Genomic DNA, 72,089 nt, shown 5'->3' with positions numbered 1-72,089 from the left:
AAGGACAACCTCTGGCCACACACTTACCTAGGTAAGGAGGGGTGGTCACCAAGTATTTGGGAAGTAAAATTTCCCACCCCTGCACACACTCCCAGAGTATTTCAAAAACTTTCCTCTGATAGGACAGGCCCTTGCCACATGTCATCCTTGGAAATGACTACACTTTTGTTGTACTGTAATTTTGTAATACTTCTGAACCAGCACTTCTCTTCCTGTGCTGCTGCTACTGCTGCTGCTGCTGCTGCTTCCTGAAAATCGTGCCTACTCAGTGCTCGGATATGTTGCGGCCGCCTGCAGTTGGCTCATCTCTGTAAGACTTCGACATCAGAAGCACATTCATATTCTGGAAGTCATTCTTTAGATCCTTTCAGTGATCTAAAGCTGAAGAACCAGCTGAGCATTACAGGCAGATTTAGCCATTGATCTTACAATCAGCATGAGCTCCTGCCTAACAAACCTTACTTGGTCTTGAGTTGCATTGGGGAAATAGTGCATTCTTCAGAAACCACATGCTTGGTACAGTGTATCAGGGAAGTCAGGCCACAAGTATGTGTCTGTTTACTTCCTGTTCAGACTGTCTGGTAAAATTCACCAGCTCCCATCTTCCTAAAGACACACTATGCCACTGTATCTAAGGATATCTGCTGCTAAGCTGAACCAGTCAATAGGTTTTCATTCTCAGTCTACCCTACAGCTGCAGAATGGAGTGTCCCCGAGGCTTTGGACTAGGGGTCACATTCTCCCTGGCTGTAAATTCAGTGAACTGCTATTGTGTTTGGACTGCCCTGCCCACACTCACCACCTATTTTAGACAGCACATGACTGTGACTCACAGAAAAGAGCAAAGAACTGCACAATGGCTGCAAAACATGCTACACACCCACTCCCTTGGGTAAGAACCCTAAAACACTCAGGTCTCTGAGTGTGTAAGGTGAGGACCCTTTTTTTCCTCTGCTGTTCATTGGATGAACAGATCTAATAAATAAGGTCATTGAGATTTGCCAAAAAAATGCAAACATTTAAAGATAATAGAATATCTCTTAAATGTAAAGGTTAACAACTTGAGCAAGAATGTGTGGGGAAAAAATAAAATCATTTATAGCTTGATGTCTTCAATGATACACTTAGCAATGCCCAGATGCTGGAGGTGGAAAGAAAACTGAAAGAATCCACATCATCAGAGTTCTGAGATGGTCTAAGGCATGCATGAGGGTGCATTAAAGAGGACAATGGCTCCAGGTGATGTCATGGAGCACAGTCACCATAGGATCTTTCTTTTGTGAGATTAATCGTCAGAGGTTGTTTTAGTGAGAGCCTTTTGCTAGTAAGGCTGCAACCCACTTATGTCAGTGCAAATAAATTGTGAATTGTGTGAAAGAGAAGGAAAAAGGTTCATTCTAAGTATGGGAAAAGGCTTTGGGGAGTTCTGCAATTTCTGAAGAACCAGACCTCAGTAAGGGCAGGACCTGGGACCCCTCAAGAGGCCCTCCACAGCTGGAGCTTGTGCCCCTTCACTTCAGGCATGGCTCTGTGGGCTCACATACGACACGGCAGGGTCTAATATCACAACTCACTTGGGCTACTCAGCTCTAGGCCCAGGGAACAATGGAGAGGGCTGGAGAGGGTGGGCCATATCTACACAACTTATACAAAACAACTCTTTGTTCATCATTGTGTCTCCTGTCATTTGCTGAAAGTTGTTCAATTATTCTAAGCAGCAGATTAGTCTGGAGCAGGCCCATTTGTACTCTTGATGGAGCTAATGGAAACAAACAGGCTCCTGTGATCTTTAAATATATGTCCTAAAGATTTGAAAAGTCCCAAATGTCCCTTGAGCCTGGTTTCTATGTGTCAGCATATTTATTCTGTTTTTTTTTTATTTTATTTTATTTTTTTTAGTTGTTGATGGATCTTTATTTTATTTATTTATATGAGGTGCTGAGAAACCCAGTGCCTCACACTTGCTAGGCAAGCTCTCTGCCACTGAGCTATAATCCTAGAGCAACATGTTTGTTCTTAAACACAATTTTCATGCACCTTTCTCTGCAAGCCCACCTGTTTGAGACATAAAATACTCCCGTTTTTTTCAGATGTTGGCAACCATTTCAAATTTAAAACCTTACAAGCTTACAAAATGAATCATGAATCAGACATGTCCTCTGGGAAGTTGATTTACTGAAACTGGTGCCCTGGGGCGTGGGTGTATATTCCACATATCTATTTCCTCCTGGTCCTCAACCCATTCTATCATGTCTAAGTCCAGAATCCTGCAAGAGTACTTTCACCACTTTCTAGACTTTGTTAGGGGCCATGCTTGGTCTAATCGCTTGGTGGGTAGGATTGCTATTTCTAGAAGTTATAGGTAAGGAAATAGGTGTGGCAGATAAACTGAGAGCCCACTACCAGATGAATGTTTCCAGAGTTTGATTCCTGTCTGTATCACATTCTTGAACTGAGTAAGAATGGAGCAGGATTTGCCTCACCTGAATTCTCTGAACCTTTCTAAGTACAAGGGATCAGCAATGTTCAGAAGCCCCCTGAAAACTTCCACATTGAGCAAAGATGGTAATCCAACTCTGACAGGGACTATGGCCTTCGCCTCCACTGGTCACTTTTGGGTAAGGTTTTAACAATGAGGCCATCACCTGGGCTTTTCCTGTCATCAAGATTCATTCTTCTTAGGTTGGGGTTGTGGCTCAGAGGTAGAGTGCTCACCCTAGCATGCGTGAGGCATTGGGTTTGATTCTCAGCACCACATAAAATGAAATAAAGAGATTGTGTCCACCTATAATTAAAAAATAAATATTAAAAGCAAAACAAAAAGAAAAAAAAAAAAACAAGATTCACTCTTCTTGTGCCAGGCTTGATGGTACATGCCTGTAATCCCAGCTCAGGAGACTGAGGCAAGAGGATCACGAGTTCAAAGTCAACCTCAGCAAAAGTGAGGAGCTAAGCTACTCAGTAAGACCCTGTCCCTAAATAAAATACAAAATAAGGCTGGGGATGTGGCTCAATGGTCAAGTGTCCCTGGGTTTAATCCCTGGTACCCATCCACCAAAAGATTCACTCTTCTTTTTCCCCTTCACATTTACAAACTATAACCCTCCTTGTTACTAATGTTCATTTGAAAATAGGTTTGTGCCTGATGGCCTTTACTGTAGAAAGTGTTCTAGAATACTCTTGCCCCATTAAGGAAAATAATTTCTGCTCTTCATTTTCTGTGGTGATTGTCTCCACATGGTTCTCATTCGCAGCTGTGCTGTGGCTCTCTGTGCCAGCTTGGTCTGCTCACATCATTTGCATTCTGACTAGTACTTTCCACTGCATTTTCAAAGTCTCTGGATTTAGCTCTTACTCTGAGTAGAATGAAAGACAAAGAGTTCCTCAACCTCACAAAGATTTGATTTCAACAAATCTCATTTCTAGAAAGTGGCACTAATTTTCTTTGCTGTTATTTCTACTTCTTCTCACCCACACCCACTCCCATCTCTCGCAGCAGGGAGAGAGGAGGCTGGCTGACCCCGGGGCGTGTCAGCTGTCCATTTAAAGACTGTTGTGAAAGCCTCAGTTTACCTATCTGTAAAACAGAGGCACTAATAGAATAAAAAGTAAATTCATCTGGCCTGTTTAGGTTTGGGAGAGAAATTATAAAGCCCTTAGGAAAATATTCTACTTATGTTACCTCTCTTAGGGGAGATTCTAGACCAGAAATTCATCCAGGCCTTCTGAATACATTATATATATATATATATATATATATATATATATATATATATATATATATATATATATTCATTCTAATCACAATCTGTTGTCAACTCAAATATCTATAATAACCCAGAGATACTCAGATTCTAGAGTAAGCCCTAAAGCCTTGGATCTATAACATTTCACAGAAGGATCACACACTATGCAGCATATTGTTAATCTCTCTTTTCTTTTAATTTACTATTGGAAAAAAATTGGAACTTGGACATGTCTCCTGATGGGGTGGACATGTTCAGGGACTGGTCTAGATCTGGAAGACCAGAGGGGAGGGATTGGTTCAGAGACGGCCATGTGTTCCCAGGTAGGCTAATGAAAATCAGCCCTGAGATTGTGGAATTTAGGGAAAGAGATGCTTTACCCTAGAGCTGCTAAACTGGTAGATGGAACTTGTGGTGACCTTTATCACCTTGCAGGGAATACCTGCCTGTGAACAAAATGAACTCAGTGGAAGACAGGATTGAGAGGGAAAGAGGCATGCGAGTGTCCTTCATGCACTGTGGACAGCCCTGGATCAAACTGCCTGAAATCACTCACTGAATTTTTCATTTACTTGGATCATTAAGCTCTGATTTTTCTTTCAGCAAGCTTGAGTTGAGCATGTATTTCACAAACAAAATGGTTGGGACTAATACATCTGGTCTAATAACAGATTCCTCGATCCTAAAATTTTCCACATACTTCTATTTTCATGTCTAAGACTTTATCAGCTACGTTACTCTACCTAAGAATTCATCCCTGAGGCAACCCTGGAGCTTGACACTGTTCAGAGATGTATTTTCTTGATCATCCTATAGTAATCCTTTCTGGATCATGGGGACTTCCGAAGTTCAGATTTTATCACTAAAGTATGCAATCAGCAACCAAGGCTACTTTCCACAGCAATGACTGCCCTAAAATGAAAGAACTAAGCAAGTGTCTCTTGTGAACTTCGTCAGGACTTCAAATCCTTTGGTATCAGATGTCACCCTCCTGCCATCTGCTCATGGCACAGGCTGTCATGCTGCTCTCTTCCCGCTGTGGTTCCATCCTGCTCCCTTAAGCAAGGCTCTGGTGCTACAGGAGGGATTAAAAAAAGAAAAAGAAAAAAAAAAAACTTTGCCTTCGTATGAAACCTGAGTAAATAAACTCTTGGTCATATGCCAACTTCTGTCCGAGCACATGTGTCCTCCTTCATCCACAAGAAAAAAACAACCTAGCTAAACCACTGAGAGGACACTGAATGTTCCCAGGACTCTGTGTTCAGGCAAAATAATCGTATCAAGCCCAGAGCTGGCAGAGAAAATTCCTAGCTAGCTTAGCCATTCCTGGGAGATGCTTTCCTGTGTCCTGGTCTCCCCTGATCCTTTGTATGAACCCTGACAAAATTAAGTCTTTGACGATTCCATTTATGGGAGGAGGAGAGGCAGGAGGTAGGAATGGCAGTGAAAGAAGGAAAGGAGAGGGAGAGAGCGAGGAGTGGAAGCTGGAGGGGAATCAACAATACTTTCACTATAACAATTAAAATAGTGCAGACCAGAAGTCAAACTACCTTAAATATTAAGATAGTGACATTAGAGAAAGTTAAATGAGTGCAAACTGTTTGTTATTAATTTATGTAATTAGGCTACTGGAATTTTTTTTCAATATGGAGACAGATATTAGAGAAAAATAATTAATCTATCCAAAAATATGTATAAACACAAAAATCTGCCTTCTATGGTACCAAATCCCTGGCCTTCTCTGGGTGATAGGTTTCTGTTTCCTTCTACACAAAGTGTGTGTGAGTGTGTGTGTTTGTTTGTGTGTGCAGCTATTCCTCAGTATCCATGGGAGATTGGTTCAGGACCTTGACAGATACCGAAATTTCAGATGCTTAAGTCCCTTGTATAGAATGTTGTAATATTTGCACATGACTACACACATCCTCTGGTATACTTTAAATTATCCCTAAATTACTTTATAACATATTGTATGTTATGTAAGTAGTTATTCAATTTTATTGTTTAGGGAATAACAACAAGGCAGGGGGAGTCTGTACATGTTCAGTACAGACTCAATTAAAAAAATGGCTTTGGTCTGTAGTTGGTTAAATTCATGAATGCAGATCGCACAAAGGAATGACTATATATTTTGTGTAATTTACACAAAAGAGATCACATGCTGTTCTATAGCTTACTTTTTCTCACTTAACGATACAACATGAGGCTCTTTTCATGGCAACACTACAGATCCATTTCTTTGAATGGCTGCCTGACATTCGCAGAAATAGAAATAGACTAGTTCATGGGGCCGGTCCCCAGGGGTGGCTGTTTTTTATTGCAAACTACTATTTCTTGTGTGTTTATCTATAGGATAAGTCCTGATTTTGAGATCACTGAGTCGATGACTCTATATACTTTGATAGACAATGCCAAATAGTGTTTTATTAATAATGAACTGTTATTATTAATAAAACACTGATTGATTAGCATCAGGTTGATTTGCATATAATTAGAAACCTAAGGGAACTTTGGCATAATTACATAAACATCTATTCTCATTTGGTAAAATAAACCCAGCAGTAGGCAGTTCAGAGGTGTCAGTCATCCGAAGAAGCACTAACATCCCACTTTCTGCTCTGCTAGGGGAAGTGCGTGGCCTCTATCCTCAAGACTACCTCTGGCACAGCAAGGTTATTGGAGCTCTACACTTCTCTGCATTTCCGTCAGCAGAAAAGAGGAAGAAAAGGATAACAGAAGTTCACACCACCCAGATGAATCAATTCCCTTTGAGAAGCCTTCCAGGAAGTTCCACATGACATTCCTGCTTGTACCGCATTGGCCAGAACTAAAGCACATGACCATGCTGCATAATGAGGGAGGCAGGGAGGTGTTGACTTGATTTGGGACAGCAAGGGTACAAAAACCTGTACAGTTCACTATTAAGGAAGAAAAGGAGGGAGGTAACTGGCTTTTCCCACAATATTATTTATCCTGATAAATTCCAAAATGCTGCTGCTTTTCAATTTTTACCACAAAGAGCTGATATACAAACTAAAAACATATAAAAAGTTCCTCTACAACTCCCACATTCTTGGGGCTCTGTTTCATCTCTCTATTATATGTACACTTAGATATTCAGGAGCAATAAGAAAATTAATCTATATGAGCAGAGCACATGTGCAGCTCTGAAAGATATTTCTGGTATATGGCACTAGCTCTTGTCATTCACAAAGAAAGTTCTGGCTCCATGTATAATGAGCCCCATGAGCCCTTATTCAGCTCTCACAAATATCAACTCAGAGTCAATTGGAAATGGGAATATATACATATTAGAAATATATATTAGAATAGGTATATTAGAAAATTCTAGTCAGATAATTTCATCAAATGTCTCAGCACAAATCTCTACAAACTAAAGGACTCAAAAAAAAAAAAAAACCCATAATACTACTTTCACACTTGAAATAATAGTTCCTTCTAAAAAAAAATCCAGTGTTTAACTTTCCAAGACTCAAACGTTTCAAAAATTTACTTGAATCAAGAATCCAAATAGGGGGCAAGGAACATAGAGTACTTGCCTAGCATGTTTGAGTACCTGGGTTCAATCCCAAGCACTGAAAACAAACAAACAACAACAACAACAACGAAACAAAACAAATAAGACTCCAGTTTGGCCTCAACTTGACATGGCTGCAACCATCTTGAGTTGTAACTGCCATGATTGCCTAGTTGGCTTTCCTGCATAGTTCCCGATAGTTATTCCCAGAAATAGACAAAACCATTAGAGTGGTTTCTGGAGTTTTACTAGTGGACCCTGGCTCCAGGGATGCACCTGACTCTGATATTAGTTTAGGATAAGCCAGGTACGTTCTAGGTAGGATGAAGTCACTTTCCCAAAGTGGCTTTCACAACAATGACTATTGACCTAAATCAGATATCAAGCAGGGCAGTGAAGTACTTGTGTGGCAGAACCTATTGCACAAACAGGATCCTGTTGGCCCCAAATGCATTGTGTTATCTTTGTTAAAGCTAGGCCTTCAGGAATGTCCTTGGAATCACCAAAGTCCATTTTCCTGGTTCACTTTCTATATCACCACTTGTTGTAGAATAGTTCTTCCCTGATTTGGCTCTTGCCTTCTGAATTTGTATTTGCACATGTGCCTGAGTGTCCCTGCTTCCAACCTGCTTTGGTTGCTAGTTATCACCTTCTGTTCTAGATCCCAGCTTGATTCTTCCCTTCCCAACTTTGAACCTACCTCCTTTTTTAGACCCATCATTTCAACTGACTTCACACACCTTTCTGCCAACACAAACACACAAACACACTCTACCATCACCACCACCAAAGACACAGAAGTTCAGATCATTTATCCCTAATTATCACATTAAATTATCACCATACCTCCTACCTCCTTCTGTCGTGAAGGAATTAACCACCCAGTGAGGCAATAAAGCTGACTGTACCAACACAATAACAATGCTCCTTCTCCCACCTGCACATAATAGCAAACATCTAGCCTGGGTTGGGGATTTAGTATTTGAACTAATAGAGTCCCCCAGAGTGTTGAATAATCAGAATTTTCTGCACTTACTGATATTTAATATGTTCCCAAATGTAAGTTGAGTTTGGTGGCTAAGACATAATCATAAAGTTTTTTTCATCAAGGCCCACTGGAATAAATCATACTTTTAAAATTCTTAGGTTTGAATCTGCACAACAGCCAAAGGGGGGCATGACAGCAGCAGCAAGAACAGTTACTTTTATACAGTTCCTTCACTCTGCTTTCTTCCCCTACTCTGAATCCAATTGTTCCTGGTTTATCTGTACAAAATGATCTTCCAAAATAACTTTCTCCCTAGGAGTCCCTATCTCTGCTCTCTTCAGTGCTGTAAATGAATATCTTCCCAGTGGCTACCCATTGTCTGAACTGTCTAGCTTCCAGAAATAGAGCCTGGTTCTAGCTAGTTAATCCTGTGTGCTGTGAACTGCCCTGGCAGGAAGGGGCAGGCTGCTGTGCCTGAACCTTATATAAGACCCTACACTTGAGAGGCAGGATCCAGCAGAAACCAGCACACTCCAAGCAGGACCTCACAGCACATCCAGTGGGGCACTGGCTGCTCACTGGGTCATTTAATCTCTTGTTATTTTTACTAAAGCTCTGGCTGCTACTGGGGAATTGGAACAGAAATCCAGTGCTCCCTTAGACTAAGACACAGCAAATTTGTAAAGCTACATGTGCCACAGGCTACATGGATGTCTATTTAGATGCAGAATCTTTGGACTAAAAAAGACCTTAATAAAAGGGATTATCTAATGCTACTCTCTTTTAACTCTAGTTAAAAGATGTTGGGATAAGCATCTACTAGACACCTCCACCTCCCCAGTGAACACCTCCGTAGATAGAGGAAGGAAGAGGATAGAACAACTTAAAAGTACACACTTATCCTCCATTTTAGATAAAAGCCTTAATGGCAAGACTAGAAGTAATGGCAAAACTAAGTTGTGGGGGTAATTTGCAGTTCTGCCTCTCCATTCTATTCCTAACTCCCATTTTCATGGAAACTACCACAGATAACTTGAAAGTGCCATTTCTGATGAATGCAGATGAAGCCAAAAATTTAGGTGATTTGACAAAATATTTTCCCCAAAGAATCCATCCAGCTCTGCTTTGATTCATTTATCCATGTTATTCTTGGTATGTTATTTTAAAAAGTCAAGAAGGAAAGGGTCATTTGCATAGACATGTAATCTCCCTGTCACAAGTTGAGCTACTAACACTTGCCAAGGAAAACTGATCACAGATCCTTTCTCCTGAGGGCACAGATGGCAGTGCAGAGAGCAAGATGATCCACAGGAATTAGCAGCAAAGGTCTGGTCACTCTCAGTCTGTAAGTTGGGTTATTAAGTGATTTTCAGTGGAAGACTTCATCTGCACACGTCTAAATGTCTCCTTAAACTCATGTACAGTATATGGATAAGTAGAATTAAAACCTCCTTTCAGATGCCACATTTTGGAAACAACTCTAGTGGAGACTTTTAATTTATTGAACAAAATGGCAAACAAGGTTGGAATTGATATGGATTCAGGTAAATGTTTAACAACTAGTTCCACAGGGAAACAATGTGCTGATTTGCAATGTTTGCTATTTTCTATGGTGCCAATATTCCTGTTGGCAAAGTTCAAGCTACTGACTTAAATTCATTGGATGTGGAATTGGGAAAAGATACATGCTCTTGGCTCTTGAGGGCAGGTATGAGCCAGCACAAGCCCACATCAGACACCATTAGCTGAGATACTTGACAAAAGCATTTCTTATCTCTTTCAGGGTATCTTACATTTCCTGGACCAGTGCAGAACAACTCCAAAAGGGAAATAACACTGCATCTCCCTAAAAGGAACCACTACTGTTTTTTATTTTACTTATTTTATTTACTTTTTATCCTGTTCAAATAAAAATAAAAAGCAAGTCAGGTACTTTTTGGGAAACACTGTTTTATCCTGGTCTCTTGCGTGCCCAGGTTTTGGTTTGCTTCCTACTTGGGAATTCTGCTCATGTCAAGCAACCCCATGCTGGATGATATGACTCTGTGTAACCAAGAAAAGTCGAAGAGCACAGGGATTGAGCATAAGCCCTACAGTCCAAATAAACTGGGCTCAAAGTCTATTCTGTCTTGATGCTAGATCTATTAATAAACAAATTCAGCAAAGTAACAGTTTATAAAATCAACATATAAAAATCAATAGCTTTCCTATGAGGCCAAAAATGAATCTGCTGAGAAAGAAATCAGGAAAGTAATTCAATTTGAATAACTTCAAAAAAAAATCAAAATATTACCCAAGAATAAATTTAACCAAGGAGGTGAAAGATCTCTACAATGAAAACTATGTAACATTGAAGAAAGAAATTGAAGAAGATCTCAGAAGATGGAAAGATCTCCTATGTTCATGGATCGGAAGAACTAATTTTGTTAAAATGGCCATACTACCAAAAGCAATATACAGATTCAATGCAATCCCTATCAGAATACCAATGACATTCTTCATAGAACTAGAAAAAACAGTCCTAAAAATCATCTGGAAGAATAAAAGACCCAGAGTAGCCAAAACAATCCTAAGCCAAAAGAGCAATGCTGGAGATTTATAATTCCTGACTTCAGATTATACTACAGAGCTACAGTAACAAAAACTTCATGGTATTGATGTAAAAACAAGCACATAGGCCAATGATACAGAATAGAATACTGTAGAAATCTAAGAATTAATAGAATACTGAGACAAACCCACACAGGTACAATCAACAGAACTTTGACAAAGGTGCCAAAAATATACATTGGAGAAAAGACAGCTTTTTTAAACAAATGGTACAGGGAAAACTAGTTATTGATATGTAGGAGAATGAAACTTATCTCTCACCCTGAACAAAATCAACTCAAAATGGATTAAATTAGGAATTAGATCAGAAACTATGCAACACCTAGAAGAAAATGTAGGATTAACACTCCTGCATATAGACACAGGAAATGACCTTCTCAATAGGACCCCTAAAGCTCAGGAAATAACATCAAGTTAATAAATGGGTGGCACCAAATTAAAGAGCTTCTGTACAGCAAAGGAAATAATTAAAGAACCTACAGGATGAGAGAAAACCTTTGTTAGTTACTCTTCTGTCAGAGGAGTAATATCTAGAATATATAAAGAACGAAAAAAACTTAATACTAAAAGATCAAATAACCCAATTAATAAGTGGGCAAATGAATTAAACAGACACTTCTCAAAAGAATAAATACAGATGCCAACAAATATATGAAAAAATTTCAACATTATTAACAATTAGGGAAATACAAATCAAAACTGTATTTAATTGAAAAAAACTATAATGAGATTTCATCTCACAGCATTTAGAATGGCAGTCATCAAAAATACAAATACTAATAAATGCTGGAGAAAAGGAACACTTTCACACTGTTAATAGGATTGTAAATTAGTATAACCACTCTGGAAATCAGTATGGAGTTTCCTCAAAACAATAGGCATGGATCCACCATATGACCCAGCTATACCTCACCTCCATATTTATACAAGAATTAAAGTCATCATACTGCAGTGATACATGTATACCCACGTTTATAGCAGCACAATTCACTATAGCCAACTATAGAACCAGCCTAAGAGTCCATCATGAATGAATGGATAAAGAAAATGAGGTATAAATATTCAATGGAGTTTTATTCAGACTTAAATAAAAATGAAATTATCTCATTTGCAGGAAAATTAATAGAACTAGGGACAATTATGTTAAGTGAAATAAGCCAAACTCTGAAGGTCAAGGGCTTTACAGTTTCTCCCATATTTGGAAGCTAGAGAGAAAATAAGGAAAAGAAAGATGGGTGTTGTTGGTGGGGGCAGGGATCTCATGAAAATCAAAGGGAGATCAACAGAGGAAACGGGAAAAGCGAGGAAGTGCTGGGGAGTGATACCAGCCAAATAATATTGTTATATTAGGTGTATGTATGAAAGTGTAACAACAAATCTCATCATTATATACCACTATAATGTATCAATATGGAACATTTTTAAATAAAAAAGTCTATTCTCCCTTGAGAACAAGCTGGGCAATTTAGGGGTAGATACAATGACCTCTCCTAACCTCTTAATGTTGATATAGAATAATAATAGAACAAGCTTATGGGTAGTGGTGAAGGTTAAATAAGCATGTATGAAACACTTCACTCAGGATCTGGCAGACATATGATACCTTGTAAAAAGTAACTCTTATTATCTTTCCTCCTATTACCTGGTTTTTACCTCTGCATTATCATCACCTAAAGAGTCTTTTGAGCTTCCTCCTATGTGGCTTCTGCTTCCCTTGCCGCATACCAGGCTCACCCGGCCTTCTAAAGCAAGAAAAGCCCAGGGTATGACATCAGCCAGTCCCAGAGCAAGACATTTTCTGTTTAAAAGAAACAGTGCAACAGAATTTTCCAGCAGTAAAACCTAACCGTCAATAAAGGGAAGGCCTTTGGATGTGGAAATCATAGTGAAGAATGGATACACAGCAGGCTTTGAGCTGAACCTGGAGTTGGCTGGAAGGCAGGAGCCCTTCCTCTTAGTTTGCTGGGTTTCTAGTCCTGCACTTTACCTGACCTCCCCTTCCCTTAGCCCTCTGCTCAGGTTCTCTCAGCCTTCACCCTGTGCTGAAATCTCCCGGCCCTGCTTCTTTTCCCTAGGCCCTCGCAGCTGCAGAAAACAATTTCAAAGCTGATCACAATTCATCTATTCCGGGATCATTTTATACTTTCCAGCTCCTTTTACTTTTGTATATATTTTGATATTATTAAATGCCACAGAGAGGCAGGACTAATCTTATTACCCTCATGCCACACATATGTAGGAACAGTGTCCCAGAGAGGTGAGTGGCAGCTCAAAGTTCAGGCGGTTTTCCTGGCATAGCTGGGCTGCCCTTGGTTTAGGTCTCACTCCAGCAGGGCTTTTCATTAAGGCAAGGCCCTGACCAAAAGCTTGTTTTCTCTGTCAAGCTCTGAGCTGGACAGCAGCTTCAGTTCAAAGTCTGCAAGAGGGAGGTGAATGCTGTGAGCACTCCCCACACAGTGTCTGTACATACTGTTCCCAGCTCAACTAGTTCTTGGTAAGGAGAGCACAGCTGAGGCCCCCTGCCTACCCTAAATGGACTTGTGGCTGGGAAGTTATGTGCAGGCTTTCTTCTTAGAGGAAGGTCATTAAACAAGCACTAGAAATGGGAAGGACTAAGGGATGAGTTGGTCCAGCTTCTCATTGTATTAATAAGCAAAGTGAGGCAAAGAGATTGAAGGACGTAAGCAATGTCCTCAGACTGGCTGGTCCAAAGCCAAAAGGGGTCTAGACCCAAGTCTCCTGACTCCCTGTGCAGAGCTCTTTCACCTTAGGCTCCATTTTTTTTTTCTACTTCTAATCTTCTTTTAAAGACTTGGGATTTAATTTCTTAAGAAGGGGAGAGGGGAAGTAAAGAAGGCAGGACTATAAGTCCATGTGGAAAACAAATGTGGCTCTTTGTTTTAAGATCCTGCTGATTCTTTATTCATTATGCTCCATGAAAAGATTAGAAAATGTCAACTAGGAAAAACAGTATTTTATACATAAAGCATTATATCTTTAAACATCCTGTGACCTTTTATTAAAATATATATGAAATCTAACTACAAAATGGTAAGATTTCCTTTTCTAAACAAGGCCATGTCTGACTGAGTAATAGAAATGCCCTGCTCAGAATGTTTTGGAATTCTTCTGGAATTTTCCTGGGAATCTATGACACAGTCTTTTGCATGTCGTTGTGCAATGATCCTCCATCTTGGTGAAACTGGACTCTTGGCACCTTGTCTAGCAAAGGCCACAGCAAAAGCAACTCCATTATCCTTTTCCATCTTTCCACCGTGGATTCCATCAATGCTGAACATTGATGTGGAGCCAAATCTTCTTCCAGCTGTGAGAAAGTCAATAAACCTTATGAAACTCATTGTGTTCAGATGGAGAGAAGCTCAGAACTGTGCATCTGGTCTTTGTTGCTCAATCTCAAGAAAGAAAATCAGTCTCCCTTCAAAACCAGGTAAATAGTTCCACGGAGGTTTGAGGGGATGTCACCTCCCTTCCTCCTCCTCCTCCTCTTCCCTGTTTTCTGGACTGGTTTTTCTGATGCCAAAAATTTCTTTTTAAAACAGTTTCACATAACAGGGAAAGGTTAAAACTGGTAGGGAGAAAGATTACTGAATTAAGAAACCTTTCATTCTGCAATAAAGTATTTAGAAAAACCAAAAGTAAATACCTGGTTGAGTAACTTAGGTAAGGTATTTCCAGGACAGAGTAAGCCTTTAAAATATTTATTTATTTATATGTGTGTGTGTGTGTGTGTGTGTGTGTGTGTAAATGGCCCACTTTCAGGACCTCCAGTGGTTTGAATGGCTTGGACTAGAAAAGTCAAGTGTGTAACACCCTCAAGGGAAAACAGGGTCTCCTTGAGTGGTATGGAAAGAGCCCTCCAGAGCTCGGTTTCTCCCAGCTTACCCAGGACAAAGGGCAATGATGCCAGGTAAGGAGGACTTGCCACCATTGAGGCTTCAGTTTCAGCATTTCTCACTTGCACTGGCTCTTTCCAAGCTTCTCTAGCTAATTGGATGATCATAAATTTGTTTTCTTTTTCTTAAAGAAGAACCCCCCAGATTACATAAATGTCATCCAGCAACATCTAAATTGGCTCCTGAGTGTGTAGGCCACTCGGATGTGGGTCATGGGTGAAAATGTCTAGAGCTGGATGTGATTCTTTAACCTGGATGTGTCAGTAGGACCACATCTCCCTATTTTCTATAAATCAGAGTGATTTCCATTTGGGATCCCAGCTGAGTGGTGTACACACACACACACACACACACACACGCACACACACACACACACACAACACACACAATCCAGAGCATGGCTGTTTGAGAGACAGCAATTGCTACAGGAACTGAAAACCCCAGAGCATGGGTCCCCCATGACTTCAGACACGTCACAAAATCCTGTTCTTTGAAGATTGACTTCCTCTGTGGGCTCCTGAGCCCAATGTGGGGGATACTGCCTCCTTCAGACACCCATAGGCCTTTTCTGCTATAGGAGAACCTTCTCTTGACCAAACGCCTTCCTTTAGTATACCCTCCCCTTCTCTCAACCTCATCCTTTTTCCTGTTCTTTTATAATAGTTTTGGTCTACTGTACCCATAATATGGTTATTAACTAATCAAATGTTAATCTTTCTATGTAGCAGAAGGCCCCAATCAGCAACTCTCCAAGAGCAAAGGGGAATTTTGTTTCTTTCAGTGAAAAAAAAAAAAAAGGAAGCAGAGAAACAAATATTTCAGTTCCATATTAAAATAGAACGATTGCTTTTATAAGGCCACATGTCATCACTTGTAGCTGATCTTGACTCATCATTTCTCTAGCCACTGGGAGAAAGGCTGTTGTAAGGCAGCAGAGAAAGGCTCTGATGAATTTAGATGAGGCGTGGGAGATTGTGCAGGGAAGAGAGTCCAGGTTGCATACAAAGAAGTGCTCATTTCTAGGCTTGGTCCCAGGGCCAGAGACAAACTCCCTAAGGGAACATTCCCATCACTTTACAAGGTTGACTCAAATATCAGCCAGGTTTGTTTTTCAGCCTCATACTTAGTGAGTCAATATTTGCAAAAGTGTTGCAAATATCACCTCATGGAAATGTTATTACTATGTTCCTGTGGTCTCACTTTTATTGTTTGCTTATTGTTTTTCTATTCCAGGTTTAAGATACGGTTTCTTATCAAGTGGTTTTCAACCTAGTATGGAATTTTATACTGATGTGCAAAAATTGCCACACAGCCTCACTTGATGTTCAGAACTGACAATAAACCCTGATTTTCTCCTGAATTTTTAGCAGGAGTATTTCCCTAGCACCAAAGGGTAGGAGAGCTGGCCAGGGGATGTTTACCCAGAGAAGTATGCAGGGTAGGTCCAGCCACTGTCATAGAGCCCTGCATAGAGATAAGCGTGTTCTCAGTGCAAATTGGGGTCAGTTCTCTGTTGTTGGTGTTTGTTTGTTTTTGGTACACTGCTTTCCCCATTCAACAGAATTCGTTTTGTATTCACAACAGGTGAGTGGATGAGAGGTCTTGTGTTTAAAGACATGATGAATTTGACTCAGTGATGAATTCCGATCTTCAGTGTTCTTCCTGGGGGCTATCTCAACTCTGACACAAATGTAGCTGAGCTTCTGTACTCCTGAGCATTTCTAGCTTCCCGTTCAGGTTTGTGTGCCATAAACTCAACCAAACAACACTTCCGCTAATGATACTTTGAATTCCCCTAATATTACCCAGCTTAGTGCGGATCCCACTTGAGCAATGGGATAACTACTACTTCTCAGTTGATTTCACCTCTCTATGCTCAGCTTGTAACTAGCGCTCACCCCAGAAGAGAAATTTCTCCTAAATTGCTGATACCAAACACCATTTCAGGCCTATTTTGAGCTTTCTATCACTGTCATTTTATATCTCAAGAACCTACTAGGGCCTGCCTCTATATTTAATTGTCTGGCATTTTTAAGTCCTTAGTAACAACACCACCAAGTTTACCCAGGATGTTTGCCATCAGTTACTCATCATAGCACGCCTGTAGGGCAGGTGGTTGTTAACACTGGCATTTTATGGGCCAGGAAACATATTCCAAACAAAGACACACAGGGAATCTGTGACAGAACCATGATCAGAATTCCAGATACTCAGGCCGTCCATGACCCAAGACACCAAACACTACCGAGTTAGGTGGATTTTCCTCATATTATGACTGACCCATTATTCAAAGCACTGCCTTCTCTGGAAAAGCTTTCTCAACCACTCCAATCCACAGTGACTCCCTCCTGAATGCCTCTCTCCAGCTACCCCCTGAACTCATAAGATATATTTTATCTGTGTGTTTTGTTGGTCCTTGAATCATAATATCCTCCTGGTGCCCTTTCTCTGGAATATTTTCTCCCTAAGGAGATACAGTACTCTTATTTGTATTCCTCTATGGCTCCTGGCACTGTGCTTATTCTTAGATGGGGCTGAAGATGCTCTGACCTATAGCCACTACCGAGTGGCTGCTAATTGAGGACAATAAGCTGATGTCACAGTGAACCAGGATGTGTTCTGCCGATTGACACACTAAAGACACAAGGACATAACCCTTTCAGGAACTGCTTTTCTGGTAGTGTCCTCTGAAATAAGCAGGGAGTCGATGGCTTTGCTGGAGTCTTGTTGGATGGATACCATACTGCGAACCATCCTCCAGGCCTTGCAAGTTCACAGAGAAGCAGGCTCATGAGCCAATCTTGAGATGAGCACCCACAGATTGCCAGGTTGCCCTGGGGAACTGGCAGCAAGGACTGAGCTGAGTAATGGTTCACTTCTTTGCGATGAAATCAACAAGTTCAAGAGCATGTGATTGTTTACAGAGAAGCTGCTCTTCCATGACACGGACACACGCGAGTCCACCTCTGTACCCTGCAAGCTTCCCGTTTACTCTGATCATACAGAGAGATGCATAAACATCTATTTACTGTTTTTTTTTTAAGTTACAAATGTTCATTATAGAACATTTGGAAATGAAGAAAAGTATAAAAGTCACATCTATCCATTATCTCACCTCCCAGAGGTAAACACCATTAACCTGTTGGCCGACTTTTTTCTAGTCTTTTTTTCTATGTAAAAATATTTTTCTCATATAACTGAAATTGTAGTTTTATAGGCTGTTTTTTGCTTATTATTACTATTTAACTTATAATTTTCCTCTACAACTTAACCATGCTCCCATTACCATAGTGTCCTTATGTCATGTCAATGTTATTGGAGGGTACAACTGTGACGCTTGTCTCAAATCATTTCACTGACGTCTTTTCTTAGAAATAGTCATTTAGGCCCCTTTCCTGCTGGAAAAAATAAATATGGTTCCTCGTGACACACCTAAGTTTTTCTACCATATAAAAATGGCCACAGGGCCAACCCTGTTGATGCCTCATCTGTATTTTCCTTCACATGTTCATTTGAAGGGATTTGACATTCCAGCCAGCTGATGCTTCTCCTCTAAAGCACATAGCCTTTCTTCTCAGTCTGGGAGGTATCCTTCAGGATTCAAAGCCCCAGGAAACTCCTCCACCAAAGATAGGACAATGAGCTGGTAAATACCCCATTTCCTTGCCCCTCCCTGGGAAAGTCCTGAAGTGCGTTCTACTCAGTTACTCTAAGGTTCCAGGTGGGACCTAACATCAGATGCCTGCTTGGGGGGCAATCTTCCCCTGTCTAACTGTCCCAGGATCCACTCATTAATAACTACCAGGGTTTGAGAACAACTACTAGGGTTGGAGACAGACCCTCCCCCGACAAACCACACATCTAAAATCTTATCTAAGAAAGAACCCAGAGAAGAAAAACAATATTTCACAGTCATCAATAAATATTTACTGTTACTCATCAGGGGAAGCCTTCAAAAAGGCTTGAATGCCCTCCCTCCCAGTCTGAGCCCTCCCCCCCTCTTCCAGCCCCTTTGAAAGTTCTCTGCATGATTTTGAATGAAAATGGAATGACAGGCCCCATTTCTTTGGAGGCCATGCTTTAAAACACACACAGGTTGTTTGTCTTTAGGGCTATTTAGAAACAGCCCTGTCACCTTCGCATTTGATCTGTGAAGAATCTGAAGACATAGACATTTGAAATGTCAGTGGATTTAAACAGACTAAGTGTCTGCTAAATGCAGCCAATAGGTTAATAGTCTTTGTTTATACAGCTGTAGCTTGATATAAACCTGCACCAGCAGTGAAGTACCACATAAATAACTTACTGAGGCGCGCTCCAAGCCAACTCATGAAGCAATGGATGTTTTAAATAAATTAGAGAGCCAAAGACTCTTTGAAACCGCAAACTGTTTACAAAAGAATTAAGACTCCTCTTTCTGCACACAGAATAATACAAACCTTTAGCACACTTCTGGAACATTCTCTACTAAGAAGGGTTTTATATCCCTATAATTAAAAAGCCCTGGTCCTTGCCTGTTCCTTCTTCACTGGGGCCTTGTTTTCCACACTATTATCCCCCTTTTCTTCTTCCATTCTTGCTTTTAATGCTTTTTGGAATTTAGAAGCAGATTGACAACTTTAAGACTGCTGCATCTCTCCTATCCCACTGACACATAGTTGAAAATCTGCACAATTCTAAGTCACAAAATGAGTACAGGCTGCCCTCTGTTATCGTCAGGTTCTACATCAGTGGATCCAAGCAACCTTGGGTTGACTATATATATATATATATATATATATATATATATATATATATATAATTTGCTCCAAACATGTACTGACTTTTTTTCCTTCTTTCTTGTCATCATTCCCTAAACAATATAGTATGACGACTATTTACATATCACATTTACATTGTATTATGTATTGCAAGTAATTTAGAAATGTTTTAAAGTATCCCAGAAGATGTGCATCAGTTATATGCAAATACTATGACATTTAATATAAGGTCCTTGGACATGATTGGGTTGGGGTATTTTGGGGAAGGCAGGGAATCCTGGAAACAATCCTTGGTGGATACCAAAGAATGACTATATAAGAAAGACAACGAAGTTCTGATATTTCCTGCATGAATATTTTGATGTATGATGCCTTATTGGAAATATCAAATATATTTCAAAAATATTTCTTGTCTTTTCTGATATCCTAAGGATGGGTTACAAAAGAATTAAGACTCCTCTTTCTGCACACAGAATAATACAAACCTTTAGCACACTTCTGGAACATTCTCTACTGAGAAAGGGTTTATATCCTTATATTTGAAAAGCCCTGTTCCTTCTTCATTTGGACCTCTTTTATCAAACTAGTGTACCTTTTTTTGGTATGCCTTCTCAGTAACCACAGCAGTGACACATCTGAGATTATGGGTCAATTTGCAATGTAGAATTATTCATGAAAACACTCACTAAAATCACAAGTCATATTCAAATACATTCCAAATCTGTGCTAGCAGCCGAAGATTAGAAACCAAGAGTTAAAAGCTGCCTCAAATTTGGTCTTCTGGGCAGCATACAGAGACAGGTGGAGAAGTGATTTTTATAAAACAATGGAAAGTCTCATCAGGAATGGTTATTGTGATCAAATAAGGGTGTCACCAGTGAAAATCAAATTAATCTACATATCACCAAACGTGTGCCCCAGCAATTTCTCTCCTAGCCTCTGAAAACAAATTGACCTTAAAATAGCCTCCAGAAAGGTCTGGCAGCACAGTCAATTTATCAGCACTCCAGTTGGGCTTATTTGCCAAAAGCCTCAGCTGGGTTTGACATCCCAAAGATGAATGGTAACAGACTGTCCAAGCCACTCCAGTGGACTAGGTAAAAGCACCAAGTCTTAGGGCTCTTTCAGTTGACAAGGAGATAAAATCAACTCACACTAACTCAAGGGAAAAAAAACTGGGATGGGAAGTTATGTGCCTGAGAAGTCCAGGGTCTTCAGGCAAGTCCAGGAACATTAGGCAGGACTATATCTAGGAAGTTCAACCACACCATCAGAACAGTTCTCCTTCAACTCTCCTTCCCTAAGTTCTGGGCTCAGGAGTTTGGATTGCTTCAGAGACTGGAGTCTCTTCTTCCCAGCTCCAGGACATACGAAGGCTCAGTTTATACGACTTGCTCAGACTTTTCGCCTGGAGTTCATGCCCAACCCTCAATCTGGAGGAGGGGCCCCAAAATATATATGAGAAAGGGGTGATTTCCCAGGAGATCCTGAACAAGCAAGAAAAGATATTCACTATGATGTCTGATCCCTTATTTATGTCAGACATTGAATGAAGGCAACACATGCCATGTACCTTCATGCTCAAAGCAGCTAGCAAAGATCCTCGTCTCTGAGAGCTGCTCATCTTCACTTGTTAATCAGTTAATTGATTGGTGTGGAAAACTCAAAAGTTGGGATGGGAGGTTACCCTCAGCATGGGTCTTGCAGTTGTAGACTCTGAGGACAAAGAACCTTGCCAAAGTGCAGAGTTTACATGCACAGATTATTAATGAGTCTTTATAGATGCCTGCTTATTTAGAAAACATTTTAACTTCAAACATAAAGCCCAACGCAGATGGACTGGGAGAACTGACTCCAACTAGATCTAGAAACCCAGCAATCTAGAAGAACATTGTTGAGTGGTGAATTTGTTATGGCTGGTCCCATGTTAGGAAGTGGGTAGCTACTTATAAAAAAACTTTGATCAGCACTTTCAAATGTCATATTTCTCTCCGGCCAGTCAACCAAAGCCCATTTAGTGGAGTATTATAGAAAAAATATCAAAATGGTTTCTAGTAACAACTCTGCTATCAATAAGATATGTGATTTTAAGAAAATCTTTGTTTTTCTGAACATCACTTGCCTTATCTATAAAGCAAATAGTTCTGTGCAAGTGCTGGCATCCTGTAATCTGAGACCATCTATGACCTACTGAGTTCCCCAACAGACTGGTGACTTCCAACCTCAACTGCATGTTAGAAATACCTGGAGAGCTTTAAAAATAACCCTGATTTCTAGGCCACAACCCAAACAAATTAAATTAGACTTTTAGTGATGGGACCCAGGCATCAATATATATTTTAAATTTCCTTAGGTGATTCCAATGTGAAGAAAGGTGAGGATCACTCTTCTATTTCATTCTATAGTCTTTTAGAAGACCAAGCTGGATGGGGTCACAAAAGAACCCTGGCAGAGCACACTTCCCAGAGACCTCCATCTGCAGCCAATGTGGGCCTGTAGCTAGGAGCATCTGCCATAAGCATTTCACTTGCTGAATTAGAAATGATTTTCTTTTATTGATGCTCCTAGTGCCATCTGGCACTCAGCATATTCCAGGGAAGGTTTCCAGAATTAGGGCATTATTATTTTTGGTGCTGAATTCTTAGTGCAAATGATTTACCTGCAATCATTTCAGCCAAAGGATATTTTTCACTATTAAAAGAAAAGAAAAGTTCAAGATACATTAAATTTTGCATAATGAACTAGGAAATAAGAGGCACCCTAGTGATAGTTTAATCATTTCCATCCTTTTACATAATAACACACATTTTTGTTCAATTACATGAATCATCAAATTTGCCCTAACATCAGAATGCTCTGAAAATCAGGGGAAAATATATCTTCAGCAATTAGCTGCTTTTGAAAAAAAAAATCATAATTATTTGAACGTCTGTGGTTCAATACTAACCAGCATTTATGTCACTTTCAATGACAGGTTGGGCTGTTTCATTAAATCTTTTTTCCTAGGTAAAAAGAATTGCTATACACTTTCTTGATTCACATCCATACCTCCTGCCACATAATCACATGCTCCATGCCAAATTGGCCTCCTACGTACAAGGGCTCGCGTTTCACTTTTGTTATTTGTTCCTTGCCTTTGCTCTGTGAGCTCCAATGCCCTTTAAAAGTAGCAAGATCAAAATAACCTGGGGAGAAGTCTCAGGAAGTCACCTTGTCTTCATGAAGCTCCATTCATTTATAGACTTCTAAAAATATATTTGATTCAAAAGCGTGATGTAAATGAAGTCAATGAAAAAGTTAATCCCTCTTTAATCCCCATTTCCTCTAAGCATTAAAGCAAGAAATATTGTGATTAAATGAAAGCAAATGCCTCTCTATTAACCAAAGTTAGCACCATTTTATTTTCTACAGAGAGGCTAAAACTCATGAGATGTCTATTTCTCTCTGTGCCGGGAGAAATCTATTCAGGTGCCTGAGTGCAAAGTCTTGTGCCTACTTTACATTGTTTCAAACCCAGTATTTCCTCTGCCTCATCCTAGATTTGCACTTCTGTGGGATGCTCAAAGTCCTTCCTTCTAGGAAGCATGAAAAGTCCTTCCTGTAGTAATTTTCTATAATAATTTAGATTTTGGCTTCCCTTAATTAATTACATTGTCCAACAACACTAAATTTTTACTCCCACTTGGCATCATTTGTATGAGTTCGATCAGAATCAATCAGAAGGAGCCTGGTCTTCATTGTCCTCTGCCATTGCTACATTACCCCTTTCAGTTATCAGTTCTTTTATGGGGTCTTACACCCAGAAAAGTTTCCTCTGCCCACATGTTCCTTTTTATTATTTCTTCCTTCTTTTCTTCCTTCATTCCTTCCTTCTTTCCTTTCTTTCTCTCTCCCCCCATCCCCCCCTCCCCCACTTCTTGGAACCCAAGGGCACTTTACTATTGACCTGCATCTCCAGCCCTTTTTCATTTATTTTGAGTCAGGGTCTAGCTAAATTGACGAGGCTAGCCTCCAACTTGCAATCCTTCTGCCTCAGCCTTTATGGTCACTGAGATTATAGGCGTGCACCACCATGCCTAGCTTGCCCTCATGTTTCTTGAATCTATCTGGGAGTTTTGTGGCTTCCTCCCTCCCCATATTTCTTTTTCCTCCCTCTGAGAATTTGAAGAAATTAGTATTAGTCAGGTTTTTCCAGAGAAATGGAACCAGCAGGGTAGATTAAGACATAAATACATACACTACACACACGATGCATGTGTATACATACATACGAGGACAGGGAGGGAAGTTTTAAGGAATTAATTTGTGCAATTGTGGAACTGACAAGTTCAAAATCTGTTGGGCAGGCTGGCAGCTGGCATTTCAGTATGAGTTGATCTTGCAGTTTTGAGTCTACAGACTAGAAACTCAGGAAGGATTTCGTTTCTATTCTGCAGTCTTGAGGCAAATTTCCTTCTACTCTGGGAAACTAGGTTTGCTCTTAGGCCTTTAATTGATTAGATGAGGCCCACTGGGGGAATGCTTCTGAAGGAGATTGGGACACTGCCCTTTGCTCTTTCTCTCGATTTTCTTCATGGCTGCCATGCAGTGAACAGGCCTATTCTGCATTGTACTCCTGCTACCATGTACTGTGCCACCACAGTCACAAAGCAACAAGACCAAGCACCCAAGGACTGAGACCTCTGAAAGCATGAGCTAAAGTAAATCTTTCCTACTTTTAAGTTGATGACCTTTGATATTTTGCCTTCGTGATAGAAAGCCAACCCACAACCATACTTTAATGATCCTCTTAAGGTGATAAATTGGAAGATGCCGCAGTCTGGCTGGGCACAATTCAGGAGCCACTTGTCAAAAGAAACTAACTTTATTTTTAGAACTACAAACGCCAAGCAAAACAGCTCCTCAGGAAAAACCCTCAGAGCCCAACTGCCACCACCGGCTTCCACAAGCCTCTCACCCCCACACAAACCACACCACCTCCCACAATCCTCCTGCTCTTGAGGCCGATTGGCTAGGTCGTGTGGGCGGAGCCAAAGAAGTCCCCCAATGAGCAGTCCCGTAGTCTGAAGGGCAGGGAAACAGCCCAATGAACATCACCGCAGAGGAGCCAATCAGCTAGATGTTGCTGGGGCCACTGTGAGCCAATCATCAGCCAGCAGCTGGAAGTTTGCTGGCAGCTGGAAGTTTGTTGGGGCCCCTTTGGCTGTGGCTCTCAACAGGAAGATTTCATAAATTGGAAGATTGCTCAAAAAAGGAATTCCAGTTTCTCTGTAAAAGCAGCATTTAGCAACACCAGACCCACAGGATGACACTGGATGACAGATGGCTGGAGCTGATTAAGGCACACCTTTGGGAGGGGACCTAGACTCTCCCACTAGCTACAAGTCCTCCCCACCCTACTTAAATGACTGATCTGATCCCTATAGGCCCCAGATTTTGAGACCTCAGCCATTCAGGATCATAATTTCCTTTTGTAGCCAACCTACCTATCAGATCTTCCTATGACAAATACCAAGGAACATTCCTGATTCCTCAGTGACTTCTGTCTCCCCCGCTGACAAATGAAGGCCCATTTCTCAGGAGGCCTGTGGAGCCATTTCCTAGACCAACTACTACCTGCAACTTCATTCCATTTCCTTCTTCTCGACTCTGTTGAAAGTGAAAGCAAGTCAAGACCCTAAAGAAAAATAAGTTTTCATCCTCCCTCCCCTTATGGAGCAAACTGGAGTCTTAGTCTGGAGAGCAACTATTGCCAACCCATCTCCAGTTAGGGGGTCTCTCCTCAGAACAAACTCCCACAATATTGCACATGGACCAAAGGCCCCAGGATCAGGGGAAATTCAGGGTTTCAGAACTGTTGGTTCTGAAAGGGTTGTTAGATTAAGTGGAAAGTTCCAGAGGACTTCTGGATATTTAGCTTATAAAGCAGTAACTGGAGACTTCCAGGAAACTTCCAAGTGGTTAATGGAATCTATCCACTTTTTATCCAGTTACCTTGTTGACTGTAGGCTCAGTGGAACTAAGCTAGGTAGCCTGACCCATGAATAAGCTGAACTCTCCTTGACCCTTTAGTGTAGTAGAAGTACTAAAGATGAAATGTAATTTGCTGGGTGGGGCCTGAACCGAGATGTGAAATGAAATGAGGCAATTCTTCAAGTGGAAATATGTATTCAATTAATGTGTCCTTCAGGTTTTACTGCAATCTGATTCATTCCGCACAGCCATTCTTTTCTGAGAGAATTTTTTTAAATTGCACATACATTAGTTTAGACGTGCCATGCTTTTCTTCTAGAACATTTGAGAAACACAATTAAGCACATTAGGAGCATGTTTCCTAGTTTGTTTTTAATACAAATAAGGTCCAGGATGCTGTGACACTGTGCAGTGCCACAAACCCTAAGTAAGCCAGGGTCTTTCTTGTTAAAACTATCTTAGCCTGATTAGACTAGAAATTTACCTAATATTGTTTCCTAAACACATGTGTGTTGGTGTGGTGTGTATGTATATGTGTGTAATATATGTGTTTGTGTTTATGTATGGTGTAGGGGGGTGTGATGTGTATATGGTATGTATGTATTGTGTGTATGTGGCATAGTATGTAATGTGTGGTGTGTGTGTGAAGTGTTTATGGTATGTGTGTGGTATGTAGGTGTATGCCTGGGTGTAATATGTGTGAAGTGTATATGTGTTTTGTGTATGTGATGTGCTGTGTATGTCGTGTGTGTTGGAAGGTGTGGTGTGTGGGGTATATATGTATTATGTGTGGGGATATGTGTAGTGTGTTTGAGTGTGATGCATGTGCTATGCTATGTATATATGGTATGTTTATGATGTGTAGGTGTGTGCATTGGAGTAATGTGGGCGTGGTGTATATGTGTTGTGTGTATGTGATGTACTGTGTGTGTGTGGTATGTTTGGGAAGGTGTGGTGTGTGTGGTATACATGTGTATGTAGGGGATATGTGTGGTGGGTGGCATATGTGGTATGTGTGTATATGGTATATTTGTGATTTGTGGGTACACGCATGGGTATAATGTGCAGGTGTTGTGTATGTGCTGTGTGGTATGTAGGTGCTATGTATATGTGGTGTGTTGTGTGTATGGTGTGTATGTGGGTGTGTGTGGTATGTGTGGTATGTGTGTGTTGTGGGGGGTATGGGCAGAGTGGTGTAGCGTGTGATCATGAGCTATAAGCTGTGCAGCTCAGCAGCCCTTGAAGGAGCTGAAAGTAAATGACTTCACCACCAGTGCCTCCGCCTCCTTCCTGGGCAGAGGCAGCCCACATCCGGCCTCTGCACCTTTCCCACTGGGAAAGTGGGAGAGTGTATGCTGGGCACAGACTCAAGCTCGCCTGTCACAGGAGCTATGGCAGCAGAGGTGAGTGGCACTGGTACGGGCGTGGGTAGGTTCAGACAGACCCAGACAAAGGCCCTGCTTCTACGTGGTGACAGTAATGACAATAATAAAAAATAATAATACAAGCATACACAGTTGCAGGCCTCTGAGAGACAGAGTGTCTCTTGGCGGGGGCTCCTCACTGCAGAGGCAGATCAACTGAGTGCCAGCCTGCGTGGGGGACTCAGCACTCAGAGCCCTCCTCCCAGAGGTGCCGCCCTGCACCTCCACTGACAGCCCCTCTCTTGTTTCTGGCTGGGAGGTTCTGGCCTTGCTGCTTCTCCTCCCCAGACTTCTGTACCCATTCAGGTCCTCCTTGCTCAGAGTTGCCATCTGCAGCCAAGGGGCCAACCCCATATTTGTTTTTCTTTACCCTGAAAACCTTCACCTTGCCCTCCGCCTGGCTCAGAGGCTCATCAGGAGGGGCAATGCACGTGTGTCTGTGTGCCTTACGGTGGGCGTGGCCCCAGGACTTCAAGCCAGGCTTGCAGGTGCTGACTGGCCTCCCAGGCACCACTCCTTCCCCCTCTATGGGCTCCCTGGTGTGGCTACTCACCATCCTACCTCATGATTTTTTTCCTTGATGACAGCATAGTATGTGCTTATTATTCTCCATTGTTTTCTTTCTTTCCTTCTTTCTTTTTTGGTCAGTATGTGCTTCTCCTCCTTTTGGTTGGAAACAGTGAGTTCCTTAGTCTTGAACAGTGAGTATTTTTACACAGCGTTTCTTAGGGGCATTATGATAATACCAAGGAGGAGGTGGGAGTGGGTGGAAAAACAGGGAGAAGAGAGCAGTTGTGAAAAGCCAACTCATTTCTTTTCATAACATCCTTTAAGACATGCAAAAAGAGATGCACTATACCCATTGCACAGTCAGGAGACTGAGGCCCACAGACTGATGAAACCAAACACATACCATTGGTAATGGGGACCTGGATGAGAGCCTAGGTTTTCAACTCAGAGCTCTATCTGCTAAGTTGTCTTCTCTTTTTTGGACTTAACTAGATATTTCCTTAGAAGATAATCAAAGCAAAACAAATGCTTTTTTCATCGGGGCAAAGGGAAAAAACAAACCAGTTAAAACTTTCATGTCTGTCATTCATGATGGAAGCAAATGAACAGAGTGGAGCAGACTGACCACATTAAGTCTTTTTACTCAGAAAACCCCCACTTTCCTTGTGTGGGTCTATTATCCTGGTGGGAATGATCTAGAGGTTCCTGAGTATCTTGCTGTATTCCTGACCCCTGACTGAAGGCTCACAGGGCTTAGGGTGTGCTAAGGGATAATTAAAAATGCCTAACAAATGCAACCAACTTGGAGATGTTCTAAAACATCTAAAAATACTGAGTGAGGCATGCCAGCCTGTTCTTTCCTATATTATTCTCATTGTTCTAGGAAAATTTTAAGAATGACAAAATTCTTCCCAGGAATGAAATGGGGGCAGGGCAGATCCAGCAACAGCTAGCTCTGCTGGTGGAGTCAGGGCTTATTTTTATTTCCTCTAGTGAAATAAAAACATTGACGGCTTCATGACTTGGCCATACAAATAACAAAAGCAGAGAAACGTATTTGGGAAGTGGAGAGACTATGTTAGGAAAGAAGAAGTTGAGGGACAGGTGAGCTGTTTAACCTTGTCAGAGCCAAGCTGCGGGAGGTCAGGCATTTGGTTGCTGTGAGTGGGAAAGCTCTTTACCCTCGGGGTGGCTTAAAATCTTCAGCATCCCTGACAGTGGGGTAGCACAATTGGTGCCAAGATCTCACTCCTGCAGCCAGGTCATGCCAGGCCTTGTTTCAGGAAAGACCAGGACCAGCAATTGCGCCGGCATTGAAATGTCTACTGATTCTGAGAGCAGCCTATCTCAGTGCCATAGGACTGGATCAGGCCAGACCACAGCAGGCAGATGACCTGGGGATTCACCTGAGTTTCAAAGGGGGAGGTGCTGAGTTCCACAAAACCCCAAAGTCATGAAAGGAATATTGGGCAGCTTCTCAATCCTTCAAACAGTCACTCTACCCTTCTTAGGCTCATGATTACTCCTTTCTTTCCCCCATATTTTCATTTGGGGTGACACATTCTCTGCTGATTGCTTTGACATGCAGTGATGTAAAAAGTGCCCATTGAAAAGTATGATCCCCTGCCCCTCACCATTATCCCATCCATCCCATTCTCTTCCTCTCAAAAATAACCATCTTATTAGTTCCTTAAGTGTCTCTCCGTTGTTTCTTTATGCACACAAAATCGAATATGAAAATATAGGCATTTCTCCACCCCTTACATAAACTCTAGCAAACTGTGTACATTGTTTTGCATTTCACTTTTCCACGTAACAATACATCTTGGCAAGGTTTTTCTATCAGTTTACTAAGAAATTTCTCTCTCGTTTTTGTAGCTGCATGGGGTTTCTTTACATGATTCCCCCACAGTTCATTTAACTGGTTCCCTAATGGATAGTCTCTTAGGTTATATTCAGTCTTTACAATTAAAACAGTGTATACACATTATGATTAAATATAAACTTCATCCAAAGTGAAATTTCTGGGATGCAAGAATCAATGTATTCATAATTTGGAAGAATATAACCCCAGTATCCTCCACAGAGCAGCCACCTGTGAGTGTAGTAGGACTGGAAGATGTTTGAAGTTAGACAGCTCCCCATGCCAGGAGCAGCCCTGAAGACAGTAAATGAGAGAGAGATGGCTGAGGGGAGATGGTCCATGATGTCCAAGTTGGCACCCAGAGACACATCACAACGAGTCTCAGAGATGCTGAGTCTCCTTGAGCTACTTAGAAAGTGCTCTCTATAGCAGGATTGCACTTTGGGAAATCTGTTTCAGAACAGAATTTAAACAACTGTCTAGACTCTTACATGAAGAACTCAAACATTATTTGAACTCCAAAAGACCAGGTTTTGAGTTCACGACACTTGCAGTATCAATAGGTCAAACGTTAGGGTGAGGGCGGAGTAGGGCCATGCAACAGAGAGCTCCGTGGGCTGGGAGCAGAATTCCTGTGTTCTAGGTTCACCTCTGTTTTTCTGAGCCTGAACTAACTTCTTCAAGCTTCAGATCTCTGATCCATGCAGGGTTGGTGAACTTCAGCTCTCTCACTTGTGCCATGGTTAAATGCTCTTTGCCCTCCTCTCAGGCAATCAGATAATGTGGGATGGAAGTCCTTCAGGAACTGTAAAGTATTCTTCAAGGATTGGAGTTATCAGCATTGAAAGGCAGCGTCTACTAGGAACCCTGAGAACTGTGGCTCTGGGAAGCCCACGAGTCAATGGTGGGTTGTGAGAAACCGAGTCACATGCATCTAGAGAGGGTGATTCAGGTCATCTGTGGCAAATGCACGTGCCAGCCTGTTCTACGCGTTGCAGACAAGTATGGTAATTGGAAAGCCTCTGACTCCTTCCCTAACCCTTCTTGGCCTTTGACAAGTTTATCTCAGAGAGAAGGATGTTGTGTTTCTTCAGTGTTGGAGGCTGACTCATTTCCCTCTTTGTAATAAGCACAAAAGCGGAAGCCAGTTCACCCCACCAAGGAAGAGCAAAGGGCTGTGGGAGCAGCGTCCTTCTGGGTCATTGGTGGGGAAGAGGCATCTCTGAATGCTCATTATCTGCTCACTTAGGAGTGTTCTGTGCAAAGATGATGAGAACAGGCATAAAAGGCTTGATGAATTCCTGAGTCAGCTGGCCCCTACCCCAGAACACATGCAATGGTTGTCATAGAGAGCTGCTTCACAAAAATGCTTCTGCAGATGTGTGGGCTTTACACTGTCGCCGCCTCCCATTCTCCAGCAAGAAAAAAAACAGACTCTGGGATTGAGCTGGGCCCTTTGAGATTAAGCCTCGGATCCCAAAACCAAGTTCAATTTCGGCACTTGAAAGCAGTATCCTCAATGTCTACATTTTCTAAGAAGTTAGATCTGCTAGTATGGCAGAATGCATAAACGTGGCTGTATAACCAATGTGATCCTGCAATCTGTACACATGGGAAAAATGAGAATTCATACCCCATTTGAATCAAATGTATGATATATGATATGTCAAGATCATTGTAATGTTTTGAGCAACTAATAAAAAAAAAGAAGTTAGATCTGAGTATGGGGGACCTCTACCTGAAATTTCTCCCCTTCCTTCCCTGTTTATTTGGCTCCCATCCATCCTTACAGACCTTCTCAGACCCTACTGCCTCCCATAAAATCTTCTCTGACTGCTTCGCCTCACAGGGATGTTTCATTCTATAGTCAACAAACTGCTTGTGGGTCCATTCCATTAGAGAATTAATTGCACACCTTGCCACCTGGCTATGTCTCCCCACATTGTTGGACTGCTTTAGTCATGAGTTTAACATATGTTCTTTCTCTGTTCATGAATTCCCACACTAATTTTCCTTCAGACATATTGAACTTGTAACATGCAGCTTGACTTGGTGCTGAGGATGATGTAATAACACAACCACAGCAACAACAATAGTTACTAAGTACTATACCCCTGCTTTCAGGCTATAATCTATCTCATTTAATTCTCACAAGAACCCCTTTGAAGAAAGGTTTATTATTATCCACATTTTACAGATGAGAAAACTGAGGTTCAGAAAGGCTAATTGATCTTCCTGAGGCTCCTAAGCTAGTATTTGTTGAAGTCAGTGGTAAAATCTTGAAGAAGCTGAGTTAAGTGAGGAGAGAAATGATCTGCAATTTCAATCCATGAGAGACTGCTTTAGTGGAAGACATGGTGCCCTTGGAGCACAGAGGTCCATCTGCAGGAATTGTGCGGAAGAGGCATCAGGGCATGCTGAGCTGAGTCGCAAAAGAGGAGTAAGAGTCAGCAAAAAAGGGGAACCAGCTTCATAAGAATAAGGTGTTCCTGAGTGTCTTCCTGGGCCAAGTTACCTGTTCCATTCGCCTAACCCCTTGCCATCACCCAGCCTCTAGAGACCCCTTCTAGGAAGCGCTTGTCTTTTAGGAAGGGCAACTAGGTGGGCGCCCTGAGCAGTGGGTTTCATGGAGGTGGTGGTGGGTGCCCCAGGACATGACACTTATTTTGGCGACTTTATAACTGGCTGAGGCTCTGCAGCATCCAAGGATTCACCCTCCCTGGGATTGTTCCCTGAGTCCCTACAAATTCCCCTCAGGAGTCCAAACTTGCACAGCACTGTTGTCAATCCTGGCTGCAGACCATTCAGAGAAGGCATCAGTCCCATTGCAGCTGCATGAAATCCTTCAGAGGACCTAAGGAGACAGATGTTGACTCTAGCTGGGTCAGGGATTTCACACTGGGTTTGAAAGGCAGAGAATATTTTCTTTAAATTCTAAATAACAAGAACTGGGAAAGGGGATGGCTCTGAGAACAGGATAGTGTTGAATAAAACAAAATTCTACATACAAAAAAAAGTGTAGCAAAATTTAAAACTCTGTAACTTAAATAATGTTATATAAGCTTTTATTAGACAATACATAGAGGAAGGAAGAGTCCCTTGTAAAAATCTAATTTTCTGAGATAGTCTGGGGCCTGCATATTGTGATTAGTTTGTTTCCTGTGGAACTTCTGAACTCCTACTACAAAGACTCAGAAGCACAGGGGATTATCCCAAGGCCATGTAAACTGTCACAGGTCAGTGAGGACACACAGTCCCTGGCAAATACCTGCTATGTGGATAAACAACCAACTGCTTCTCTTATTTGTGGCCTCAGTCCCTGTTCTCATTCACAGTTCCTAAAAAACTCCAAAAACAGAAAATGGAATCATCTGTTGGAATAGACTCTCTTAAATCCTAACCAGCAACTGGTTACCTGCCACCTCCACTCCTTTCTAACAGAACTCACATTTGGTCACTCTCCTTCAAGCATCCATGCATTGCCGGGATTGGTCTAAGCCTCTGGGAATTAGTTCAGGATGCACATGGGAACCAATGCTGGCCAGTGAGACAGAGCAAGACTGCCAGGGAGGCTGCTGGGAATGTTTTGCTCAGAAGAGGCTGGGGTTGTGGCTCAGTGGTAGATTGCCTAGCACGTGTGAGGCACTGGGTTCAATCCTTAGCACCACATAAAAATAAAATAAAGGTATTGTGTTTATCTACAACTAAAATGTAGGCATATATATATATATAGATATACCAGAACTAAAAAGAGTCAGCAGAACTTGGTCTTTTTCTTCTCCTAGTCTCCTTTGTTCTGTGTTCACTTCAAGCTCAGAGCCTTTTCCCATGGATGGGTCTCTATAATTCCAAGTACATGTTATTCTATAGCTAGCCATCTCCAGTGTTATAGCAAAAGACCAGGCTTGAGTTTTTATAGATCAGCTTAGGAGATGTGTTCATATCTGAGCCAATTGCGGTGACATGGGGAAAGAATATGCTAATTGTCCCTGCCAGAGTTACTTGCTAACCCCTGAAACAGGGAGGAGAATGGGATCAGCCCACTTGGAATACTTACAGTGAGAATCAAGCAGAGGGAATTCCCCAAAGAAAATAGAGATGCAGAAGAAAGCACATGGGGGCTGGGCAGGCGTGAGAGATGTCCACAAAAGCAGGGTCATGCAGATTGCCGTAAGGGGTGGAGATTTTATGTTGAGAGAACATCATGAACCATCAGCAGGTGTTAAGCAAGGGGAGTGATCATGATCTGCCAACATTTGATCTGATGACACTTTTAAAAAGATATTCCAACAACCGACAGGTTAGAGGAAGATTTTCATGGAACTAAGTTGGAAGGAGTGAACTTGGGGCTTAGTAAAATGACAGGCAGGAGAGATCAGTTCCTTGAACCAGGGTGGTAGCTGTAGGAGTCAGAGAAACAGGTTTGAGATACTGTTGGGAAGAACTGACATCACTGGATGGATTAGAGGTGGGGGAGTAAAGGAAAGAAGTCAAGCACGATTCCAGGGCTTTAACTTGATCACCTGAATGAATCACGATGCCATTTACATCAGGGGGAAAGACCAGAGGTGGGAGGACAGGGACAAGTCAAGAGTCCCATTGTGAGTACAGAAGATAGGTCTTTGCTAGAGTTCTAAATCCAGAAATCATCAACACATATGCATTATTTAACTGTGAAGGACTGAATGAAATCACCCAGGGGATCATGTGGTCAGAGAAAAGAAAGGAAGGGGCATTCATTCAACTTCCCCCACAAATTTGCCACTCTACTCAAACTGGTGTATTCAGGCACTAAGCAGATTTGAGCTCCCTCACCCCTAGATTTCACCATTCCATCTCTGCAATGCCTTCTTCTCCTTCTTCAGCACCCCTGAACATTCATCCTTTAATGATCAGTTCAAATCCATGCTCTCCAGGTTTTGTGGACCTCATGAGCCCCATTGCTAGTGTTCATTTCCTTGCTTTCTAGAACATCCTCTATTCACCATAGATTCGGCATTTGTGAAAGAATATCTTGTACTCTAGGTATATATCACACCCCCCAATAGATGATAAGCTCACAGAAGGCAGTCTATATATCTTTGTACTTCCCAATACCTAGCATGTGGCCCAGAAAAGAGTTTTAAAAAATATGTTGATTCATGACAATGTTCATTTTTACTTTCTTTTTCTAGTTTTATGCCATAGATGAAAATTAATCCCGAACTCCAGGGCTTGGAGAGGCAGCAGCTCAGCAAGAGTGTACCAACCAATGCCCTAAAAGTGAGGCAGCAATTGTCGAATACTTTAAAGTACTTATGGCAAATAAATGCTTGTGGCAAATAAAAAGAATATGATTCAGTCCATGTTGGGAGGAAGAAAAACAGTTGAAAGTAGTTTCCCACAGAGAAAAATCACAGAATTAAAGTGAATGCCTATGAACCACTTCAACTATTTCTGCATCTATCCCTGAATAATATCCCATTTAATTGGAACAAATCTCAGTGTGTTCGTGCCCACTCCATCTTCTCTTCCCAGCCCAGAGTTCATAACTTACAGTCTAGAGTCGTTCTAAAAACACTTCCAGGAGGTTGCTCTGGGTTCCCAAGCCCTGCATGGCTCAATGAGCACTGGAGTTTCTGGAGAGTTCCATCCACATTATCATTCTTTCTGGTTGTGCCACCAAAGACCCTCATCCTGCCTTTTCCCAAAACTACTCCTCGGTTTTCTAGATGTGTTTGTCTCAATCTTGAATCCTAATAATCCCCAGATGTTCCAGAATTCTCCATCTGGGCTCTGCTGGCTGTGCTCCCCACAACAGAATTCTCTAATTAGGCAAATCATCCTTCCATTCTCTTCAAAGCTGCAGCAAGCACACACAAGTTTGCAGACCCTGGTGGTTATGACAAGACTGAATGAAATTGAATAGGTCTGACTCAGTGTTCCAAAGCTGATTATTGCTGATTGAGTCATAGCTGAGTGTGTTCCAGAGGTCATATTATTTCCCCTTTTGACTTATGTTTCACTTCAGAACTAGTATCACTTGAGCCTGCCACATGAATGTGACCCTGCCTTCTTTCCTCCTGGACTCCAGCTCCACTGAGCTCTTAGGCTCAGCCCGCAGAGATGTACATTAGGAAGGGAATCATCCCTTGTTCTACCACTACTGTTGCTGGCTTTCTCTAGCTAGTTAATGTGAGTCTGTCTCATCATTAGAAAAAAAATGGAGGCAAAAATGCTTTGAAGTATTACTGTGAAGATTAAATGAGATAACACAAGGAAAATACCAGGGACCAATCATGTACCTAAGTAGGTAGGGGCTTAACAAACATTAGATTAAAGCAGATGGACTTGCCACTTGTATAGGTCAAAAAGGGTAGAATATTGACAATTTCACATGGTTCTACCTGCCATTAGCCTACTACTCAAGAAGCAAGATTAGTGTCCTTTTGGCTGAGGTTTGGGGCTCAGAGAAGGTAGACCCTCAGACTTTTATTTAAATTATCAAAGAATCAAGGAATGCCAACACCCTGCTAGGCAGTTTAAATGCTGGGAGATTTGCTCCTAGAGCAAAGCTGATGAAAGAGATAGGATAATAATGTGCTAAAAGCCTTGACTCTCTGGAGAGATCGCCTGAGATCAAATTCTAGCTCTGCTATTCATCAGCATTGTGAATTTGAGCAAGTTTATTAACCAACCTGAGTCTCCATTTTCTCTTAAGTGGAATAATACAGGATGGTTGTGAAAATGAAATAAACTATTATGTATAAAGTTCTTAGAACACTGGAGTGTTAACTATCAGTATCTTGATTTAAATAGGCAGATGGTCCTGATTTCTTGGTGAAACCCCTTTCACAGGATAGCACATGTTGGGTACAAATCAGACCCCTGAGATGGAAATCAGTTTCCCCTTGTTGTGCAGTCTCACCTTAGCATCTGGGACTTCTCTTGAGAAGTTCAAGGTCAGTGGATGTCCCCACTCAATGGAGCTCAGTGAGGATTCAACCCACCAGAGGCCCAGATCTGTGGTATGTTCCTTCTGGGTGCTTTAAGGGAGCGGGCAGAGAATGTCCAACTATCATCCAGAGCAGAAGTGATATTTGCACACCTTGAAGAAGCCAATGGAAAAGAGATGGGAGGAGATGAGAAGGAAGAAGAGAGGATTCAGCCACCTCACAACAAGAAGCAGAACCTTCTTATTCTGGTGAGAAATGAAAGCTGTTGGGTGTGTAGGAGACTCCTCGCTGAAGTTAAGTTTCCGTCTGGTGAGAACATCACGGAATCCCTTACCCCTCCTCCTCCTCTCCAAAGGGCACCAAGCTGAAGAGTGCCATATTCAAAGGTTTTCTTGACCAATCCCCGCAGGACACAGTGTCTGATTGCTGTTTCTGAGTCACACTGCCAATTAGCACCTGCCATGTCGCCCACACAACCCTTCATAAGCCCAAGCTTGCAAGCTCACGCCCTCTGCCCTCTTCCTCTCTGCCCTCCTCCTCTCCTTTCTCTCCTCTCTTTCTCTTCCTCTCTGCCCTCCTCCTCTCCTTTCTCTGCCTCTCCTTTTCTTCCCCTTCGGGCAGCCCCCCAATAAAATCTCTTGGTTGAATCTCCGTCTTGGGTGAGTCACTTGCCTTTCAAAGCATCATTTGTTTCAATATTTATTGAGCTACTCAGATTCACAAGGACAAAAACATCACAAGAAAATGATAATGCCCTTGAGATTTTCCTATAACCACTTTTATGTATGTTGTTTGACTACATCAATACCCAAAAAGTTGTATAGACTAGGCCAACATTATTTCCATGTAAAGATGAGAAACTACAGAATCATGGAGTTTAAATGAGTTACTAGAGTCTAGTTGATGGAGCCAGAATCTTTGTCCATTAAAGGGGCTACTTTTCTTCTCTTTCTTCCCAGTACCAGGTGCTAGGCCAGATACAGAGAAGAATTCCAATTCCTGTTTACTAAGTGACCACATGAATAAACAGCCTTCTGAAATGCACCCCAGTGTCTGGGTAACTAAATCTTGATGGTCCTTGCTTCATGGGGAACACAGCCTACTATGGATGGACAGTAATTCCAGCCAGGGGGAAGGGCTTATGCAGTTTATGCTAGAACAGATGATCATTTTCATAATCATCATGAAAACTCCCTTTTCCTGTCAGCTCTAATGGCAAGTGGAACCCTCCACCCACACCCTCAGGCTGACATTTAGAACTCATTTGCTCATCTGTAAAAGAAAGGGTAGAGCCTCCCTTCTTTATATACAATATACACAAAAGTGGTTCAGAGGGATCCCTTTCAAGCAAATGAATATGCTTGTACAAATATAAGTATACACACAGGCCCGGTAGGTAAAGTTGATTCACCGCATACTCCAATAGGAACAGTTCTGGAAAGAAAGCACTTAGAAATCTCAAGAGGATCTTGAAGTGAACTTTTTTCTTCTTGGATATTTGAAGAAAATGTCAGGACATGTGAGGTTGGGCTCAGGTATCCCCAACTTGAGCAGACACATGCCTTGCTCAGGGCCTTCTCTTCGGGTAAAGGATGGTTTCCCCTCTTTCCAGTGGAATGAGATGTTGAATTCTAAATATCTAAGTCTCACTTTCTGTTTGGAAGAGTTTAGGGGATTTCTGAACAGTTGGAAGAGTGAGGGGAGAAGGTGATTTTCATATGGTGGCTCTGACGCAGGAAATAAGGTTCAGGGCTCAGCAGTTAGGACAGTAGACAGGCTTTATTCAGTGGTGACCACAGCCTCCGCCTCCAGCTTCAGCTTCAACCCCAGCCAGTTTCATTTTAGCCCTCATTTGGCCCCCATTAGCCCCACCCATTAGTCTTTCCCATAGGCTCTTTTTATATGCAGGTCAAACAAAGAAGGCATACTGTCAAAAGGGTAGTAAGGAGGCATTTGCTCACAAGTTAGTGCTTATGACCTTGAGTATATTCACTGAATAACAGTGTTTCTGGCCTTGACGGACCATAACAAAGCTAGTTCCCAGCCCTGGCCACACACTAAAGACATAACATAGTGGCAGGGAACCTGACTACAGCCATTGTGTGGCCTGCCTCAATAGTGATTCTCCAGATGGATGGCTTTGATGAAGACCTGGGAGTTGCTGGAAGGATGTGTGACTCCTACCCACTAGCTGTGGTCCGTCATTGATGAACAGTGACAACACAATGCTGACGTGACTCCTTTGATGGTGCCACATGAAGCTTGCTCCCGAGAAACAAGTATTTGAGGCTTTTATTTCCTGGTTCTACAGTGGGTGATTCTAATCTGTCTATAACTGGAAAAAGTACTCAGGGTATAGTTAATCTAACATCCTGTCTTGATTTTTTTTAGAATTTTATCTTTCTGAAATTCTGGGACAACATGGGTTAAGGTGTGTGGAAGAGGGCTATTTCTCTGATCCCTCGGTGTTTTGCCAGGGAAACAGGTGTGAGAGGCTCAGCTTGTCCACAGTTGGGAGCAGAACCAGTTGCCCTTCCTCACATGTGTGTGTGCATGCTCAAGTGTTTTCCTTATTCTTCAACTTTAGGAAATTTTAAAAAAGATTGAAAGATTTTTCCCTCTCTATTCTTTCTGTTCTCTCCTTCTGAAACTCTTATTAGAAATCTGTTGGAATTTCTATATCTATTTTCTAGGTCTCATGACTCCTCTCATAGTTTTTGTCTTTTTGCACTGTGTCCTGGATCAATTCCTTAGGTCATTCTCCAAGCACATAAATTTGTTTTTTCAATTGTGTCTCTTATGCTCTTCATCAGAGGAATTATTTTAGTAATAAACCTAACACGAAGAAAACTGTGAGAATCAGCAGAAGGTCACAGTGATAGAAATAAACAGAGAGACTTGCTGTGCTCTTGCATAGGAATACACAGTAACGTAGAATTGACAATTCTTAACCTACAAATTCAAAGCAAGCCTAACAAAACCCCAAGAGAATTGTTTTTAATAGACAAGCCATCTAAAGTTAATTGGAGTGTATTTTTAAATAGCAGGGTTTTTTTTTTTTTTTATTAAATCTCCTTTTCTACTGGAGACTCCACTACTTTGAAAGTAAAAAACTACAACAAAAAATAAAGTAGAAATCAATAAAAGGCAAAGAGAAAAAAGAAGGCAAGCAGGGAAAGAACTTAACACAATTTTGGAAGACAGGACCAGATGGGAGGAGAGGTGAGTGATTTAGCAGGACAGAGGAAGCAATGATCTGAGTCACCTGGAGAAGAGTTCCTATGAATAAATTAGCTAAGTCACTGCAATAGAAAAACCTGAGATTCTCAAGCTTTGGAGATAACAGGTATGATAAAGGGCTGGGTTGAAGAGAGGAACTAAAAATAGATGTTGAAAGTCTGTTTATACAGGAGTCACATTCTTCTCCCACCTCACACGTTCAGCTACTAGTTGATTAAAGAATGATTTTCTGTATAATTGGACTGGGAAAGGTTTAGGCTCAGGGTTACTCTGATGGAGGCAGCAATCCCAGAAGAAATAGTTGAAACACACAGTTGACTTTCCTTAGATTGCCCTCCACATGCTAACAGGCATATAATGAATATCAGAAGATTTTTTTTTTTCTGACAAACTAAATGTCATAACAGAAAAAGTTTCCAGCTTTATTTGTCTGTTTGCATTTATGAGTACCAGTTCAATTACCGCTTAAATGGAACCCACAGGTCAACAAGTCCTGCCCACACGCTCAGGGCCTCTGATATTTTAAACTCCAGCTTTTAAACATGAAAGGAGCATCAAGGTTCCCCAGATGATTGAAGAAAACCTCTAGCACAAAAGAGCAAGTCCAATGCAAGACAACAAAAATAAAAACAAAACAAATATCTGGAGGAAACTCATAATGTGAGAGGATATAAAATTTTTAAATCTACAACCTTAGGGAAATAAGTGAAGAGATTGTATTCTCTGCCCAGAAATTGAGGTTATATAAAAGGGTAAATTAAAGAACAAGAAATAAAAATTTCTTCTGGAAATAAAAATTGAATCCTAGTAAAACATCTAGAAGGGTTGAAGAATAAAGTTGAAGAGATCTTATAGAGGCTAGTACCAAAAAAAAAAAAAAGTGTTAGTTTTGTAGAGGATGAATAAAAGAAGGCCAATATCCAACCAAAACAATTCAAGAAAGAGAGAAAGAGAAAAGAGGAGTGGAGTTGGAAGGTACTATAACATGGAAAGTATCCTTTTCTTCTTTTTTTTTTTTTCTTTTGGTACCAGGGATTGAACCCAGGGGCACTTAACCACTGAACCACATCCACAGCCCTTTTTATATTCTATTTAGAAACAGGGCCTTGTTTAATTGCTGAGGCTAGTTTTGAACTTGCTATCTTCTTGCTGCAGCCTCTTGAGCCTCTGGGATTACAGGCATGCACCACCATGCCTGGCTAGGAAGTGTCACTTTTATACCTGGGAAAATAACTGAAATAAGGGAAGCCCATCATGCAAAAAATCTTGGGAGATTATGAAAAGCAGGAAGCAAGAAGCAAGTATTCAAAGATGCTTTTGCCCTGATCAGAAAGAAACAGCTGCCCTGTGGAGCTGTAGTACTTGGTAGCCTCATGGGCAAAACAAATAAAAGGGCTTGCCAAATGGAGAGCCTGATAAATACCCACCCATTAAGTTGAGTACCTAAAGAGCTTTGCCCTTGGAATAGAGCTTTCCAGACCTGTCTGCACATTAGAATTACTAGAGAGCTAAAAATCCTACAGTCTGGGTCACACCACAGACCAATCAAATATCAGTCTCTGGCATTGGACCCGGGCATCAGATGCTGAAGTTTCTCAGGTGATTCAATATGCAGATCAGTTTGCTGTTAGAGAAAGAAGGAATCAGAAGTCACAGTATCCTTGCATGGTTGATTTAGGGAATCTCAAGCTTGGAACTTCAATTAAGGTGGGTCTCAGGATGTCAGAGAAAATTTCAATTTTCTGTGGAGGCAGATGATTTCTGCTCCATTTAAAAGACTGAGATTACAGTCATATAAGTTATCTCAAACACAGGTTGCTTAAAAGTAACATCTAAAATATGAGGATACAGAAGGGTTGACAGGAAAGAGAAAATATGCTCTAATGAAATGAGAAAGCAAGTTGGGAGAGAGAGAGGCATGGGATTGAGGAAATGGGATTGGAGTAAGAAGATAGAAGGTTCTGGGAAGATTCCAGGTAAAAAGAGGAAACTGATAAACTGATACCGCTGAGCCTTGGGGTGGGGGTGGGGTGAGGACATCTGCTGATAGATATATGGTGCCTCTAATGGAAATGAGGAAAATTTAGATACTAGTGTATAAAAAAATTGCACAGGTGAAAACAGAGGCAATTAGTAACAAAAATTAATAATAAAAGGGTTTCTTTTAGACAAAAATACAATTATACTATTTGATTCTGTGGTTGATTCTGCCCAATCTGAATATAAACATTAATTACTGATTTAAAAATGTGTGATTTACTCTGCCAAGCAGAAAAGGGAGTGGAGTGAGATATAAGACAAAGGAATATGTATCAACTAAAACAAAAGTCAATGAATGATGTTTAAAATCGATAAATTAAGAATTAGTAATTGCCTGGTACCCCATTAATAATTATATTATTTAAAAATATAAAAGTTTGTGCCAGGAAGAACAGCTAAAAAAATGAACGTGATTACCTCTGAGAAGGAGCTAAGAGGTAAAGAGTAGTAGCATGAGTGTTGTCTGTAATTATAAGCCTGCTTGTTTTAGTTTGTTCAATTATGTACATGTATTACTTTGTTCAAATGAAAATGAAAAATTGAAATCAAAACAAACCAGAAAATACAAGCAACAAAGGAGACTTTTTTCCTACCAGATATACCAATTAAAATTCTGATTTATACAGCAATAGACAATTAAGCATCAAAATATAACTTACATAAGCTAAAAAATAATTAATTCACACAGAGATAAACAAATAGATCAATGAAATAAGATGAAAGTTCAGAAAAATATTTGCCTTCATGTGAGAATTCAGTTCTTGACAAAGGTAGCATTTTAAGTCAGTAGGGAAGGATCATTATTTGATGACTGAGTGAGATGCCTAGGAAATCATTTTTTTAAAGAATCAGATTCCTGTCTCACACTGTACAGAGAAATTAATTTCAGGAAGAAATTTAAAGTCTAATTCCAAAAGTCAAAATTCTAAAAAGAGAATGAGATATTATCTATACATAACTAATTTTGAAATAGTTTTATAAAATATTTGTGGGTGAAAAAAGAAAATGGAAGTACAGTATAATTGGCACAGTTCTTTTTAAAATTTTTTTATTTGTTCTAAGTAGCACAGTTATTTTTTAAGTAAAAATACATGTTCAAGTGTGTGTATCACAGGGTGGGTGGATCTGAAGAGAGCCTGGAATATCAACAAACTGTTAATAAAAATGATTAGCTATTTTCATGGTGGTGATGGTGGTAGAAATCACATTTCTCAGAAATGTAGGAAAGTTGTAGGTGATTATTACTTTCACTTTCTTCTTTTCCCATGTTTTTCAAATAAAAAATTGTTAAAAAGAAAAATGTTAAACTATTTCAAAGTAAACTTTTAACCTTTAAATCTATTACTTACCAGGGAATTTGTAAAAATTCTGTTCAGACATAAAACCTGAATATATTTATATTTTCTAAAGCTTCATTGATCTTTATTTGAAAAGAAAACACTTATTCAGTCTTTGTAAATGAGAAATGTTCTATTAAACATTTGTTGAATGATTATAATGTGCAAGACATATAACTTGATATATTATGTAATTTCTCCCAATACCCAATATCCAGGGTTCAATCTGGAAAGTTTTCTAAGGAAAATTGTATGTAGGCTAAATTAAAGGAGAGAAGTACTCTTTCTAGATTGTGATATGAAATAATTCCAAGGAAATGGTGGTAATTTTTAAATTGACTCCTATAATGTGGAGAAATTGAAAAAAAAAATGGAGATGACAAAATAGCAGCCCTACATAATATCAGCTGTTAACACAGGCACAGAAAAGGATGCATTGAGAAATACTTCTGGAAACATTTAGTTAAAAATAAATCCTGCTTGTCCCTATTGTTTTTAAGCCACAATAGCAGTTCCTTTTTCCCCCTCTATAGATAGAAAGCAGATCAACAAAATCAAATAGAAGACAATAGAGAAAACAAGAATTGTTTTTACATTATCTTCCCAATTCTACATGGATGTTTGGATCTTGAGGAGCACGAAGTCTGTATCTTGACCTCCCTGTGTCCCACCTCAGAATCATTTCCATCTGTCTCCAGCACTTTTGCAAAGACTTAGTAGATGCCCACTTTTTGACGAGCTCCATGTTCGACACTGGGGAGGTGACAACCTCCAGTTGTTAGCAGAGGGCGTGGGAGAGACAGGCTGACAACAATACAATTCAGAACTCAAATGCCATTCCAGAAGTGTGTGCTCTGGCGGGCGAGGAAGCCTGGAGTTCAGATTCCTTTCCAAAGACATCCATTATCTCTTCCAATTGGAGGCATCGAAGGAACAGAGTACCATAGAAACTAAAAGCATTTTTGCTTGTGATTGCAAAGTAAACGTCCTGTTGAGACCCATTCAGACAGGAAAGCAGGAGGTGGACTCTGGCAGGTGGGTCAAGTGCTCAGAGCCAGTACTGTATGCACAGTGTGATCTCTGCTCTGTCCCATCAGCTTCCTGGTCCTGCTGTGCCCTGAACTGTTCTACTCCCAAATGATCCTTCCCTGAATTCTCCCCACACAACAGATGTCTGTGTGATAACATTGAAGGGTTCTGCATGTAAGAATCAGAAATAGTGCATCAGAGGTACAATTCAGGGACTAACTTCTAGTAAGTGCCAAGACCCAGACTGGGCCTTAAGGTCTCTCATGTCCATCTCCCTCTCCAGTACCCAGACTGCTGCCATGGTGGCAGGAAGGTGCTCCAGGACTCTCCTACCTCTGCACCCAGGGGGACAGTATTGTCTTTTATCTCCCCTCTGAGTGCTGTAAGAGAGGGATGACCATCAGTACTGGTTTATGCTTGGTGTTCCAATACAATAATTAATAATCTAGTGGATGTAGTACACTAGATGGTCCCTCTGGGCCTCAGTTTATTCATTTGCAAAAGTGGTATTCAAACCATAGGCACCTCACAAGGAAGGTATGGGTTTTAAATGGGACAGTGTACGTAATTAATATCTCTCCCTTTCACTCCCAAAACAGGCTTGGTTTGGAAAAGCTACATGGTCAATCTCTCTAGGCAAGATACCTCTAGAAAGATTGACAGTGAGAATATCCACTCTTTTCAGGAAAAATCTCATCCCCAGAGCCAAGGGATTCACCTAGCACTAAGGGTCCCAGCAATAGACAGCAATAGTCTGAAAATAGTAAAGCCTGACTCTTCACTTTCAATAGCAGAAGCCCCATATGTTAGAGAAGAACTAAACAATTTTAGCAGATACACAAGCAGCTAAATATACAAATAAACCTCTGATCTAGCTACCAACTTTGTTGAGAGGGGGAGGAAAATATCAGCTTAAAAGTAAGAATCTTTCCCTCTGCCACACTTGGGTGGGTACAGCCGCATCAAAAGACTCTCTAATAAGCAACTTTAAGGTCATGCTGTTTGCAGGCAAGTAATACAAATCAGGTCAGAGAGGAAATCTTGCCTTTGCAGTCGGCTTGCACCCTCAAACCCAATCACACCAAATTAGGATGGAGCAGGCAGGAGCTATAAGGAGCAGGCCCAGGGGCCCAGCTGAGTTGGGTTCTGTTTGCCATGTTTTTTCCCCATTCACTTCCCATTGCAATATTTGTACTGCAGCTGTTGATGCTGCTCCTGCTTTCAAAGCTTCCTGGCACGTGAGGCAAGTGTTGCACAAGTGATCATAGGTTGTCTGAGCTGCGGAGGGCCCCATGGGCTGTGAGTGGCTAAGTTTTCAAGCCAAGCCAACACTGAGCACATGCCAGATTTAAAAACTGCACTGCCAGCCAGAGTGGCACACAGATACCCTGAGGGCGTGAAATACTCCAGCTTTCCCCATATGGTTGAAGCTATATGGAGTTTCTCATTTGCTAAATTAAGCCAAGTCAGAAAAATTAGACCTGAGTTCTAATTCTAGATTTTCTTCTAAATAGCTCTCTTCATCCTCAGCTGGAAGATGTGGTTGTTCTAGGAAGCCTCTAGCATCCCTCCCCACTCTGACATTCAGTGCGCAGCTGGTGACAATTGCCACATGGTGGTTGTAGCACACTAGATGGTCCCTTTGGGCCACAGTTTCTTCATTTGCAAAAGTGGTATTCAAACCGTAGGCACCTCACAAGGAAGGTATGGGTTTTAAATGGGACAGTGTATGTAGAAGCATGCAGTTTGGTGAGTGCATGCAGTAGGAGCTCAATACACAGTCATTTGCAATACCTTCCAGATTCTCCATCTGTGAAAGTGGAATAATACTTGCCAATCTATCTCGTGAAAATTTATATAGAGCAACGAAAAGAAGTGGGAAGTGCTTGGGATTAAGAAAAACATATGCAAATGCAGGAATTCTTATTATGAAAAAATGAGCTGAAGGAGTGACAGAGCAAGAGCAGATCTGATGTGCCTGATTAATTTTTTAAAAGATAAAAATCATAATTAGAGAAATTTGCTCAAATCCCTGCACCTGTCCAGAGATGAAAAGAGGGTAGTCTCAGGTGTGGTCTGGGCCCAGAACCCAGGCCTGGAGGAAAGAAGAAGCTGAGAGAGGAACAAGGGTGATAAAGTGCCTTCTGAGGAGGGGAGCTGCCAAAGCCAAGGGAGCAGCTGGGAATAGGGGCGGTGACAGCTGAAGCTGCAGGGTTATTTCAGAACTGCTTACTCTGGCCTAAAGAGTGCCTCCGCTCTTGTTAAAATGAGGGGAACAGCTAGAGGGAATTTTGTTCTCTTATTATAAAAAAGGGTGAAACTTTTTTGCCTACAAGGGAAATCACCAAGCAAAATCATGCTTGTGTCAGCTCAGAGGTCCTGCAGAGAAGGAGCACGCAGACCCTTCTGCAGTGAATGGGTCTTCTCTAGGGGCTGCAGGGAGCCAGGGGCTAATTAGAGAGACAAAGCTCCTGGACAGAAACCTAGTCTTGGCTCTGGGTTATTTTTTTCCTAACACTTTATTTTGACAAATCTCAAACATCAGCACAGTTGAAAGCACTTTCCAGTGAATACTGGGCATCACCCCATCCTGATTCTATCATTATCACTTTACTGTACTTGCTTTATCACATCTATCCATCTTTCCCTCTAACCATCCATTACTCCATCCTAATGTTGGTGTGTTTGGAAGTAAATTACAGGCTTCAATATGCTTCCCACTAAATACTTCAGCATGCATATCATTTGCCAGAGCTCAATATTTGCTTACAGATCCTTCTTTCTGAAGTTAAATCTTCATACCCTGAAATGCACCAGCACTAAGTCTACAGGTGCCTTGTTTTGACCAATGTTTGCACCTGTGTAACTCAAATTAGACCATTCAGTCACTCCAACACTGACTATTTGACCTTGGACAAGACCTTGTTTGACTTTGATCCTAGGCTATCCCAAACTTTTCTAATCATAGAATTCTTTTTTCAAGTGCCATGTTCAAAAATTCCACCTTAAATAATTAAGCCTAGGTGGAACATTAAATACCATGTAACTCAAGCCCTCACATTATAGTGAAGAAACCTGAGAACTGCAGATATTATGTATCTTAGGTCACTAAACTGGTGGCACAATTACAGCAGCAAACCAATATTTTTTGAGTAACATTTCCAAACCAAGAAATGTGCTAGGTGCTGTATATATACACCCCACCTACGTCATGGGGTTGTTGTAAAGGAGAGATATGATTATACATGTGGCGTTCCTGGCATTGTGCCTGGCATGGAGTAGACACCAAACATCATCATTGTTTTTCTTTTCTGGCCCACACTTACATTTTAACATTTTCATAAGGCCAAGATAGAAAATGTACATCCTATCTCAATCAATCAGTTATCACAATAAACCTATGATGTATGCAGGGGAGGTATTTTTAATCCATGCTTTCTGGGAGACTATGTGGCTTGCTCTGATCATTATTAGTAAATGGTGGTGACACCAGGACACAAACCCAGACTCGTGACCCCGAATAATTTCTGACTGAAATTACTACAGGTGGAGTCAGCTCCCCAGAACTCCCAAGAAAGAAGGGATGGGGTCCCCCTGAGAAAATCAATGTATTGTTACCAGAGGAAGGAGGAAATGGATGCTGGGTAGCAAAATCTAGTTAGCAAAAACAAGTTTGACAAAACTTGGTGACCTGGATCAACTTGAATGGTGGGTTTTCCATAAAAGTAGTTTCTGGATATGGCTGCTCATCCAAATTTCCTAGATAATTTTTTTCCATTCAAATATCATAGCTCCGTCAAGAGCTTTGTAATGTTTTGAATAACCAATTAAAAAAAAAAGAAAAATGTAAAAGAAAAAAAAACAAATATCATAGCTCCACCTGACTCATGGCATCAGAATCTTTGCTGCCAATGGTTTTTTTTTAATATTTATTATTATTTTTTTTTAGTTTTCGATGGACACAACATCTTTGTTTGTATGTGGTGCTGATGATCGAACCCTGGGCCGCACGCATGCCAGGCGAGCACCGCTTGAGCCACATCCCCAGCCCCTGCTAATGGTTTTTAATGGTAATCTCACTGCCAGTATGATAGGCTAAAGTATTGGCTCTTGGTTACTGAACTCAATCTCTAGTGCCTCTCTCCTTTTTTTTTTTTTTTTTTTTTTGAGGGAGAAGGGCTGAAAGTTTCAAACTTCTAGTCACTAGAGCCTACCCTGAAGCTACCTAGGAGCCCACCACTGGTCACCTCCTCAGCATACAACTCAGGTGTGGTTGAAAGGGCTCATTATGAATAGCAAGATGCATTCCAGTCGCTCAGGAAATTCCAAGGATTTCAGGAACTCTGTACCAGGTACTGAGAACAAAGACTTTTTTTTTTTTAACTATACCAAAGTTATTGTCAGAGACTTGTAAATCCTCCCTAAGACCCTCAAATTATAATTCATTAGGACAAGGTCCAAGTGAAGCTCTCATTGCCTCATATAACCACTAAGAAAATGCTGAACAGTTTCATTACTTCCTAACTTAATAAAGGATTTGGAATTGATGGGTCAATACATTCATGTCTGGTCCTGATTCTCTCAGGAATCTTCAGTGTTTAAGCCCAGGATTTCAACAACCCCTCCCAGGAAGGTCCCTAAGCAGCAATCCTAAGGATGCCAAAGATCATGCCCTACCCCCTTGGCACACACCCTGGCATCCTTCCAAGATTTTGACATCAGTCCAACTCTTAGTAACAACTCCATTTTTTTTTTTTTAATTCAGAGGAATCACTGTCATGGTGGCCATTCTGAATGCAAGGTCATGAGGGAGTGACTTCTGCTTTCTTGGGCCTCCTGGTCATCATTCCCCATGTAGCGGGGCATGAGAGGTAGGATGTGAAAGGACGAGTGCCCACAGCTTCTCTTTTTCTAAGCACAGATGACTGAATTTAGAAAAATTGTGGCCAAAATTAAAAAGAAGTCAGCAAAGTTCCTTTGGGCCCCCAGCCTCCTATTTTAGCTGCCTTCCCCGTGGTCTTTACCCCTACCCCTTTGACAGGTTTCCAGTGAATTGCTCCTTTCAAACTACCTCACCAGAAGCAACACAGGGAACGGATAAGGGAAGGAAGGACGTAAGAGAGGACAGAGCCTCAGTAAGCTTAGCACAGCAGAGTTTGGAAACCCCGAGAAGAGGTGAGGAGTAAGAAGCAGGACAAGTGACTTCTGAGTGGGTTGACATTGAAATTGATTGAACATGCAAATGATATCAGAGAAAATTACTGAAAAGCAAATTATAGGTTCTTCAACACTCAAGAGAAAAGAAGGAAAAATGCAGTTCAGCTGGGTAATACTGATGCTAATTGAAATGTTATTTTGTTTTTTAATCCCAACAGAGACTCTGAAAGGCCTCCGTACCATTCCACACCCCAGTTCATCCTGACCACCATCGCCACTCTTGTTCTAATTCAGTTTTTCAATGGCAGGTACAAGGTATTTCTTGAATCATGAATTGGGTCATGCCATTACCCTTCTTGAATTTTTCAACTATTTCCAACCGCACTTAAAAGAAAAAACAAAACCCTTGCCATGGTTTAAAAGGCCCCATATCAGGGAGGTAGGAGTGTGGCTCAGTGGTTGCCTAGAATGTGCCAGGTCCTGGGTTCAATTCCCAGAACTGTTAGTCATATATATATATATATATATATATTTTTTTTTTTTAAATTTTCTCACATCCTCTATCCTGTGCCAACTTCCGGCTTTGGGTTTTTTGTTGTTGTTTGTTTTTTGTGGTACTGGAGGCTGAACCAAGGGCCTCACACAGCTAGGCAAGCACTGCACCACTGAGTATAACTCCAGCACTTTTACAGATTTTAAAATTTTGAGAAAAGGTCTCACTAAAGTGCCCAATATGGCCTCAAACTTAAGATCCTCCTGCCTCAGTCTCCCTAATTGCTGGGATTGACAGGCATGTGCACCATACTGGGCAAATCCTCCCACCCTCCAATTATATTTTTAGACATCTATTGGTTTAGCCTATAAGGCATATATATATATATATATATATATATGTATATATATATATATATATATATATATATATATATATATATATATATATATATATTTGTTTTCACCTTTCTTCCTTCTCTGTAATGTCTAGCATGATGCCTTGGACCTTGTACATGGTCTAAAATATTTTTTAATGAAAGTGCAAAACAAAGATGGTTGCCTTTGCTCATGTATCTTTTCCCTCCCTGAACATACACTGTAAATTGCACCCTCCTATTCCTAGATGAGCAAAGGAACGTGGAAAGGGCCAGAAAGAAAGAAAGAAAGGAGGCTATGGCCATGTATGGAATAGGTTATTGGAGAAGAAAGAAGGAGGGGAAAACATGAGTAGAAAAGAGAAGATGGAGAGATAAGAGGTGGAATTACAACCTTCTCTTGTGATTAGTGAAAAGGATTTGAAGTTCTAGTTTTAAAAAAACTTACGTTTTTCCCTTACACTCTTCTCTTTGCTATGATTGTTCTTGATTCTTCTGCTGGGCTTCTTGCTAAAGGTTAGTGGGCTCAGTAATGGTACTTGGTAAGTCAATTCCTGCAGCACTTGTTCATGACTCCCAAAAGACTGGAGGTGTTAGAGAGGGAAGATGATGGAATCACCCCTATTTACAGATGGGAAGGCAGGCACTGCAGTGATTGGCCAGCTGATCCATCGCGGTCATGAGTGGGACTGACCCCAAGGGTTCCAAAGAACTACAGTCAATTCAAAAACCTTACAGTCTTTCGAGTCTAAGCACAGCCTATTTAGTCCAGTTTGTACTTGGGTTATGTTTGAAGGAATATTTTCCTTTCCTTCACAAGCGTCTCTCCTCTCTCTCTCGATGGTCAATCATTATTTTATTCCGTTTGACTCAAAACCTAAGTGGATTTCTAATCTATGTGCTAAGAAATATTCAATTGAAATGACTATCAAACGACATCAAAGTTTAAGTGGAAAATAGCTTGAAACTCTATTATATATTCTGAAAAATATATCTCTATTGAAGAAGTGAAAGGATTAATTTAGTTGGTGGAAAGAGTCTAAGTAGACAGCTTAGCCTTGACAGCATTAAATTGCTCTGTGATATGGTGCAGTGAGGAAATCACTCAAATCCCAGCAGATTTTTCTTCCTGTTCCTATTAACTCACCTGATGCCCGGGAGAGATAGAGCATCAAAGAAGCTGAGATTTGTATGGGATCTTAGAAGGAAGAATGGCATACAGTGAAAAGCAGGCTGAGGCAAGGGTTAGGAACGTGGGCTCCAGTCCCTGCTCTGCCAGTAATTAGTGTAGACTGGGGTAGATCAAATCCCTACTCTGGGCCTCAGTCTCCTCAACTTGGAATAATGATCTCTACAATTACTTCTAGCTTTTATTTTTTACTAGCCAAGGCTATCTGCATTAATTTCCTCCTTGATTTAGTAATTTCTCCTAAAGTGATCTCACATAAACCTGTTTCTCTTAGCTTAGACACAGGAATGATAGAGAACTCTACTTCCTGGGGCATTCAGTCCTCATTCATCGATTTGTGGTCTTAGAATAAGACACTCTATAATTTCCTCCCATTGATCTTAGTTTTAGCACAGAATAATCTAGAACAAAGGCCTTACCTGATGGCCACATGATGTCTGTTTAAATATTTAAAAACATTATCCTGGCCTCCACATTATAAGTTGAACCTTTTACTTCCTCATACGCCATGTCAATACTTTCCAGTCATCTCAACACCCTCCTTGTCAATGCTGGTCCCTCCCTAGTTTATCAAGGTCTATCTTAAAATGTAGTTACCAAGCATGAACTGTATATGCTTGCTGTGATCTCAGCAAATAAATCAAAGAGTATCTTCAGTGATCTAGGAAAATACTCCTCCAAGTACTTCTCAGAGGGAGACTACAAACTCAGGCTAATCCTCCAGGTGAGCTCTGAGGGAGCCTCCCTTCCACTTGGCTACACCCTGCATGCCTGGGGCTTCACCTCTCTACTGGAAGTGCTTTAGTAATTGCCCACTCAGGCCCAGGGAACTTTTCTTCTGATTGGGTGAAAAGCAGATGTGTTTACATAGCTCTTATCCCTCCTGTGTGAGAATATTAACTTCAAAAGTGATACCAGCGGACTCACTCAACATGGCCAGGTCCTGGCAAGTTACAGATAAGAAAACCAACACCTGCAGAAAAGCAGCTGACTCAGGTAAAATTTAGCCAGGCCAGTGTCTAAACTGAGATCGGTGACTGATCAAGTACTGTACTCTGCCCTTCTATTTCAGCCTGCCACTCAAGTGGATGTTTTCATATCTCCTTTCATTTATTTATCTTATATTCCTCACCTGTTTTTTTTTTAGTAAGTTGTTTTAGGACAAAAGTAAATAATCCAATTAATCCATTATTACAAAAGTAGAACAAAGAACCAGATTGAAAAACTGGTAAAGCACTGAATTATAAAGCCTAAACGACAGACAATCTTTGCAATAATCACGCCCAATTAGTTCTGTGCTCCTGGTGGCCAAAGTGAGAAAGGAAAAAACTACTAATTTTAAAGCAGTTACCTAACATTTGTTTATTAGGAGAAACAAAAATTCCCCTAACTCCAAACTCTCAGATGACCACTTCCCATCTTGGGTTTTTCCCAATGTGACTGAGTCATAATCAAGAAGATCCTGTTATCCTGGGAACTGGGAACTGGGACTACCACACACTGGAGAGTCAGAAGGCTACTATCTTCCTTTTGGATTTTACATACACCACTATGTAGAAAATATATAATGTTATAAAATTATATTTCTGAAAGAAAAAAATTACTGAACGTAAACAAAGAATTCTAAAATTTAACATCCTTCAAACTATTTCAGTATCAGAGCCCCAATATCTTATGGAAAGAGAGTCAATGTATATTTAATATGGGGTAGCTGAGGCTCATCTCCCGAAATCCAACCTTCCCATTTCTTTTTTCCCCACAGATATTTCTTTTTTAAGGTATTTTTTTAATTTAAAAAAATGTGGTAAAGTTCACATAACATAAACATTACCATTGTCACCACTTTTAAGCATGCAATGTACTGGCTGTAAGTTCATTCACCTCCCTTCCTGCTGTTGCAACCCCTGACCTCTACCCAAGATGCTCTTAAAAGGAGAAAACCTAAAGACATTATTATTTTTCAGGGAGTTTTATATGGATTTATCTCTTTAAAAGAAATACATATCAAGAGGTGATATTTAATGTAAAGCAAAGCCGCAAACTCCTCCAGAACAGAGTTTGAGTCCTGCCTACAACTGTGTGGGAACCCAGCCTGAGCACACAGTTGGTGCTGAGAAAATATTGGCTAAATATATTGAGGGATAAGATACCTTCATTTGACTGAAAGTTCTTAATGTATCTGGGATAATGAGAAGCAAAACCACAAAACAGAATACAGATTGAAAAAGAAAGCAAGTCTGTGTGGTTTGTTGCAGTCTGGGCTCAAAGTAGGTGGAATTATCATTACTACATGAAAACGGGTTTAGATATGAAGTGTCCCCCAAAAGTTCTTATGTTACAGTTGGGGCATGGCTGGAGGAGATGGGTCACTGTACACTCTATTGTCATGTATATCTGAAAAAAAAATGTTTAAAAATAGAAATACACATAAGGTGCTCAGTACATTGCCTAGAAAAAAATATTTAATTTTTTAAATTCATGAACATGGGATATCTTTACTTTTATTTATGTTATTCAGATTCTTTCATTAGTATCTTGTGATTTTCAGCATATAAATCATTCATGTCCTTGGTTAAATTCATTGCTTTTTTTTTGAAACAAGTTCTCAGTATGTTGCCAAGGCTGGACTTGAACATTTCTCTCTCTCTCTCTCTCTCTCTCTCTCTCTCTCTCTCTCTCTCTCTCTCTCTCTCTCTCTCTCCTTTCTAATAACTCCACACAAATCTATATGGATTCATACTGGGACTTGGATGATATGCTCTGAGTAATATGCTCTCTGAACAAATCAGGTGACTGGAGAGATGAAATTAGCTGATCACCAGGCTTGAGTCATGTGTCCTTCCTTATTGACTCTAAAGGAAAACTGAGGTGATATTACCAAAAGAAAGGAAAAAAGGAGGGAGGTTAGGCACACACAGTAGATGCCCTCCACCCTATGCATGGGCTTAGAGTACAGGCAAGGACACCTCAAGGATCAGCAATTTACCAGCCATGTCAATCATGTCAGCAGTTCAAAGGTTTTAGAAGGAAACAACTTTCAGAAGCATCCACACTTAGGAACTGAATTGTCACAACTTCTAAATGACAACCTAAAATCAAGAAAAATTAAAGACTCTTGAGTAGTAAACCACACATCACTGCATAATTGTCACCAAACATTAACATATAGTCACACGTATTCTGTGCATCCTAATCTTGCACCAAGACAGCCTAGTAATAAATGATTTTTTAGTAACACTGGCACAGTTTTAAAAACAGCTTCATATAATAGTCACACCCCACTTTTTTGCCCAAATAAGGGCATAAAATTTGTGACAATGATGCAGTGACATACAGTAATTTGCACTGAATCTTGAAGCATGGGCAGGATTGAGACTGAAAGATGGAGTGGGAGAGCCGCCTATGGGGAAGGACAAGACATTCTGGGCTAGAGTAGCTAGGGGTTTCAACTCCAGACCAACTTGCCATCACTGAGGGCAGCCATCAGCTTCCCTTCCGTCCCCTTCCTCTTATGATTTGTTTTGACATTGTAAATACTTTGCTTCTGCCTTGTTCTAAATATGGGTGTTTTCCAGTTTTTGTTTTTGTATGTGTTCAATTCTAGTTTGTATTCAGGAGTAGAGTTTGGGCCGGCTCAGCCCACGGGCCACACGCAGGAAAGGGTTCCCACCAGCACCCTGGGACACCGTGGTCTGAGACCAATCACCTGGTCTGTGTTTGTTCCCCATCGTGTGGCTCCCACCAGTGTGAGGTCTCCATTTTTTCACCAAAGTGTGGGGACTGCCCAGAAACAGGTGTGGAGTTAAGGCATCCTGTTCTAGGAGATAGAGATAAATGAGATCCCTTTTGGACATTGATGAGTATCCACTGTAGCCCAGGAGAGAGTCAAACCTGGATGAGTGGGGCACAGAGCAGGCAAGCAGGGGAGAAGTAAGAGTTAAAGAGAAGGCTGAGAACAAGGAGTTCTTTCAAAGCTGGGAAGGGTGATAAAGTGAAGGGCCCAGACACGCTGTGAAAAAAATGCAAACCTGGAGTCAAACTGAATATTTCACTTCCAGCTATAGGGAAGAACAGGATCTCTTTAAATGGCAGCTTCTTCATCAACAACGCAAGGATATGAAAACGTTTGTTTTATTGAAATTACTCATGAAGATGAAATAAAGTGCCCGGTACTTCAGAAGTTGTTCTGTGGTTTCCCACTATGAATCCTAAGACAGATGAACCTATTTAAAGTTCAAGTTCCTCATCAATAAAGTAAAAATGATAAAAAGTACCTGGTTCCTAAGGCTGTAGTGAGGACTGGAGAGATGATGCACCTAGCAAGATCAACACAGTGTCTGGTGACAGCAAGCTCTCAGAAAGTATTAATGATGACGGTGATGCTTATTTGTTAGGCTACTTGTATTTGTATGTGATCATTTCAAAACCCATTGTACAATCAAAAAAGTGACTAAAGCAATAAGAATATGTCATTTTTCACATGATAAGAAGTCATAAGGCCAAGTTTCTGGAATAGGCAATTCATTGATTCAAAAATATCATCAAGGTTCTAATCTCCCTTTTGCCTTCACTCTGAATTTCTCAGCATGTTGGCTGTTTCTTAACAGGTGTTGTCCCTCATGGGTGCAAGATAGCTCTCCTCCTTCAGATATCACATCTTGTAACAGTTTCCAAAGGTGAAAAAGAGAAAAGGGGAAGAAAGAGGTCACACTTTAGTTTTTAAGCAAAGGATAATTTTTCTGTAAACAACTCTGCATCAGCAGACTTGGCCTCTTATCTCATTAGCCAGAATTACATACAGATGCTGATACCCAAACCCATCACTGGCCTCTCAAGAGATGAACAAAATCATGGCTCTGTTAGCAAGGAAGGTTGGCATGGCTGTGTGGAGAAGGCAATCCACATGACCCACCTCATAAGTGATGGTGAAAACTGTGGATTCTTAGAGGACAGAGTGCTGAGAGCAGAGAGAGAGCTACACCTGGGTGAAGCTGAAGAGGGCAGAGTCGATGTTTAGTGGAATTAAGTCTTTGGATTTATGCTGGGTGTGGTGGCGCATGCCTGTAATCCCACCCACTGAGGAGGCTGAGGCAGGAGGATTACAACACAGCAAAAAATAAAAAGTACTAAGGATGTAGCTCAGTGGAAAAGCACCCTTGAGTTCAATCCCCAGTAGCATTTTTTTTAAGAGTCTTTGGACTCACAAAATTCTAAACTGAATCTTGCCCCTGTCACTTTTCAGCGGCATGCTATGTGAACCTTAAGCCGGTGACTTATTCTCTGTGCCCTTGTTCCCACATGATAGAAGGCAGCTCCTAAAGGATACTTGCAACTAAAGCCACAAGAGTGAGTGTGCAGTAAGCATGTGAGACCATCAGCCAAACATGGAAGACAGGTTGTTTGCCCTGTGCACCCCACTGAAGCCACTGGAGTCTGGTCTGCGTGTGCTGTTTTCATAGATCTTCTCCAGGATGAAGAAGCTGGTTCAGAAAGAGGGGAAGATACAAGGACAGGATTCAAAATCTGCCTCATTTAGCAGCTATGTGATACTGGGAAAGTTATTGAAGCACATTGTGCCCCAGTTTTCTCATCTATGAAATGGAGTAATAGTTCATGAAGTTGTGAAGATTAAATGAATTGATACCAAATTCATGGGTGAACCATGAATCAAGGTCAGCTATTTGGGGCAGTTTTTTGATTTCATCATTAAGATGCAGTTGTTCTCTTCTGTCACTCACATTGCAAGCTGTCACTGCTAGAGCAGCAGTGAAAGACCCTGGCTTCAATTCTTGCTCTTCCTTTCAGGAGCCACATGGCCTCTGAGCAGCAATTGAAGAGCAATTTCTCCTCCAGCCACGTGATCTCCTCCAGAGATGAGAGGCTCCAAATGAAATGTTTTGAAGACCAAGACCCAACGTGTAATGTCACATTGTTTATACTCATTATCTCCTCTGATTCCAATTTTTGTCTTTTTTTTCTTGTCACCCACGCTTTCTCTTGGCTTCCTGCCTGGACATTTTCCTACTCTGTCACTACTGAACCATAATCTCCAACATCTCTACCTTCCCATTTCTACCGAAATCTTTATGCATCATTATTAATAATCTCTTTTTTTAAAATTGTAAAGTAAGAGTTTGATTTTTTTTATTGGTTGTTCAAAACATCACAAAGCTCTTGACATATCATATTTCATACGTTAGATTCAAGTGGGTTATGAACTGCCATTTTTACCCCAAATACAGATTGCAGAATCACATCGGTTACACATCCACATTTTTACATAATGCCCTATTAGTAACTGTTGTATTCTGCTACCTTTCCTATCCCCTACTATCCCCCCTCCCCTCCCCTCCCATCTTCTCTCTCTACCCCATCTACTTTAATTCATTTCTCTCCTTGTTTTTTTCCCAATCCCCTCACAATCTCTTATATGTAATTTTGTATAACAATGAGGGTCTCCTTCCATTTCCATGCAATTTCCCTTTTCTCTCCCTTTCCTTCCCACCTCATGTCTCTGTTTAATGTTAATCTTTTCCTCCTGCTCTTCCTCCCTGCTCTTTCTTAGTTGCTCTCATTATATCAAAGAAGACATTTGGCATTTGTTTTTTAAGGATTGGCTAGCTTCACTTAGCATAATCTGCTCTAGTGCCATCCATTTCCCTGCAAATTCCATGATTTTGTCATTTTTTAGTGCTGCGTAATACTCCATGGTGTATAAATGCCACATTTTTTTTATCCATTCATCTATTGAAGGGCATCTGGGTTGGTTCCACCGTCTAGCTATTGTGAATTGTGCTGCTATGAACATCGATGTGGCAGTATCCCTGTAGTACGCTCTTTTAACGTCTTCAGGGAATAGTCCGAGAAGGGCAATAGCTGGGTCAAATGGTGGTTCCATTCCCAGCTTTCCTAGGAATCTCCATACTGCTTTCCAAATTGGCCTTACCAATTTGCAGTCCCACCAGCAATGTACAAGAGTACCCTTTTCCCCACATCCTCGCCAGCACTTGTTGTTGTTTGACTTCAGAATGGCTGCCAACCTTACTGGAATTAATAATCTCTTAATGTGCCTCAAACTTCTAGTATAGGACAGTGGCAAATATGCATACAATTTTAAAATTTATTTTAAATTTAGTTTTTCCATAGCCAATAGGACTGGTATTGAATCAGCATATGTAAAATGCTAAATAAGCATATAGTAGTGATTATTCTGAGTATGAGTCACAGGAGATTGTGGCCTCCAACCTAAATGCTTACTCCAGAGAAAACATGATATTAACTGGGGTGCTAGGGAACCAAAGGCTTTATTGGATAGAAGGTGGAATGAAATCCCTGTAAGATTTCTGTTTCAGTTTGCATTCTTGGTGATAAGCAACAAAATCCAAATCTGACTACAGTTAGAAAAATGCCTATTAGAGGTTGGTAGGGGCTCACAGAATCCCCAGGACACCAAATTTCAGGCATGGAATTGAGAATGGTCTAGAAAGACTGAGGCACCAGGGCCACAGTCAGGCTCATTCCTGACAGGAGTATGAATGGAGCCTTGGGTAGAGCTCCCAACCCACAAACCCTCATCCCAGCCCCAGGCAAGTACACAGCACTAGAGGCTTCACGCTCACTGGGGAGAACAGCCTGCAATCACACAAGCCCTTCCTTCTCACCACTTTTCATCCAAAGCAACTGTGCTTGGCTACTGTGAGGACCTGGGAATGCAAACAGTGGTGGCTTGATTGTTCTCACAGGTGTGAGGCCTTTGATCAGAGAATTCCAGGGTACTGTGTACCAGAAGGATGTGAGTTCTGGGTGGGTAAAGATAAAGCCAGAAGAAATCAATGAGGGTCCCATTAATGCCCAGGTCTGCAGGAGATACTGCAGCAGCAAAGCTCTCATCAGGGATGAGACTTTGTCACAGAGCAAGACTCATCAGGGATGTCTGGACCACACTGCTGTTATGTACCTGCACTGCTAACCCTGCCATACACTGGGACACCATGCTCAAGAGGCCAGCTCCAGGTGAACTACCCAATGACCAATTCCAAATCACTTGTCTTCCCAGGGCTGTTCCAGGCAGGAGGAGGCCGTACCTGGACCATTACTTCCTCTCCTGGAATCATGCACAGAAATAAAAAGCGTATCTACAAAAGAAAATTAGGGTGTTGGGACCAAGGATGATTAGTCAGATGGATTCACAGCAACATTTAAAGCTATCTCTTACCATTCAATAACCCTTAATAGCTGTTTATTCTATGCTAAATCTGGAAGCATGGCCATTGCCAAACATACCAAGAAGAGAATAAACCTCTACTCAATAGAGATTTTTTTTTTTTGACACATGTCCAAAATCTTAGACATGGAGAGAAGCAACAGAGAAGGAGTTTGGAGACTCACAGGACCTACAGTGTCATAGTCTGCTCAGGCTGCCATAATAAAATACCACAGAATAGGTGGTATAAGCAACAAAAATTCATTTTCTCATGATTCTAAAGGCTAAAATTCATTTTCTCATGGTTCTAAAGTCTAAGATTGAGGTTCCACCCAACTGGAAGAGTGCGCTCTTTCTGGTTCACCACTAACCAGCCAAGTTCTCATTATGTCCTCACATGACCTTTAGTTGATGTATGTGTACAGAGAGGGAGAGGAGAGAGCTCTCTGGTGTCTTGTCTTACAAGGGCACTAATTCTATGGGATAAGGGTCCCATCCTGTGACTTCATCTACTATTAATTACTTCCTTAGAGTCCTTTATTTAACCTCACTGGGGGTTAGGACATCAACATCTGAATTTTAGGGGGTTCAGGGCACAAACATTCAATTAATAGCATTCACTAAACAGAGAATTTTTTTTCTTTTGGTTTGTTTCCCCCATGTATTAAAAGAAAGATATCCAGATGTTAAGTGTACAAAAAATAATTGAATAAAAACTTCACACACATATGCACCAAGGAGAAGAAGAAAGCTATTCTTTAGAAATAGAAACCTTATGTACTGATTTGTAATAATGATCAAGAAGTATTTGTTTAGTAGAAAAAGCAAGTTGGCAAACATCATGATTAGTATGGAACAAACTGTAAAAATAAGGAGGAACTGCATAGACCACCATACTCACTTATGTCTAAAATATCTAGAAGGGACATGCGAGTAAATTGATGAGCAAGGTGGCAGGGATCACCGCCTGGGGACTGGAAACAGAAGGGCACTCTTCACCAATGTCTCTGATGCAATTCCTCCTGGAAGAAAGTGTAAGAGAGCAAAGACGACAAAAGAGGAGGGGCACTGGTTATGATATTGTCCCAGAGTTCCACAAAAGAATGGAGCATGTGCAGAATCATCTCCTCACAATTAAAAGGGAAGAACTGAGAAGTACATTTGAGGTTAAACCCACAGAAAAGTATACTGCTTTGTCCCCACCCTTCAAGGCGTAAAGTCTTGAGCAGATAGGATCATTTAAAGAAATCAATGGGAAATCCAGGGTTAATAAAGCCTGGAATTTACTTTGAGAATTTGTTTCTTTTCTTTTCTTGCTCCCAATGTGTAGTCGAAGCACAAGAATCAGCAAGACTGTTCCTTTGGAGAAATAACTAAACATGGGCAAAGAAGAAGCCAAGAGGACGAGCAGCAAAGTATTTTCATGCACTTTTTGGTGCAACGTTGTTGGGAGAAGCACAAGAAACAGCATGCCCAAATACTTCAGTTGACCTCTGAGAAATTTCATAAACATGCTCAGAGTCATGGAAGAACAGATCTGCCACAGAGAAAGAAAACTCCAAGGCATGGCAAATGTGAGGAGAAACCAATTTGAAAGAAAAGTAAAAATCTATATTCCTCCCAAAGGAGAAAGAACCACAGAATTAAAATAATTGTCCTGTTAACTCAATAATACTGCCTAATGGCAAAATTGAGTTGTAGGTATTTTTGTTGATATTCTGAATGTACATAAGTAAACAGTGGGGTTTCTTCTTCTCTTTCTCCTTCTCCTCTCCTTCTTCTTCTTCCCTTCGGTTCCGGGAATTGAACACAGGGCCTCATGTAGGCCAAGTACACACTCCACCACTGAGCTTCATTCCTCAGCCCTAACTACATACATTATTAATTTGTGAAAAGGTAAGAAATATGATACCTGATGTCTGAAAAATCATGGGACTCCTCTAATATGGTTTGAATAATTGTCTTAAAAGATTTGCTTTTAATTGTGAATTGAAGAATAAGAAGACTGCTTTGCTCCAGAATGCATGAAGCAGGTAGAGAATGCTTCCTCAAAGCTACAGTGGTAACAGACAGGAATGCCCTGAAGTTCATCTCCATACTTGATCTGAGCTTCACCAAGAGTGCTCCGTTGGCTGTGATTTCCATCAACTGCCATGTCAAACAAGAATAATTGGATTTTGAGTTCAGTATTAGCACACAGCCCCATTCTCTCCAAAGAAACCTACACTGGTGCATGACACCTTCTCCATGACCTTTCCTGCCAAAGAAGAAAAATGTGGCTGTGGAGGAAAATGAAAACTGAGGGTAAAGCAGGACTAGGAGATAACTTAGTGAAGGGCACGCCTGGCAGGAAGCAAGGGGAGAAGGGGCAGTAACCACGTTCACTGTCTGCTTTATAAACCCTGTCTGATTCAGCCCTCACTACTCAGTGAGGAAGGTGCTAGTATTATTCTCCCTGCTTTTCAAATTAGAAAGCAGGAAGCCCTTGTCCAAAGCCACTTGGTTGCTGTGATAAGGAAGGTTGGGGAGGGGGGAGGGGTGCAAATCACCCATTTGCTCCTAACCTTGCTTCTATTGAGGTCAACCTAATTTCACACATGGCCTGTATTCCCTGGTGCTCAAGTTAATTTGTAAGATTGTCCTACATTTTTCTTTAGAGAGCAACTATTTGAAGGCACTTCGTCACCAGGGCACAAGCATCCTTTCTAAGTGGGTACTGTTTTTGCTAATTAAGGAAGACTGAGGGCAGGACCAAGCCGAGAGGGCAGCCTCTGACTCACAGTCTCTGGCTTCATCTGTGAAAATGGACCCTGGGGATTCAAAGGAAGAGATAAGATAAAAGGCAGCCTGGCACCACCCTTCAGCTTGTTAGAAAACATTTGAACATATCTTCTGTCTGACCCAGAAATAATGTTTCTACAACTGAAATGTGTTCATGCATTAAAAAGAAAAAAAAAAACAACTCTGCCTCGCCCAAAGTACTCTAGAGCCACAGCAAATCTCAACTCAAATATTCCAGAACACCTCCTCCCCTTGGCAAAGGAGGACCAAAGCTGTCTAATTTTAGGGTCTAACAGTTGGCATGCAATTAAAACTATATTTATTACGGGCCTCAGAGGAGAATAATTTATTTATGGGTAAATTAAGATCACTGCAATACAAACACGCTCCCACGGATCAGGAATTAGCTATGCTCAACTGGGGACCATAAGAACTCTGCCATTTTTTTTTTTAACAATATGGGGCTTATTGTTTCAAAACAAGCAAAGGATTAGATGCCTCTAGTTCATGTTTTCAAATCAGTCCCAAATGCTGCAGTCAGGTACTGGTCGGTACTGTCTATATTTTAGCATTGGTAATGATTGAGACATTTGATCAAAGGAAATTACGAACAAGAACATTCATTCCCCTTTCTGAAAAGATAAGAACTTTTATTAGTGCTAAAGTTCAGACTCACAGCATTTCTGTCTTTGTTTCTGAACAGAGATATAGATTAGAATAGATCAGTCTGTTCATGCTGATTTAGTTTATGTCATAGATTTTTCTGAAATAGAATAGAGGAAAGCATGCTTTATATTTAAATAATGAGAAACAAAAGGAAAATAAATAAAATTGCTTATAGCATGCCACCATCATCCTCTTGAGAACAGGTTTACTGTCCTATGACTGTCAGCCAATTTAGTATCACCTTTAATTTTCTCTTTAATAGTTTCCCATCCTAATTGGAATATATCCCCATCTTTAGCACAGTGACTTTATAAAAAGATATGAAGCAAATAAAAAACACACCAAAGTATGTGTTTCTGCCAACTTTTAAAACTTTATCTCCATGTTCCATGTGGATGGCTTATGTTTTTCTTGAACTTATTTTTTATGCTCTGATGTAGGAAAAAGTCTAAAACCCTACAGCTAGGATTTAGTCTTATAGCTCTCTGTTATTTACTCTATTTATGTCCAGAATGAGTGATTTAAACTTGGGGTAACCTATTTCTGCTGCCTCTTTTCCCACCCTATACACTATTGCAGATTGGCCATGGCATTCGTATTTATATATGATTTCTAGCTGGTAACTCTAGGGTTAAACGTATTCAGGGTGAAGTAAAAGGGAGAGCTGACAACCCTTAAGCCACCATCATAAATGCATAAGCCACCATCATAAATGCATACAGTCGGCCTCAACTCAGTTTGATCTTCATTACAGCAACTAATGAAGAATATATTCATTACTTTATAAGATAATTTATACTTTATAATAAGAATATATTCATTACTTTATAAGATAATTTTGCATATTTATCGGATAAGTTTCCCCTTACCCGATTAGGAAACTTGTCATTCTAATTCATTCCTGTATCCCAGCAACTACAAGAGAGTCTGATACACATAACAGAAATTCAGTAAATGTGTGCTATAAGAGTGAATTCATTCAATAATGACTTTTCAGAATGCAAACAGTGGTTCTATCAGTGAATCCCTAAAGGTATTACTCAAGGATCTTAGAATCTTCTAGATGGAAAGAATCCCAAAGATCATTCAGAGTTGGCAAACTTTCCTTGGTAAAAAATTCAGATAGTAAATAGCTTGGGCTCGTGGGCCACATGGTAACTGCTGTGACTACTCTAGTTGGCAGCTGTAACATGAAAGCAGCTTAGAGATAGGTATGTGAGTGTGGCTGTGTTCCAACAAAACTTTATTCACAGACATAGCCAGTGGTGGGCTGCATTTTTCTGACCACTTCTAGTCCAATAGTTCTTCAATGTCAGTTTAACAAGGGCAATAAAAGAAAAATGAAAGGACTTACTGTAGAGTTCTTCATAAAGCTAATTTTTTTTTCACTTTAATTACTAGCTTGTTCTCTGAGTGTATGTTCTTCATACTTTTTTGGTCTGCAAAATATTTCTTTAGATAAATTATGGTGATAACAAACTGATTTTACATGGTTAAAATTCTTTTTGGAAAATCAAAAGGTTGGCATCTCTAAAAAAAGATTCAAAAAAAATTTTTTTTTTTTAAATTTTACTTATCCAAGAATTCTAACAGCTGAGAATGACTACATGGCTCTAGCTCATACATCTCATTCTACAGTCAGGCGCTTATTTGTAGTCAAGCCCTTTCTATCTAGGGTAAGCAAAAGGGATTAATGAAAAGATCTGAGAAGTTTATGGAATCTGGGAGGACCAGAGAACTGAGCTGAAGAAGAAAGCCAAACCACACCACGTGACTCTTTGGCAGAACAGGACACTGCTGTCTGTGGCACTGAACCTACACTGGTGGGGTAAATGCCAGACACTCTGCCTCAGCTGCCCCCCAAAAACAGATGCCTCTAGCACCATGCCCAATAAAAGAACTGCTTTCCCTCCCACTCCCATGCCCAGCCACTGTCTCACTGCACTCACGTCCACCCCCAGGTCTCACACAAACCCACTAGCTTAGCTGAAGTGAGGTCGCATGTGGAACTCAGCCTGCAAGGGGGATGGAGAAATGCGTGCTTAGCTCTCCTGCCCCTCAACAAGAAGTCCAGCTAGAGAGGCATCGAAATGGAGGCTCAGCAAACCAGTGTGCCGCATCTTCCAGGAGGATCCTGGGGCTGGGAGCACCTCTCCTTTAGGGCAAGGGAGTTTCAGCTTAGGGATCCGTGGACTAACTACCTTTTTTGGACAAAAAGTATCCTCGAAAAGGTTGCCTAGTAGCTTGACACCTCAGGGACATTCTTAGCCTGTTAGTGAAAGCCACAATAGTAGAAAAGTGAAGAAGTGAGATAGTTGCCCAGATAACTCAGATCTCAAAACAACTTTGCCTGATCATTAGACAAAAGGTAAGAAACAAATTAACAACAGCAAAAAGTCCTCAATCATTCAAATAATTGCTTTAGTCTTTTTTTTTTTTTCACACTTGCAGAATATCCTTAAATCCTCAAGTTTAATAGGGTGGGTTTGGAAGATCTTCTAAGAGATAAACCTGAGCTTCTGCATGTACTTTTCAAATCTGAACAGTAAGGTCAATGAAATCACTTGCTGCTGAATCCAGAAAGGATTCTTAAAAGAAATCCCATTAGCTTCTACTCAGAGGTCATTGCTGTGAGAAGAGAGCAGGAAACAATTATACCAGGACTGTTTGACTTACAATGAAAGTAGCTTAGGGTGATAGTATTACAATCAGAGCCCAAAGTAAACACTAACATTTCAGTAGTGATTATGCCTGGACAGTGAGGTTGTCATGATATTTATTCTTTTCAAATTTTCAAAAATATGTATAAATCACATACATTGTCTTTTTTAAAAGAGAGCAGTTTACTTCTAAATAATATGTCAAGATACAGTTGTAATGATTTTATTTTTTTTGCTGTTTCATTAAATATTTATAGTTTATTAAGTGCAGAATGGTATTTAAGATAGGGTTATCATTTGACTCCAAAGGAGGATCCTGGGGCCAGGGCACCTCACTTTCAGGGCAAGGGAGTTTCAACTTAGGGGTTCATCGACTAACTACTTTTTTTGGAGAAAAAGTATCTCTCATGGGGAAAACACCAATTAAGCAATGAAAGGGACTTTTATTCTTAGCCAAGAATAGAAGTGAGAGTAAATTCTCAAATCAACTTCCTGCTCCTTTGAGGGGTGAAAGGTTATATATACAAGGCAAAAGAATGAGGGGGAGGGGAGGGTAAAATAGGGAAGGAATATTTATATCTTTTATTATAATGAAGTTAGAGGTAGACTAAGGGTCACTCTGCAGCCATATTGGATCCAACCAGTTTCAGCCATCTCACCTGGGGATGGCTTCAGGATTCTTGTCTCCAAAGACAAGAAAGATTAGGGTAGGGTAAAAATTCAAGTAGGCCACCCAGAAGTAGAAGAGAAGGGCAAAGAAACAAGATGAGCCTAAAAGATGCTTGGTGTATTATCCATTTCTCCAAAAACTGACAATGGAATGAACAAAACTTAGTAACAAATGATGTCATTACAAATACTATAAAAAGCATAATTATTATTCAAAATATCTATGTTAAGAGAAACTGTTTATTTCTCGAGGAAAGAAATGTGAATGGTGATGTACCCATGTAATTCCAATGTGTATGAACTCTTGTTGTGTGAGGATGAGGGTATTGGAGAAGTGTTCAAGGAAGATCATTGCATTATAGAGGAGAAAGATGAAGAGTAGTTAAGATTTGCCGAGAATCTTAGTTCAGTGGTGTCCTCAGTTTCTTATTAAAACCCAATGACCAATAATATCATTTATGCATGTTTGTGTAACCAGTCCTCTTCTGGGCAAAAAATAAACTTAAAGAGTCATGGCACTGAGTTTTTCTAGTGAAACAAATCAGTGTAAAACTAGTCCTAGTATTTGCAAGCAGCAGGTGCCTCCATTCATTTGTTGCAGAGCAAGGGCCCCCTGCAGAGCAGAGGCAACTACCTTGGTCCTGGGTTATATGTTGAGTTGCAGGCATGTGTTTATTAGAAGGAATAGGAAAAGGGAAAAGGGGGAAATGCTAAAGGGAGAGAGTGGATCTTCTCAGAGGGGAGAGGGATAGTGCACTCCTCCTGCTCTCCTATATTATTATGGAGTCCCAGGAAGTTTCCAGAGAGTTCTGCCCAGGTCTATCTCTTGACTTCTGAGAGCAGGATTGCATAGACTTCAAAGTCCTTAATGCACATGGTCTCACCTGACAAAGAGGAGATTTTACTGTTATAATGATACTCTAAAGATCCAAAAGCAACTCTGGTTCACTTTGGCCCACACTGACCAGTTCTAATTGGAACTTATTCTTACAGATTTTATGGTTAAAGGGAATTATCTCCCTGAGTTCTGGAATCTAGTCTGTGTAAAGGTCACAAAAGTCCCCCCACTTCAGGGTAACTTGTATTCTTATCTGCAGGGAGGATCCTTTGGACCTACATTTCTCCTGCAGATAACAGTTAGTTTGCTGAGGAATATACCTTATCCTACTGATGTAAGCCAGGCAGGGCTGCAAGTAAATTGCTCTTTAAGAGAGCCTGTGGGGTCAGCACAGTGGTCCCAGTTTATAGAGCTATCCTCTTAACCTCATGTTCCCACTGCTCATATCTGTGTGTTACCTATCACATTGTTTTAAAAAAAAAATGTCAAAGACTGGGTGACTTAAAATATAAATGTCTATTTCTCATAGTTTCAGAAATTGGAAATCTAAGATCAAGATGCCAACAGATTCAGTCGCTGTTGAAGGCCCACTGCTCATTCCCTAAACTACTGTCTTCTTTTTGTGTCCTCAATACAATGAAAGGGATGGGGGAACTCTCTGGGATCTAATTTCAAAGAGGGCACTACACTCCTTCATGAGAACTGAACCCTTAAAGAAGTTGGATCAACCCCTACATATAAATGAGTTAACATTTAAATTCTTTCCTAGGGCTTGTGGTTAATTTCCAATCAAGGATTCTTGGAGAATGATATCTACACAGTATTCTGACACTTGCTTTTCTACCAACATTGGAAACACAAGTCTGTGGCAGCTCCATGCTGTGGTTTTTATTCAGGATGTTCACTTTCAAGGAAATGGTCTCATTCATCAATGTCTAGATTGCTACTTGATCACATTTTCATAAGAATGAGGTTAGGACCTGGAGTTGTGGCTCAGTGGTAGAGCACTTGCCTAGCACATGTGAAGCACTGGGTTCAATCCTGAGCACCACATATAAATAAATGAGCAAAGTAAAGGTCCATTAATGTCTAAAAAAAATTTTTTAAAAAAAGAATGAGGTATTAGGACAAAGCTGAATTTATTGACTGTAGCATGAAAAGGTGTGTGCCACCAGGTGACAAAATTGGAACCAATGTGTGGTCATTCCAAATTAATCTCTAGGCAGAATGGAGCTAATATTTGCACAAGTGTTTGAAGTTGGGCCACATCTCTCCTTCCTCATATCTATTTATGCCTAGTGACCTAATTGGAAGCTGGAGGAAAAGAAAAATAAAAAGTTTCCATAATTGGGTTTAGACATGTACAGGCAGGACTGCAAGTGTTTGGGACTCTGACAGAAGCCAAGTTATGTGCTCAGAGGACCTCTTAGCCTAAGTCCACCATTTTGAAGCAGACTGGCAGTCTTAGAAGTAAGGCTGCCTCCTGAGAGAGATGTAATTTCAGAGACTACTTGCATCCATAATGACTCAACAACCTGCGGCATATCTTACTCTGGGGAGAAAAACCCTTGTGTTCCAGGACAGATAAAACTGTCCCTCAATTCTGCAATGGTCCAGAATCAGTTCCACTATCTTCATGGGTAGTGCAGGGGAGTGAACACACCAGGGGCTAATGTTAATGGAACTCACTCTCATCTCATGCCAAGGAAACAGAGAGATACTCGAGCTTTATGAATCTCTCTGCTCAATATATAAGAATAATTTTTTAAATAGAGTCATACTCACATAACATTTTTAAAATTAGTGAGCTCCCTAGTACTGGAAGTATCTAAATAGAGATTGAAAAATCTACATAACATAGAAATTTGGATGACCCAAACTTTCAAGTTTCCTTCTACAGTCCTAGGCTGCCTAGTTATGCAGTGGACTTGAATGTGCCACTTTTCTTTGCCATCTTGGTTCAGTTCACATGCATATGTGTCAACAGCATGCCCAAAAGCTAACTCTCCTACTTTATGGTAGTCCTGTTATAGTTAATTCTATATGTTGACTTGACAACATTGAACATCATCCTGGGTATTTCTTCAAGGATGTTTTTGTTTGAGATTAATATTTTTAAATGGTAGATTTTAGCATTAGGTTAGATTAACATTTTAGTTGGTAAAGTAAAGCAGATTGCCCTCCATAGTGTGGTAGGCCTTAGTGTGGTAGGCCTTCCTCCATCAGTTGAAAGTCTGAATGGAAAGACCAACACTCTTGAGGAGGAGAGAAATCTCCAGGAAACTGCTTTCAGAATTCTTCTATCGTGCTGGCTCTCCTAGGCCTTAAGTCTGATGGACCACACTACAGATTTAGACTTTCTAGCCTTTACTTGCTGTACCCTCCCTGAAACACTGTGCTCTCAAATTCCTGATAATAAATCATCATATGCATCCCATAATCTGTTTCTCTGGAGAACCTTGACCACACAAATGCTTTCTCAGAACCCTTTGCTGACTCTGTCTCCTCTCCCCCATTTCTAAATGTTGGAAACTTTCCAAAGTTCAATCTTTGATTCTCTTCTCTATGCCTTCATTAGGCAAAAGTTAACAAATAAACAACACATCTAACCATGGGTGAGATCAGCCCAGTCCGTTGTCTTTAAATATGTTCATCTATATATTTGCAGCCTCCAATTTTATATCTGGCCCAACCTCTCATTGGAATTGTGGATTGGACAACACTTGACATCTCTTGGACATTTGATAAGATCTCAGACTTAAATACCCAAAGCCACACTCTACCTCACTCCCACTCCTCTTCCTTCTACTCACTCATTGTTTTGGTCAGCTTTTTCACTGCTGTGACTTAAAGACCTGACAAAATGAATAAGAGGAGGAAAAGTTTATTTGGGGGTTCACAGTTTCAGAGGTTCCAATCCATAGACAGCTGGCTGCATTCCTTGAGGCCTGAGGTGAAGAAGAACATTATGGCAGAAGTGTGTGGCAGAGGAAAGCAGCAGGGGACATGGCACTGGGAAGCAGAGAGGGTGAGTCTCCACTGACCAGGTACAAAATATGTACCCCAAAGTTATGCTCTCTGTGTCCCACCTTCTCCAGACATGTCCTACCTGCCTATAGTTACCACTCAGTTAATCTTTATCAGGAAATTGATGCCCTAATTAGGATAACTCTTTTTTTTTAAAGAGAGAGTGAGAGAGGGGAGAGAGAGAGAGAATTTTTAATATTTATTTTTTAGTTCTTGGCGGACACAACAGCTTTGTTGGTATGTGGTGCTGAGGATCGAACCCGGGCCGCACGCATGCCAGGCAAGCGCGCTACCGCTTGAGCCACATCCCCAGCCCAGGATAACTCTTTTAATCCAATCCTTTCACCTCTGAACTTTAATGCATTGTCTCACATGTGAGCTTTTGGGAGATACCTAATATCTAAACTCATCTTAATTAATGAAAACATCCTCCACTCAGTTGCTCAGGCTCAATACCTGGAAGACAGCCTTAATTCTTTTTTTCTTTCATACCTAACATCCAATCTTTTAGCAATACCATCCATTTTATCTTTAAAACATATCCCAAATGTCTTCACCCCTTACCATCTTCACTATCATCTACAGCTTCTACTCTGGTTTCTCTCCCTCTCTTGTCCACAGAACTGTGAGTGAGCTCTTAAAAATACAAAATCATATTAATTCTGTACTCAATACCTTTCACACCTTCCCAACTTGCTTGGAATAAAATCCAAATTCCTTCCAGGGCCTCAAAGATACCACCCTTCCCCGCTACCCACTGCATCCTCTGACTCCATGTCCTACTATTCTCCCACCCTGGTCTCTCTGCTGTTTCTGGAAAATCCAAGAAAGTCCCACCTCAGGACCTTTACACTTGCTGTACCCTCTGCCTGAAACACTTGACCAATAGCTTTCTCCTGAACATCATTCCTGTCTCAGCTTAAATGTCATCTCCTCAGAGGGGACTTCCCTAGCTGTCCTATTTTTATCCTCCCCTACCTTTCATTCTCTAACACTGCTTTAATTTCTTCATAGCCCTTACTATTGGCATGAATTAAGTTGGCCTCTAGATGAAATTTCTACCACTTGCTTCCTGAGTCTGTGTTAAAACCCACCTGGAGAAGAGACTGGGCCCCCAGACCATGGAAAACTTACCCAGTTAGTACCAAAGGACACTTCTACCTCACACTTATTTAAACCTGACAACAAGGAAGGAAAGACACAGGTCTCCAGAAGCACATGTAGAAGGTGGGTTCTGGAACTATCCCAGGTGTACTCACTACATGAGGGGCAGGATGGATGGAGAATGTACCTGTGCTGAGGGTAGCATTATGGTTTGGATATGTGGTGTCCCCCCCAAGCTCATGTGTTAGACAAGGTAAAACGATTAGATTATGAAAGTAGAAACCTAATCAGTGGATTAATCCACTGATAGGAATTAATTGGGGGATAACTGAAAGCAGATAGGGTGTGGCTGGAGGAGGTAGGACTCTGGAAATGTCCCTTTGGGGGTTCATATTTGTCTCCAGTGCACAGAGCTCTCTTTCTCTACTTGCTCGGCCATGCCCTTGTACTGAGATACTCTGCCTCACCTTGGGCCCAGAGCAATGGAGCTGGCTGTCTATGGACTGAGACCTCTGAAACTGTGAGCCAAAATAAACTTTCCTTCTCCAATTTTTCCTGAACACTTTTTTGGTCACAGCAACAGAAAAGCCGACTAAAACAGGCAAGCTATCCAAGGAGGAAACTGGTCAGTCCCAGAACTCACCTCCTACAGTACATCTGGAGTCCTATGTCTGGGCTGAGTCACCAAGCTCTACAATCAGATCATGACTTCTCCTTCCGTGTAAGGGATGGAGAGAAATGTTGGTGGTAGAAGATCCTCAGTGTAACACAAGGCCTGAGCAGGGACCCTTCTAAAAATTTAGGGTAATAAAAAATACTGTTTGGGGTGATTGGCTGAAAAGCAAGTAAATCTCTCAGTTTTTCTCTCAAAGCCCCTCATCCACCCTTGTCTCAATGCTGGAAGAATGCAGTCCCGGTGATGGCATCCAATGCCTTGCTGGTTTATATAGAGCTGGTTTATATATTGCTCACGTTACTGGTACCTTGCTCATAGCAAATCAAAGTACACACTGCCCCA

Source organism: Urocitellus parryii, chromosome 1, assembly GCF_045843805.1.
Source record: "Urocitellus parryii isolate mUroPar1 chromosome 1, mUroPar1.hap1, whole genome shotgun sequence".
Taxonomy (NCBI): domain Eukaryota; kingdom Metazoa; phylum Chordata; class Mammalia; order Rodentia; family Sciuridae; genus Urocitellus; species Urocitellus parryii.
The sequence above is the reverse complement of the archived record's forward strand: the minus strand, read 5'-3'. Positions refer to the sequence as shown.